A 72,089-nucleotide genomic window follows, 5' to 3' on the forward strand; every position below is an offset into this window, starting at 1 on the left:
TCCCAGAAATAACCACTGACCCACGAGAAGCTACTGGCAAGTTTTATCACATACCCAATTGGCTGAACCTGAGACTCAAACCTGAAATCATGTCAGTAAAATCTGTCGTGAAACAGTGTTAATGACATTCTTACTTAGGATAATTATAAATATTTGACAATGGATATAGCCCTAGGATTATGTAACTATTCAACTACTGTGAATTTAATATTTTGCATGCTCAATTAATTTTTGTGGTTTTCTAATTTCTACAATCCATAAATTTAAAAACCCAATGTACCAATTATTCTTATGTAGAAACTATAAGGTCCCTCCTGCAATCTATAAAGTACAGAAATAATGTGTCAAAATGAAACCATAAAAATTGATTCTCATGAAAAGTAAATAAAATTAAAAAACTTAGAATTGTTTGTCTTTTCTGCATTGGTAAATAATAGAATATGTTTATCACTTCTTGGGCAACCTTGAAATTTTTAAGATTCAGTGTTGAAGTTTAAGGGATTTTTTTAATGTCAGATACAGGAAAGTAAATGACAGAATAAAACAAAACCAAACCCTGATTTGATTTTATAAAGAAGAAGCCATACAAATGTAGTAAACCAACCAGGAAGTACATCTGGATACCTCTGACATTAGGGCTTTGCATTACATGACATGAGGAGTACATCTGGATACCTCTGACATTAGGGCTTTGCATTACATGACATGAGGAGTATATATGGATACCTCTGACATTAGGGCTTTGCATTACATGACATGAGGAGTACATCTGGATACCTCTGACATTAGGGCTTTGCATTACATGACATGACGAGTACATCTGGATACCTCTGACATTAGGGCTTTGCATTACATGACATGAGGATACTACTTGTTGTCATCAAGTAGAAATTGATCTTGACATAAAAAGATGATTTGCTTTTCAAACATTTTGGGGATGGGATTAACAAAAAAACAAAACTATCTTATATAAAGTTTTGCCACACATTCGGCTACATGGGGTGAGTGGACTTATCATTAAGAATTATAAGAATGACCTCTAGTTAAATAGGTATTGCAGTCATGTGATGAGTGGACTTATCATTAAGAATGGGCTGACCTCTAGTTAAATAGGTATTACAGTCATGTGATGAGTGGACTTATCATTAAGAATGGGCTTACCTATAGTTAAATAGGTATTGCAGTCATGTGATGAGTGGACTTATCATTAGGTATGGTCTTACTTCTAGTTAAATAGGTATTGCGTCATGTGATGAGTCGACTTTATATCATTAGGAATGGGCTTACTTCTAGTTAAATAGGTATTGCAGTCATGTGATGAGTTGACTTTATATCATTAGGAATGGGCTTACTTCTAATTAAATAGGTATTGCAGTCATGTGATGAGTGGACTTTATATCATTAGGAATGCCTTACTTCTAATTAAATAGTTATTGCAGTCATGTGATGAGTTGACTTTATATCATTAGGAATGGGCTTACTTCTAGTTAAATAGGTATTGCAGTCATGTGATGAGTTGACTTTATATCATTAGGAATGGGCTTACTTCTAGTTAAATAGGTATTGCAGTCATGTGATGAGTGGACTTATCATTAAGAATGGGCTTATCTCTAGTTAAATAGGTATTGCAGTCATGTGATGAGGAGCACATTGTAGTGTTTCCATCCTCTGCAACCTCTTTAATCTGATTTATATTCGAAATGCAATGTTAGGATTAATTCAATTTGACCTACTTAATATATTATGCAAACAGACTTGACCCTGCTGGGCTAATCAAACATTTTTTCACTCACTTATCCAGGACAAATGGTTTCAGAAAATTCACTTGTTCAGTTCACATTTTTACTTGTTCCAAAACTTTACTCTCTTGCTTTGCTTTGATGAGATGTATGTTATTTTAACTCGTATAAAACACCAAAAAAATAAAGTTCAATAGAGTTATTTCTTCAAAGGGGTTAACATTTTATTGTCAGGAAATTTTATATACATCATTTCTTGTTCTGATATGGTAGCAATCAGACTTCCATCAGCAAGAACATATAAATTTAATGGAATTCAGTTATAAATACGACCAAGTTTAACACCATTCTTCTCCTGGAGCAGACACAGCATTTCCATATTAGAATATTGTTTTCTATATTGAGCTAGGGTATAGGTTATGCTAACTAAAGCTCTCATTTATTATTATTTCATTCTCATTTAGTTTTAAAATGGCCTTTCTTTGTGCACATGCTGACTAGTGTACATACTGTTCTGCATATGCTGACTAGTGTCATGTACATACTGTACTGCACATGCTGACTAGTGTCATGTACATGCTGACTAGTGTCATGTACATACTGTGCTGCACATGCTGACTAGTGTCATGTACATACAGTGCTGTACATGCTGACTAGTGTCATGTACATGCTGAATAGTGTCATGTACATACTGTGCTGTGCATGCCGACTAGTGTCATGTACATACTGTGCTGCACATGCTGACTAGTGTCATGTTCATACAGTACTGTACATGCTGACTAGTGTCATGTACATGCTGACTAGTGTCATGTACATACTGTGCTGTACTGGCTTTATGAGGTCCAGAACTGTCAGGAGATATGACTGACTAGTGTCATGTTCATACAGTACTGTACATGCTGACTAGTGTCATGTACATGCTGACTAGTGTCATGTACATACTGTGCTGTACATGCCGACTAGTGTCATGTACATACTGTGCTGTACATGCTGACTAGTGTCATGTACATACTGTGCTGCACATGCTGACTAGTGTCATGTACATACTGTGCTGCACTGGCTTTATAAGGTCCAGAACTATCAGGAGATATGACTGACTAGTGTCACGTACACACTGGGCTGTACTGGCTTTATGAGGTCCAGAACTATCAGGTGACATGACTGACTAAATCCTGAATTCGTCAGTTCCATTGACAAATACACTGGTTGAATATCCAATCCATGCCAGTTTGGGATATTGGTTTCAATAGCTGTAAAACATCTTTCCTACCGAGTTAGTGAATTCAAGCCATGGATATTTAACAATCAAAATGGCTTCATTTTCGTTGTCTCTTAGTTTTATATTTTTTTCTACCATAGAATCTTTTTGAAGAAATAGATACCTCAAGCCTAGTGGCAGCCTTTCATTTTATCCGTCTACTTTTGCATGAAATTTTCCATCTCGGAATCTTTTTCGTGACCATGCCTGCAAAATAATTTGGTAAACACATTTCACTGAAAACACTGATCACCTCATCTCACAATTACTTCAACTAAAGTAATCATAAGAAAGATTTTGTTGTTTAAACCACTCCTTAATTAAAACAATAGCTTCAAAGATTCATTTTTCTTGTTTAAACAGTTCATAAAGGAAATGGTCACCTATGCTGTAAAGTACCTTGCAATAGTCTCATTGTGCGTTAACTTGGTGAATTTAAATCAACGGGTCATCTGCTCATGAGTATCTGGGTTGAGTAAACTCAAAGTCAATTAAAATACTGCTAATTAATCATACCAGCTTTATTCTGCTTGAATTCTTTTGGATTGGCTGATAATTTGGTTGCTTAGCACAATATGCAGTCATACAATAATGGGAGTAATACACATGAGACATTTATCAATGACCACGTCGTGTACTATAACATGATGTGAATGAATAAATGGAGAGGTTAGATTTAAGGATTCAGAATGGCCTGATAAAAGTAGATAAAGTGATTAAATTCTAAACATTATTGCTTGCCCAACTTGTTTGAAGATAGGAAATAAGCTCTTGTCCTTGACTAGTACTTTGTTAAATTTTACTTGTCCAACTTCAAAAATGAATAGCCTGATATGTCAAACTATGGGATTTGATAATCCCTGCCTTGTCTGTTGGCACATTATGAAATTCCAAAGACCTACTTATTATATCATACAAACAGAAATGACCCTGGTCTGTTGGCACGTTGTGCGATTCCGAATCAAGGCCTGCAAATCATGTGAGCTTTTGTTTGAGACTCAGTTTCCAGTATCAGTCGATAAGAAATCTGATTTTGATGACAAAATGATTCACTAATACCTACTCAATGCTTTATGATTTTTTGGCCCTGTGTTCTCAAAACATTTGGAGTGTGAAACTCAAGCTTCAAGTCTGAAAATTTTAACAGACTGTTAAATTTATTTAGACAGAACGTTTAATTCTTGAACTCTCAGGAATTTCTTAACTTGAACCCTGCACCCAGGCCACCAAAATTCATTAATGCAGGTGAACACAAACCATTGTATTTGATTTTGGGGATATTAAATGTGCTTTGGCTTTGCACTCAAAAAGTTTTGACAACACTGGGACAGGACTTCTGAATATAAGGCCAGACCCTATTCAATGCTGGTCACAACACTAGGACAGTACTTGTGAATATAAGGCCCGGCCATATTCAATGCTGGCCACAACACTAGGACAGTACTTGTGAATATAAGGCCCAGCCCGATTCAATGCTGGCCACAACACTGGGACAGTACTTGCGAATATAAGGCCAGGCCCGATTCTTTGCTGGTCACAACTTGGTGTATTATTATAAGATTATATTGTACTGTTGGATACTGAAGGTGAGACCAAAGTACAAATGTGTAGCTTGCTCATTGAATAATTCCATTCACTTGAAATGGAAATGTATACAATAGTGCTTGCAAGGAGATGCAGAAAGTTGGCTAAAATTTCACAATATTTAATGAAGTTATTTTTATGCAAATTTTACCCACATTGTGCTTTTATTTAGTCAACGTAGATAGGCACAAGTCATAGTGGGTCTGAGAGGATAAATACTCACTGCAATCTCCAATCCACCTGTGAGTCACATTCTGGGTTCTTTCACTCGAGGTGATGTAAGTTAAACACTTTGTAAATAGTGGCTGCACTGACAGTTAATGTAATGATGCAGAAATTAGTCTCACTTGTGAAATACAGTACATGACTGATCTTTATCTGTTCATTCGGGTCTAAACATTTACCTGTATACATAATTAAAGTTACACTTTAATAGCCACTTGCTGAATAGGTTACGTTAATGCTGAATAGACTAAGTGCTGAATAGGTTATGTTAATGCTGAATAGACTGTCAGTGCTGAATAGACTATGTCAATACTGAATTAGTTATGTCAATGCTGAAAAGACAGTCAGTGCTGAATAGACTATGTCAATACTGAATTGGTTATGTCAATGCTGAATAGACTGTCAGTGCTGAATTGACTATGTCAATACTGAATTGGTTATGTCAATGCTGAAAAGACAGTCAGTGCTGATCAGACTATGTCAATGCTGAATAGGTCATTCAATTACAGTGATCCCTCCTTAATTAATGTAATCACATCAAACATATTACTGCATATTTAAGCTGATCCTCTATGTAATCAATTAAAAATCCATTACAGATTCATTATGGTCATTTATTCAGTTCATTGATGAAATAAATGGACACTTATGATGGTAAAGTGCCTTCAATAATTTCATGGTATTGATTCATTGTATTGAAATCGAAGTGTGATATGCTCACTTATTTGGGTTGAGTAAACACAAGGTCCATTAATTATATTAGATTTGTTTTGCTTCATGTAGTTTGATGGCAGATAATTTGGTCCCAATATACAGTGAAGCTGTAACAGAACTTGGGCAAGGGGACAGTTATCAATGATCACTTAATGTAGTATAAACAAAGGTCAGTGAATAAATGATGACGGGTTAGATTCAAGCATTCTGACTGCCCCAAGGACAGAAAAAGGTTGATAAAGTAATTTAAGTATGACAATTAGGGCTTTCCTGATTTGCTTTGAAAGAGGAATGAACATTCGTCCCAGACTAGTGTTTTGGAAAATGTTACTTGTCTGACTTTGAAAATGAATAGTCTGGAATGTCGGTCTATGTGATTTGATCAGCCCTGGTATATATATATATATATATATATATATATATATATACATATATGGATTATCTTGCTTTTGCACATCAAATTACTGATTACAATATGCTGTTCAACTGGGTTTTTCACACATTAAGTTACAACTTAGCCTTATGTCATCATCTGGATTTTTGCACAATGTAAAACATGACCGACTGCCGATTTGCTGATTATTTACATTTTCCACAATATATTACACTCTATAGGACAGGAGTAATGTATAAACCTGATGTGGTCTCCTGCGTGTCAGGACAGGGTAATGTATAAGCCTGATGTGGTCTCCAGCATGTCAGGACTGGGTAATGTATAAGCCTGATGTGGTTTCCTGCATGTCAGGACAGGGTAATGTATAAGCCTGATGTGGTCTCCAGCATGTCAGGACAGGGCAATGTATAAGCCTGATGTGGTCTCCAGCATGTCAGGATAGGGGACTAATGGTGGCAGGATCAAATCTTATCAACTGAAAAGCCTAGGTTAGCTACTGCAGCATGTCCTTGAGGAAGTCTGGTTACTCCAAATTCCTTGACACTAATAACCTACTTTCATGACCATGCAGTAAATCACCAAACCAAGTCATGCTGTAAATTACTAATTATCCACTTTCTTTTTATCTGGACTTTCCACACATACATTGGTTTTTCAATTCCTTTATTAAATATTACAACATTTAAATTAATGATTAATTATCTAGACAAAATCTATAACTCTTGATGTTGGACCTTAAATCATTCATTTTGTAAGCAGCCAGCCAAACACCATTTCTTGTACAAAATGTTACATTGTAACCATCTAATTTTATAGCAGTGTAACATTGTTTCTTTATACTATTACTTGCATCCAACCTTGGACTTCTGAATTTGAGAGGTTACAACTACAACTTGTATCCAACCTTGGACTTCTGAATTTGAGAGGTTACAACTACAACTTGTATCCAACCTTGGACTTCTGAATTTGAGAGGTTACAACTACTACATGCATCCAACCTTGGACTTCTGAATTTGAGAAGTTAAATCTACTACTTGCATCCAACCTTGGACTTCTGAATTTGAGAGGTTACAACTACTTCTTGCATCCAACCTCAGACTTCTGAATTTGAGAGGTTACAACTACTACTTGCATCCAACCTTGGACTTCTGAATTTGAGAGGTTACAACTACAACTTGTATCCAACCTTGGACTTCTGAATTTGAGAGGTTACAACTACTACATGCATCCAACCTTGGACTTCTGAATTTGAGAAGTTAAATCTACTACTTGCATCCAACCTTGGACTTCTGAATTTGAGAGGTTACAACTACTACTTGCATCCAACCTCAGACTTCTGAATTTGAGAGGTTACAACTACTACTTGCATCCAACCTTGGACTTCTGAATTTGAGAGGTTACAACTACAACTTGTATCCAACCTTGGACTTCTGAATTTGAGAGGTTACAACTACTACTTGCATCCAACCTTGGACTTCTGAATTTGAGAGGTTACAACTACTACTTGTATCCAACCTTGGACTTCTGAATTTGAGAGGTTACAACTACTACTTGCATCCAACCTTGGACTTCTGAATTTGAGAGGTTACAACTACTACTTGCATCCAACCTTGGACTTCTGAATTTGAGAGGTTACAACTACTACTTGCATCCAACCTTGGACTTCTGAATTTGAGACGTTACATCTATGACTTGCATCCAACCTTGGACTTCTGAATTTGAGAGGTTACAACTACTACTTGCATCCAACCTTGGACTTCTGAATTTGAGAGGTTACAAATACTACTTGCATCCAACCATGGACTTCTGAATTTGAGAGGTTACAGCTACTACTTGCATCCAACCTTGGACTTCTGAATTTGAGAGGTTACAACTACTACTTGTATCCAACCATGGACTTCTGAATTTGAGAGGTTACAACTACTACTTGCATCCAACCTTGGACTTCTGAATTTGAGAGGTTACATCTACTACTTGCATCCAACCTTGGACTTCTGAATTTGAGAGGTTACTTCAAAAGATAATGAAAATGTTGATATGATGATATCAGGACTTTAATTTAATCGCCTTTAAAATGGGAATTTTTTAATTCCAAAATTAAACCTTAAATTCAGCTTATCCTGTAATGTGCAGGAAAAATAAGGCAAATATTCTTAACTTTAAGAATAGTTTAATTTTTACATCAAATTTTAGAGTTCAATGAAGTAAAAAAATGATGAAAAATAGATACAACTGACTGCAGCTAAGACACAGAAACATGTACTTAACAAAGTTTGGTAAACATTTTTTAAACTGACCATATTTTGTACTTTAAACATAATGACAGAACATACACAGCAATAAGAAATATTTTCTAATCCTGCATAGGAAGTAAAAAGAGACAGGAAATGACACTTACTATGGCACTTTTTATGTTTGACCTAACATATATAGCAGTAAGAAATATTTTCTAATTCTGTATGCGAAGTACAAAGAGACAGTTATTACACTTAAGATGGCACTTTTTATCACACTTTATGCATTTGCATAGATGTTTTACTTTCAACAGATAACAGAATTTTACATTTAACTCCTGTTGGTAATAAGTTAGACTTGCAGAAGTTTGTCATGTTTTGTCGTACTTTCCAAAGAAATGTTGTTTTGTTTCCTCTTTTAACCATTTTGTCTTTGGTTCATCATTTACTTCACAGTTTCAATGGTATTTTCATAAGATATGAGGATAGATGCATGAAGATGGTGGACTGATTGAAATGAAAAGTACAAAAATCATTTAATTTTCTCTGCTGACACTGTTTCCTGTCTATGATAGCTTGGGCAAGCCTGCAACAACCTGTGATTCAATCCCACATTCATCCTTGCCTCTCAGAATATTGAAGTAACCTGCAATGAAAGAAAAATGTAACTAAAAAGGAATCTAAGCTACCGCTGTTGGACACAGGTGTCATTTTAAAACCATGTCTTTTCTAAATAGTATGGGATGACAATTCCTATATTTGCTTGTGGGTACTGTTTTTAGAAGTGTCAGTAAAAGTAACTAAAATGAGACTGCTGACAGAGTCATACAAAAGATCAGATCTGAAGAAAAGTGTTACAAAGTTAAAAAACTGTCTCCTAATCTCCATCTAACTGCCTGCCTGTCAACATTGCTCCTTAAGAGTCTGTATACAAAGTCTGGTGCTGATTCCATCATCTTTATTAAAATCATGCTTACAGAAATGAAAGGGGGAATGACTGAAAGGACAGACTGATAGAATTACAAGAAGCCTTAGCAACTGGATTGTTGGTGTTCCTTGTTGTTGTTTTCGGATTTAACACCATTTTTCAGCACAAGATGGGGGCAACGAGTGCTCGAGTGGTCTGAAGCTCTCTTTGTTACGGATCACTGCCATCTCACCTCTGTCTGCGGCAGTTCGAGTCTTGGATTCAGCCAATGCGGGTATGTGAGAAAGCTTGCCAGTAGCTTCTCGTGGGTCGGTGGTTCTTTCCGGGGTTTTCCCGGGTTCTTCCTCCACCATTAATACTGGCCGCCATACATAGCCTATCATGTGCTGAAAAATGGCGTTAAATCCCACAACAACAACAACAACAACTCCTGCTGTTGCTACTGCTACTTCATGTACTACTACTGTTTTCTGTCTCACTACTGCTGGTAAATCTTCTGCTATTACTGCTAAATCTTCTGGTATTACTATCACAACTAATGCGTTGTTACTACTCCCACTTTTAAAATCTTCATTGATCCCTAATTATTATTCTATGTAAGAGTCATAAAAGTGTAATGTTATATGTCAGGTCACCTTGTACTGGGGTACATAGTATTACAAAGACAAAGTAATCAGGTCCATGACCATAATAACCGGTTATATTACTGTTCAAGAGAGCTATACAAATTAGTGTGGTGTTATAAGCGAGGTCCCACGCAGACAGAGGTGAGATGGCAGTGATCTGTAACGGAGAGCGCTTTAGACCACTCGGCCACTCAGGGCTCCAACAGCAGGAGTAGTGAGACAGAAAACTATAGTAGTACATGAAGTAGCAGTAGCAACAGCAGGAGAAGTGGGACAGAAAACTATAGTAGTACATGAAGTAGCAGTAGCAACAGCAGGAGAAGTGGGGCAGAAAACTATAGTAGTACATGAAGTAGCAGTAGCAACAGCAGGAGAAGTGGGACAGAAAACTATAGTAGTACATGAAGTAGCAGTAGCAACAGCAGGAGAAGTGGGACAGAAAACTAGTAGTACATGAAGTAGCAGTAGCAACAGCAGGAGAAGTGGGACAGGAAACAGTAGTAGTACATGAAGCAGCAGTAGCAACAGCAAAGTGGGACAGGAAACAGTAGTAGTACATGAAGTAGCAGTAGCAACAGCAGGAGGAATGGGACAGAAAACAGCAGTAGTACATGAAGTAGCAGTAGCAACAGCAGCAGTAGTAATAGTAGCAGAGAAGATCTGTATAAGTATTAACAGCAGTAATTACAAATGTAGTTATTTTATGGCCCATTTACAAGTCTTTTAGCTGTTGCCTTTTATAAACTAGGTTTACCTTGATTTCCCCAGTCAGGGTTCCAGGAGTTGGCAACAATCCAGAATGGTGTCCCACTGTCCACACCCCAGCCAAGGATTTTGATGGCATGTCCACCAAGCTCCTGACCTGTCCTGTGCTGGTATACACCTACAGATAAACATTCAACCATTAGAACACTTTGTATATAACATACAACCAAAAGCAAGAACTATATATTTAGAGCTTACATCACATTTCACATTTAGGTCAACACTGTTCATCCCTGATATGATTTCAAGTGAACAGCAGTGGCCTTGATAATCTGACAAGTATCACATGGCAGATCTCTTTACAAATATATGCATGTTAAAGATTGATGATTCTAACAAGTCTATGCAAATTAAAGGGTTGTGCCAAATGACAAGTGCTGTGCTACATGACAAGCAGTGAAAATATATGAAAAGGGGTTTATTTATAGTCCCATCAGTATTCTATATGACAAGGGGATGGGTATAGACCCAGCAGTATTCAATATGACATGGGGTTTGGTATAGGCCCAGCATTGTGCTATATGACATGGGGTTTGGTATAGGCCCAGCAGTTCCAAATGTGACATGGGGTTTGTTTTAGGCCCAGCAGTGTTCTATATGACATGGGGTTTGCTATGGGCCCAACCATGTGCTATATGACAAGGGGACTACTATAGGCCCAGAAAAGTGCTATATGACAATGGGTTTGCTATAGGAAAAGCAAGTGTGCAATATAACATGGAGTTTGCTGTAAGCCCAGAAGTGTTCAATATGACATTGGGTTTGGTACAGGCCCAGCAGTGTGCTATATATGGCATGGAGTTCACAATAGAACCAGCAGTGTTCAATATGACATGGGGTTCAGTATAGGCTTAGCAGTGTTCTATATGACATATGGTTTAGTATAGGCCCAGCAATGTTCTATATGATATGGGGTTTGGTATAGGCCCAGCGGTGTTCTATATGATAATGGGATTGCTATAGGCCCAGCAGTGTGCTGTCTGACACAAAGTTCACTATAGGACCAGCAGTGTTCTATAAGATAATGGGATTACTATAGGCCCAGCAGTGTGCTATATGACATGGAGTTCACTACTGGATCAGCAGTTTTCAATATGACATGGAGTTTGGTATAGTTCCAGCAGTGAGATATGGGGTTTGCTACGGGTCCAGCAGTTTGCAATATGATACAGGGTTTGCTATAGGTCCAACAGTTTGCTATGATAATGGGTTTGCCATAAGACAATGGGTTTGCTATAGGCAAAGAATGTTCTATATGATAAGGGGTTTGCTATAGGTCCAGCAGTGTTCTATAAGATAAGGGGTTTGCTATAGGTCCAGCAGTGTTTTATATGATAATGGGATTGCTATAGGTCCAGCAGTGTTCTATATGACATGGGGTTTTCTATAGGCCCAGCAGTGTTCTATGTGACAATGGAATTGCTATAGGCCCAGCAGTGTTCTATATGATAATGGGAGTGCTATAGGCCCAGCAGTGTTCTATATGATAACGGGATTGCTATAGGTCCAGCTGTGTTCTGTATGATAAAAGGATTGCTATAGGTCAAGCAGTGTTCTATATGATAATGGGATTGCTATAGGTCAAGCAGTGTTCTATATGATAATGGGATTGCTATACGTCCAGCAGTGTTCCATATGACATGGGGTTTGGTATAGGCCCAGCAGTGTTGTATATGACAATGGGTGTGCTATATGACAATGAGTGTACTATATGACAATGGGTGTACTATATGACAATGGGTGTACTATATGACATACATACAGACCTTTCACTCATCATAGTTTACATAGCAACTAAAATAAGGCATGGTGGATCAAGGATCATCTTTACTGTTATAGACAAGTAACAATTACAAGATTTTCAAGATGGCTGCAATGGTGGCAAGACTGGATAACAAACTGTCAAGCTTCCATTTAGAACCAACCAGACATTCTAAGAATTATTTTTCTGCAAGCACAATATAAATGTGTCAAGCCAACTAGATATTATAAGAATTCCTTCTATGCATTGTGGCAGTCATATTGGAAGTCTGATTGGCAATGTTTTTACTTACAACTAACTGGACATTGTACAAAGTCTTTTGGTAAAAACATTCATGTTGATTGAACCATCCATTCAGGAATAGTAGTAAAAAGATGCACAAAATGGCTGCTTTGGTGGCCATTTGCAATGTCTGAGTGGCACCATTTTCATTCAGGACCAACTAGACCATGGGATGAATGTGTAAAGATTCATGGCAACTGTCAAAAGTAGTATTTTAAGAGTAGTGATAACAAACATGTAGTAACATACAGATGATGTATAACAAAGACCTTCTGGTCTGTGATCAGCAGAGTAAAAATAGACACTCAAGCATGAAAACTGAGTCACAGTGTCCTAGTTTTAGCATGGCTGAGTTACCTTTACTGAGATGCATTTAACATTCCAATTTTTATCTGTATAAGTGAAACAGGATAAAAAATACTGAGGGTCAACTAGACACAATGATAAACATATCGAGTTTTTTAAAACAATATTTCAAGAACTTATAATCGTTTTCAAACACAATTTTTTCTTATGGAAACTGAACTTTTTCATGTAACTTTATCAATAAATATGATAGTTTGTTTGTTAACCACAGTATGTATGATGGTTGCTTTGTTTAGAACCATTTATGTGGGTTTCTTTCATTTAGTATATGGAGGTTGCCAGTGATGAAAATGGAGGATTGTTAATGTGTCATATAATGATGAGATGGTATATGGTAGTGCTGACACATAATGATGAGACAACATTCAAGATAGTACTGTCACAAAAAGATAACATGCAAGATTGCACTGTCATATAATGATAGCATTCTAGATAGTGCTGTCACAAAATGATATAACAAGAGAGGTAGTGCTGTCACATGAGACAACATGCAGGGTAGTGCTGTCACATAATGATGAGACAACGTTCAAGATAGTACTATCACAAAAAGATGAGATAACATGCAAGACTGCACTGTCATATAATGATAACATTCTAGACAGTGATGTCACAAAATGATATAATAAGAGAGGTAGTGCTGTCACATGAGACAACATGCGAGGTAGTGCTGTCACATAATGATGACATTACATGCAAGGCAGTGGTGTCACATAATGATGACATAACATGCGAGGTAGTGCTGTCACATAATGATGACAACATGCGAGGTAGTGCTGTCACATAATGATGACATAACATGCGAGGCAGTGCTGTCACATAATGATGACATAACATGCAAGGTAGTGCTGCCACATAATGATGACATAACATGCGATGTAGTGCTGTCACATGAGACAACAAGCAAGGCAGTGGTGTCACATAATGATGACATTACATGCAAGGCAGTGCTGTCACATAATGATATAACATGCAAGGCAGTGCTGTCACATAATGATGACATTACATGCAAGGCAGTGCTGTCACATAATGATGACATTACATGCAAGGCAGTGCTGTCACATAATGATGACATAACATACGAGGTAGTGCTGTCACATAATGATATAACATGCAAAGCAGTGCTATCACATAATGATGACGCAATATGCAGGGTAGTGCTGTCACCTAAAGATGAGACAACATTTGAGGTAGTGCTGTCACATAAAGATAACATACAAAGATAGTGCTGTCAATGATAAACGAAAACAGTAAAAACTGATAGCAGTGAGATCTCAGTATGAAGTAACAGCAAAACAATTTAGTGATGTGCTTCATTTGAGCTTTTGATGCTTCACTATCATTTTGAATTATAAATACAGCCCATTCCTGGCTGGGTCATATTTCTCATAGAATAAGTCATCTAACTGCAAAATTTGATTTACGTCACAACTGCAAATGGGATATTACTCCACCTAGTAACTTGTATCAGTAAATTAGCCTACTTTTACTCCATTTTATGTTATTAAACACCATCTGTAGAAAATTATATATATATATATATATATATATATATATATATATATATATATATATAATATTCTGAATTATAAAGTTAAATTCAGGGAGTTTGGGAAAACATTTATGGAGTTTTCAAGTATGAAAACAATATTTGTTTAAATTCATAGTTTCATAGTTTTCAAGGAAACACCTCAACTAAAAAGATTTCTGAAGGTTGTATGAGCCATGCAGAAAATACAAAAGTCCCTCAAGTGTGTAAACTTTGTCACAGAGATCAAAACTTCATGGACTTCTCAAGCATAGAGCCAATTTTTGTTTCATTCAAAGAGTTCTCAAGGAAAACCACAAAATTCAGTGATTTTTCAAGGTTGTATTAACCATATTGATAAAACAAAGAACTAGTTTTAGGAATGATTGGTTCACTCACCATGAGATGGATCAACATACCAATTTTGATAAACACAGGTGAAATGGGATCCATGGTAATGAAAAAATAGCTAAAAATACAAGCATGACACATATACCTTGTACCAGTATAGTTATGTTACTCCATTTGATATATTATCTAAACATTAATTTTCATCAGCATGTGTAACAGGGTGCAAGATATTACAGGTGTAACAAACAAGTGAAAAATGCTACATCTCCTCAAAACTTCCATTCGTCAGGAGATATTAACAGAAAACAGTTGCTGATAAACCTTTGCAAAATATCTGTGCTACCTGCATGAATACTCAACTCAAAGCTGAGTCCTACTTACCTGATTTGTAGCTTAGAAAATCTTCATATACAGTGAAAGCAGCTTCCACAGGTCCATTGGTCATGATCTCAGTCATGATTTTCTCCACTGAATCCACGGAGTAAGAATTTTTTCCTAAAATAACAAAATCATTCAAATAAGACTCATTTTAGAATTGAATCAAAAGAATTTTCTGATTGGTTAAATAACAAAATATAACATTAGAAAGTCTGAAACCACTCATATCATGACTCTCCGAGTGGTGTTGTGCAACAGAAAACTAATGGGCTATGTTTTGGAAAAAAAGTTTAGCAAAATTGTTTGAATATGGAGGAAATGTTGTGCTTGAAGATCTGGACACATTATTGGTTTTACAGGTCACTGTTTTATCATCTTGTCACATGAGTCAAGATTATCCTCACCAATAACTGTTGATCCTCACCAATACCTGCTGGTCTTCAAATATTTACCAGCTTCTCTCAAGTGTCATGGCCAATCGTAAAAGAACCATTAACACCTCAAACCCTTACAAATTAGATAGCTATCTCCTAATTTAAAGTAGGGCCACAGATAAGAAATAACAAAACAGGCCAAAAAATTAAAACTTGCAAACAACTCTGAATTTATTTAATGGGGTGGATCGGTAACAATTTACTGTGACTTCCCAAAATATGATACAGTCAAGTCTCCTTACAAGGACTTTCATTATGACAGTCTTCAGGTACCAACAGAAAACTGATATGGAAGAATAGATTCAACAGTAAAATTTGCCTCTTATAATAGACTTAATGGCTTCTGACTGACAGTAATATCTGACTACAAAATGTGCAAGTTTTGTAAATATTGTTCTTCCAATAGCATTACCAGAAATGTCAGACAACAGTATGTACAAGTTTCATTTCCAGAAAAAAATGTTATTGTAGGAAAACTATGTGCAAGATACAAAATAAAAATTATGTTAACATTTGTCATCAAGTACTGATTTATATTTCTAAGTCATTTTTCTCACTGGTACCATATATACTTGCTTGTAAGTCAAGTCCAACGGCAAACTGAACAGAGCCAGATCTACCATTGCATTTGCTGGTAGAGTTAGGTCTATGCAGTTCATTATAGGTAATCATTAGAACAAACAATGCAGACCCTGATATGTTGGTGCATCTTGTGATGGCAGATCAGGGTGTATGTTTACAGCTTTGACTCGACTTATAAGGGACTATAACAGATGGAACATATTGGGTTGACAAAGAAAAGGATGAAAACAAAATGAAACTAAAGGCATGGCCTTTACAATGACAGTTTCATTACTATTAAAAAATGGCTGGAAATTAGTATGTTCTCGGATGCTGTTGTGCTCAGACGTTAAAAATTATAAAAATATTTTAATATCTTTTTAATTTTCAGTTGATGCTGTATAATACATTTTCCCATGATACCACCAGACTAATGCTTTTAAGACTAATACCCCAAACTAAAATGCCTCCAGACTACTTCCCCAGAATAATGCTTTCAGACTAATGCATTCAGACCAATTCCCCCAGACTAAAGCTATGAGACAAATGCCCCAGCCTAATTCTTTCAGACTAATTCCCCAGTCTAATGTTTCCAGACTAATATCCCCAGACTAATGCTTTCCAACTAATACTTTCAGACTAATGCTATGAGACAAATGCCCCAGACTAATGCCTTCATACTAATGCTTTCAGACTAATGCTCTGAGACAAATGCCCCAGACTAATGCTTTCATACTAATACTTTCAGACTAATGCTATGAGACAAATGCCCCAGACTAATGCCTACATACTAATGCTCTGAGACAAATGCCCCAGACTAATGCCTTCATACTAATGCTTTTAGACTAATGCCTTCAAGTGAAAGTCCCTGTGTGGTAATAAAATAAGTCTGTTTCAACTGGTTGTTAATATATACCTAATTATATATAAAACAAATAATTGCTACTACTTAAAAAAATAGATTTTGAATGTGATCACAAACTTATCAATCATAAAAGAACCTCTCCGTTGATAACTTGTGTACAACAGGGTCCAAAAACTTTGACCATATTATAAGTGAGGGTGCTAGTTATGGAGGGTCCACTGATAAATTAAGTGATGGAAATCAGTGAGAAGGTGAGTGGGGTGTGTGTGTGGTTAAGTAGTTGAATAACTGAAGTAAATAATTGTCAATAAACAACTTATTCTAATGAGATTCTTAATTTTTTCCCCATAAACTATGTTTATTTTCAATATATCCAATCTCCGACAGACCATTTCAAACATGACTCCAAGTGGTTTCAACATACATCACATGTTTATCAACAAGAATTCTGTGCATTATCGCTGTATTTTGCATGTAAATTTGGGTACATTCAAGTGTTACTTTAGATTCAGAAATAAAACAGAATTCCTTCTTTCATAAAAAGACTGACATATACCTGACAAGAAACAACAATGTTTAAATTCTATTTTTAAAAACTGCAATATTAGTATAATATTGATGTAATTTCATGTCAAGCTATAGCAAAATTTCTGCTCATCCTCCCACAAACCTCAGAGTGTTCACTAGCTGTTATTTACAAGGTACTGAAAATTGTTTGCTTTGAAAAGAAAATGTAACAAAATATACAAACTATTTAGTACAGGCCTATCTATTATACTGACTATTTAGCACAAGCCTATCTATTAAACAAGCTATTTAGTACTGACCAATCTTTTATAATCACTATTTAGTACAGGCCTATATGTTATACAGGATATAGAGATGGGCCTATATGTTATACAGGCTATTTAGTACAGGCCTATATTTTATACAGACCATTTAGTACAGGCCTATTGATTATACTGACTATATAGTACAGGCATATATGTTATACAGGCTATAAAGATAGGCCTATATGTTATACAGGCTATTTAGTACAGGCCTATATTTTATACAGACCATTTAGTACAGGCCTATCTATTATACTGAATATTTAGTATAGGCCTATATGTTATACAGGCTATTTAGTACAGGCCTATATGTTATACAGACCATTTAGTACAGGCCTATTGATTATACTGACTATATAGTACAGGCATATATGTTATACAGGCTATTTAGTACAGGCCTATCTATTATACCGACTATTTAGTACAGGACTATATGTTATACAGGCTATTTAGTACAGGCCTACATGTTACACAGGCTATTTAGTATAGGCCTATATGTTATACAGACTATTTAGTACGGGCCTATCTATTATACTATTTAGTACAGGCCTATATGTTATACAGGCTATTTAGTACAGGCCTATATGTTATACAGACTATTTAGTACGGGCACATCTATTATACTATTTAGTACAGGCCTATATGTTATACAGACTATTTAATAGACTATTTAGTACAGGCCTGTATGTTATACAGACTATTTAGTACAGGCATATATGCTATATAGACTATTTAGTACAGGCCTGTATGTTATACAGACTATTTAGTACAGGCATATCTATTATACAGACTGTCATGTATAGGCCAGAATGGGGACTGAATATGTATGTGTACAATACTGAATGCACAACAATGTAGGAGAAATTTCAGACACGGTTTTCTCGTTCTGAATAATCTATGGTTTGAGTCAGTTAAGAAAAATATGACTGGATGTTTGTGCAGACATCAGCAGACAGCAACCCATGCACAATCTGCCATTTATCATGTGTAATGGTCAAGGTTTTGATTAAAAACAACAGTAATATCTGTATTGTAATCGGCAGCCACAATCCCCCATTTTATCTTGCTAAACAATATGTCAAATATCAGCATTTATTAGTAAATTCAACAGAATATTGAGAAGAAAAAGAACAAGAATAAAAAGTAATATTGTGGACAGTACTGTGTACATTGGATTAGGGATAGTTACTGTTTCTGCCTAATTCTCCCGTTATTTATTTGACAAAACATTTAAAAAAAATGAAAAGAAATAATGACAACTGCAGGGGATTACTAGTAAGTATATTGCATCCAATTTCATGTACATTATGTGTTTGACTCTTCTGTAACCAAATCTATTTTATAGTGAACATTTCCTTGAGTGACCTGCCAGTGATTTTATAGCTGACATTGCCTGAGTGATTTGCCAGTGGATTTTGGATCTTAAGTGTGTGCTTGTTAAAGAGCAACTGCTTTGTTTTCACATTTGACAACTCCTGCTGCAAGATCTAACACAAGTTTGGTGAACATCATCAAATAAAGCGCATGCTCATTCCCATCAGTGTCCAATCAATTACACTGTCACTTGGATAACACACTTTTGTGAGTTGATAAACTTCGATAGTTTCACAAGTGCTATGGCATGTTCTTGCCATGATGCGAGAAAACACCTGGCAACTGGAAGTACTTTTCAAAATTGGCAACCGTTTTGTGTTAGAACCATGGAAAATCTGCATATATCCCAATCATTTCCTAAATCTGAATTACAGTCAAATCTGTCAATAATGGCCACCCATGGGAAAACAAACAAACTATACACAGGTAACCTCTGTACACAGTCCACATTTAAAACTTGGTTTCTGAACAAAAAAAATGCTGTGAATGCCAGTATGATTGTTAGCATTAATAGATTTATCTTAGTGCACTGTACAAAAAAAATCATATAAACATGTACATGTTGTTCCCTCCCAAAATTATGTTCCATGCAACTGTATCACGTATCCGCACTTCAATCCATCCTAAAATTTAAATCAGAGCTGACACTTTAAAAGAAAGCAAAGAGCACGGATCTCTGTATTGTACAACATGACCAAACACTAATTTCACCACTGACAGCTTACATATGACTGTAAAACAGAGGAATGACTATCATAATTTACTTTAAAACTGAAGTCAATCTATTAATCAATCATATATCTTCATTGACCTGTTTTTCAAGATCCTACAAAGGTTCCATTAGCTGTATAAAGCAGCTACCTGTTTTAAGGGCCATTTTTATTACATCCCTGAGTTTACTGCTTATAACAGACACGTTTAAAATCAAACAATGAAATCAAACAAATACAGATCGAACCATACCATAGTGCTTGTCATCTTTGTATGTCACATTGTAATTGGCTTCACACTTTTTGGAGCATTTAGGAGTCTTGGCTTCTTCTTTGGGACAGGGCTGGAGATGGCCAACAACATGGTGGTCACAAGCTGGAATCAAGTATGGCTGGCACCCCTGCACATAAACGGGACCAATTAGAACCAACAGACACACTGACAGATACATCAGAAATACAGAGTTAAACAGACATTAACTGTTTCACTATTTTAGAAGAAAATTATGAGACAGTGTGAATGATGTCATTCAGCCGCAGTGGCATTGGTATTTATGGTTTCAGACACTGCATACGTTAAGGCATTGATATTTATGAAAAATTTACAAATAATGGAGAGGCCATAACTGCCATTAAGCAAATGCCTTTTAATTAATTTGGAAATATGCATAGATTAAATATAGGTGGAATCCATCTTGACTGATAAAAATAATTAAAATCACGCTCACTACATAATGTTTTTAATTTTTCATGGACTGAATAAATCTATTTTTACAAAAGTAACAAAAGTTCTAAGCAGGCATTCTGATGTAAACGGATATATAATGATGCCATCCATATAATTTTCTATGTGGAAAATAATGGACATCCATAAAGTCTATCCTCTAAGCAGATAGCTTACAAGAATCAACTGTAGCCAAAACCTGCTTCCTACTCCTAAAATTTCTACTTTGAGTTTTGAGTAAGTACCACTTATATGAACTATAATACCTAATCAGTGGTCAAGATATAAACTAATGTACCTCTGAGAAAAATATGAAGATGCATGTAAAATATTAATTAACTAATTTGAAATATTAGCCAGAAAAATTCCATTCAAGCAGTGTTCTAACAGCAAGACATATGTGACATTATGACAAGTATTTTGAAACATAAAACACAAAACTATGATGTTGCTGTGAAGTTTAAAAATCATGTCAGACACTGATCTGCAGTTGCACAATGCACCACGAGATCAATATATATGCTGTTTGTAGAATTGATTTCTCCTGTGTGTAAATGTATGATTTGGTTTTTAAAATAGCTTTAACAATTTTCCAGTTGCGGGTTTGAACCCTGGCCTAGTCATACCAAAGACTTTTAAACAGATGCTTTATTAGGCGCTCAGCATTAAGAGGTTAGTGGTTGGCCTGGTATCAGGATAAGATGACTGCATGGGACATGATTCTACATATTTGTTGCATGATGCCCCAGTACTAGACATCACTGTAAACTGACACACTGGACAGCATAGCAATATGACTAAAAATGTTAAAACCACATTAAAAATCCAAATCAAACACACAAATACACCAACACAAACTGATAAGAAACAATCCACTTCTGAAGTGGAGTTGAGTGGAACTTATACCTGGGAAGAGATGTACAGCTAATTTATCAGAACAAACTACCATTTCTTGATGGGTCCAGGTAATTTACAAGTGATTGGCGTCTGCCTATTTCAAATTTTGTCTTAACTGGGCAGTTAAGTTAATGTAATGTTTTATTTTGTCCGATGGGTCACTAAGGTGATGCAATTTCTGATTCTGTCTGACAAGATGCTAAGGTGATGCAAGTTTTGTCCAACAAGGAGCTAATATGCAATGTCTAGTCCATTTTCAGTGAGAGGCATTGTCAAAAAAACATTACAATTGAAGTAACAACCATTTCACTAATCTAGGTTTTCCGCAGTTAACAATGCTGTTCACCAACATAAAATATTTCTGACTGTAAAATCAGAATCTGACAGAAGTGATCACAATGATGTAAATGGAGGTTACAACGTATTCCCAAAAAATGGAATGGTTGAAATCTGTGCCACACTATAAGTGAAGGTGATGCTGACCTGACTGCTGTTGTACAGTCCTCCAGTGACAAGACCTTCCCTCTCGTAGTACCTCCAAGCCTCTGATGGGAACCCTCCTTCACATCTGCCAATGGAAAAAAACATCTCAAATAAAGCCACTCACTAAGTCAGGTGTACCTAGTCTTTTCTATTATCATCTATGTAAATCAGATGCTTATCTAGCTATTATACACAAAAAAAGTTTTTCTTCATGTGCGAAATGAATTAAGTTTCAAAGCAAGTTATTTGTCTTGTTCCCAGATATAGTCTATAGGGATGCTGATGTCCTTTGGAAGTAAAAATAGGAGTACCAGTCATGGCCCATTTATCTGGATGGACATCATGACTCCCACCTTATTGTACATTTCATTTGCATAAAGTTTCAAGTTTATATGTAATTAAAATCCATAAATAACAACAAAAAGAAACTTAAGCAGATAATAGTTGCTAGGTTTCATTAACATGAAGTAAAAATCATGTTTTCTTATAAAGACATGATTCAGTATATGATTATTGCAGATGATTATTGCAGTAAGACATGTCAGGACTCTTCTATGTCATGAAGGACTATGCAAAATTACATTTTTTGTTAGGACTCTTCCTTATAGTGTTAATTCTACACAGAATTACATTTTCTGTCAGGACTCTTCCTTTTTATGTAGAACTATACATAATCACATTTTCTGTCACAACTCTGCCATATCATATAGGACCATATGGAACTACATTTTTTTGCTATTTTTAAAACAACTGTGTTAGAATCAGGATAGGAGTCTAATGCTTTTGGATTTTGAGATTATCACCAGTGTGTACTTTCATAAATATCTGTTTTACATGAACATTATTCCAATGTTGTTGCATTCCCCCATTTTACCTGCTTAGCATTCTGTGAAATATCCCCACTATAACTGTTTAACTGGATTAGCACACTGTGAAATATCCCCATTATATATGTTTAACTTGATTAGCATTCTGTGAAATATCTCCACTGTATCTGTTTTACCTGACTCTGCATTCTGTGAAATATTCCCATTATATGTTATACTTGATTAGCATTCTGTGAAATATCCTAACAGTATCTGTTTTACCTGATTTTGCATTCTGTAAAATATCACCATTATATGTTTTACTTGATTAGCATTCTGTGAAACATCCCCACTGCATGTTTTACCTACATCTGCATTCTGTGAAATATCACTATTATATGTTTCACTTGATTAGCATTCTGTGAAATATCCCCACTGTATCTGTTTTACCTGCTTCTGCATTCTGTGAAATATCACCATTATTTGTTTCACTTGATTAGCATTCTGCGAAATATCCCCATTATATATGTTTTACTTGATTAGCATTCTGTGAAACATCCTCACTGTCTTTTATGTGCACAACATCCTGTGAAGTAACCACAGTACCTCTGATTTACCTGTACAATATTTTATCAAATATTCACACTAAATGTTTTACCGCCACAACATGCTGTGAAGTACCTCTACAATATACTTTACCTGCAGAACATGCTGATTTTATCTCCACAACATGATGTCAGAATCCACTTTCTTTGTTTCACCTCCACAACATATAATGTATACCATGTTTTTACTAGCACACTATGCTGTGAAGTATAGACACTCTTTATTTCACCTCCACATAATGCTGTGAGTCTCCCAACTGTTTTATCTCCACAACAAGCTGTGAAGTATACCACACTGTTTTAGCAACACAACATGCTGTGAAGTATACCACACTGTTTTAGCAACACAACATGCTGTGAAGTATACCACACTGTTTTAGCAACACAACATGTTGTGAAGTATACCACACTGTTTTAGCAACACAACATGCTGTGAAGTATACCACACTGTTTTAGCAACACAACATGCTGTGAAGTATCCACACTGTTTTAGCAACACAACATGCTGTGAAGTATACCACACTGTTTTAGCAACACAACATGCTGTGAAGTATACCACACTGTTTTAGCAACACAACATGCTGTGAAGTATCCACACTGTTTTAGCAACACAACATGCTGTGAAGTATACCACACTGTTTTAGCAACACAACATGCTGTGAAGTATACCACACTGTTTTAGCAACACAACATGCTGTGAAGTATCCACACTGTTTTAGCAACACAACATGCTGTGAAGTATACCACACTGTTTTAGCAACACAACATGCTGTGAAGTATACCACACTGTTTTAGCAACACAACATGCTGTGAAGTATACCACACTGTTTTAGCAACACAACATGCTGTGAAGTATACCACACTGTTTTAGCAACACAACATGCTGTGAAGTATCCATACTGTTTTAGCAACACAACATGCTGTGAAGTATACCACACTGTTTTTGCAACACAACATGCTGTGAAGTATCCACACTGTTTTAGCAACACAACATGCTGTGAAGTATCCACACTGTTTTAGCAACACAACATGCTGTGAAGTATACCACACTGTTTTAGCAACACAACATGCTGTGAAGTATCCACACTGTTTTAGCAACACAACATGCTGTGAAGTATACCACACTGTTTTAGCAACACAACATGCTGTGAAGTATCCACACTGTTTTAGCAACACAACATACACTGTTTTAGCAACACAACATGCTGTGAAGTATCCACACTGTTTTAGCAACACAACATGCTGTGAAGTATACCACACTGTTTTAGCAACACAACATGCTGTGAAGTATACCACACTGTTTTAGCAACACAACATCCTGTGAAGTATCCACACTGTTTTAGCAACACAACATGCTGTGAAGTATCCACACTGTTTTAGCAACACAACATGCTGTGAAGTATCCACAGTTTTAGCAACACAACATGCTGTGAAGTATCCACACTGTTTTAGCAACACAACATGCTGTGAAGTATCCACACTGTTTTAGCAACACAACATGCTGTGAAGTATACCACACTGTTTTAGCAACACAACATGCTGTGAAGTATACCACACTGTTTTAGCAACACAACATGCTGTGAAGTATCCACACTGTTTTAGCAACACAACATGCTGTGAAGTATCCACACTGTTTTAGCAACACAACATGCTGTGAAGTATCCACACTGTTTTAGCAACACAACATGCTGTGAAGTATCCACACTCTTTAAGAGTTGAGCATGCACAATATGCTGTGAAGTATATATTATATCTGACTTTAACAAAAAAACTTCAACAGCGAATTTCAATCTTGACTATGATCTCCCTGGCAACTGCTCCACAAAATGTCTACCCATGCCTCACCATTCTTCTGACAGGACAATAACAAACAAGAGATTCCTGAAGGGAATGATGTGCTACTGTCTGAAACTAAATTGTATGAATTCAGGAGAAGTCTGTTACTTCCCTCTTCATCTTCTGTTTTTTAACAAAAGATTGCCAACCATCTCATTTATTCTTAAGAAACTCAAACATAATGAATTTGGTAACAGGATTGTTTTCATATCTGTTTGAGGTAAAAGTAGGTAAACAAACAAAAACTTACAATGAAACAACATTGCAAGTGGTTACCAAAGTGGGGGAAAAAGGGGAGATCAGCCTGAGCTGGACTAGCAGAAACCTGTTTATACTTGCCTTGTGCTTCAATGAAAAGAGAACAAGTCTTGGCTTTAGAGATTTTGAATTGCTATGGAAGCCAAAAAAAATATAACTTTTCTGAAATTATGAAAATTAAAATGGGAAAAAAGACAGAATCAACTCTGTAAATGTGAAACTGACAACTGCAACAATGTTTGATAATGCATACAGCTGACTTATTTAACAACTGCCCTGTAACCATAAAAAGTGACATATTCTCCAACCTTTGACATGAGGTAACTGATAAATCTGCAGTGACCAATAAAAATGTCCACAGTACTAATCTCTGACCACGTAAAGGAGTTTTCTACAACTAACTTGCGACAATAAAAAGGTGACCTCTTCATTGATTTGTGGCCTTGCAAAGTAGAAGAAGTGATTCCTGTACATCTATTATTTTGCAATGGAAATTAACACCATCAAGTTCTTACCAATGTATATTTTACCAGAGATAAATTTTATGATGAATTTCCCATGACACCTCATCTATTCTAGTACAGTGACCCATACTGACCCTCCTCCACATGAACTGCAGCATGCTAACAGATCCTCTGCAGAAATCTCAGCATTCACCTTTCCATTAGATGCGATACAAATCCTGTCAGACATGGCTTCCACTGCACCAAAAGCCTGTAAAAAAAAATGCAGTTTTAAATGTCTAGCTGCCATGGAGTGACGAGCCTATAAACACTTAGCACTGCCACTTATCCAGCAGGACAGAAAACCATAATATGAATTCATATCCTTCCTGTCTACTCCGAGAAAAAAGAAACACGCTTTATCCACTTGTCACTTGTTGGGATTAGTGGACAAGTGGATTTATTGAGACCTAAATGGAAGCTGTGCACCAATCTGCACATACCTGGTTCTGAATTTGGCCACGAATCTACTTAAGTAAAGTTGTACACAGGAATCTATTTTAATATACATTCCTAAATATCTACAACATTTTTACCATCAATGCTATTAATATCATGAGAACAGAAAAATACAATCTTCTGTAATGAGAAACTTTAATGGATGTAATTTTCCTGTCATTATGCCTCATACACAGATGACTTATTTTACATTTGTATGATTTGAAATCAAATTTAATTAGCATGCATTCCTATATATCTCATGATCCAGAAATTTTAAAACACATTAAACTTGACAAAAATATAATAATAATTTACAAACAAACATAAAAGCTTAACAAGAGATCTTGCACTAATTGAGTCTCATATATGTCCCTTTAAAGGTCATCTCGACTGATTACCTCCCCTTAGTGACAACCATTTGTGCAAAGTTATGAACTTTGTGCTAAAATACCATCAAAGAAAAAGTTTTATCATTCATAACTTCATTAGATAATATTTTTCATTATCCTTCCTGCAGTTTTTGATCATATATCAATGTTATGACTACAGAAAATGCATCATGAAAGTCTCAAGTAATTCTTTGTGTGCATATATGGAATATAATGACATTCTAAGATAACATACGATCAAACATAATGTAACAATGTGAACCACTTCATTTATTATGGTTTGCATTCAATGTATTTTACTCACCCAGCATGAACCACAGTCACCCTGATCCCTTATTTCATTAACTGTGGGACAGTTTGGCCACTTGGTCCTGGCATCAAAGCTGGTGGGCAGATCCCTAAGGGGTTCAATATTCTTCACTGGGAGGGGATTGGGGTCATTCAATTTGGTCCCACACAGTCTCTTGGCATACATTAGCTTGTCATCCAAATTCCTTATGCCAGGAAAATTGTTCCCAGCCTGAAAGACAAAGAACAGATTTGTATAATAACATGAGATACAGGTTCAACTCATGGCTGAGAATTATTGCGCACAAAATCTTGAACTCAAAGAAAGCAAAATAGATTAAAACTAACAGCAATAGCACTCATTATTACTGTCATTCCAGTTTAAAATGAGAGTGACCAAAGCACATACATGTATCCTGAATCTTGAGTTATTACCTTCATGAACCAAACATAATTTGTAACCAGGAAAGGGACACATACCTACACAAAACAGGATTTATAACTACATCAGACTTGTGTTGAAAGAAACAAAATCAGAAGATTGAGGATATTTAATTGTTCCAAGCTATTTCTAGAAAAAGCTGGAATGTGTTTTTGTCAGTCTGTCATTCTGCAGTGGCAATGCTTAACTTCTCTCCCACCATCAAATTATTTTAATCCCACTACCCCACCATCAAATTATTAATTTAAACATTAACACCATTCCAGGTGGATTGGTTCTACATAGGAATTTTAAATACTGATACATCTTCAAGTTTTTGGATGAGTCAAAATTGTTATAAAGTTATGGATACAGGTAAGATATGTAACATTATAAGCTGCATGGTTCATGCCTCCAATAATGAAATTTATGTAATCTTTTCATTACATTCTAAAGAAGCAAGCTCAAATAGAAAACTAGAAAATGATTTAACTGACATAATGGTCAATACAGGCTGTGACAATGTAACACCAACTGTCAAAATACCGCAATGAACATCTCAAAAACGAAATCTCCACTGAAAATATTGATGTCCCAAGAACACTATACATCACCGGCATAAGCATGTGAACATATCCATTCATCAAGCACATGTTTACTAAAATGAAACCATGTTGACATAATTGAAAAATCAGCATTTAGTTCATTCAGAAAGATGCAATATATAGAAAATTAACTTTTCATCATTGTTGTATTTTAAATTAAATGACTAATATGTGGTAATACACTGCAAATAACTTCTTTTATTATCCAAATAATACATCTACTCTCTTAAAAAGCACACATGCTTTACAAGTTGACTTGCACCTCATTACTTCTGCAAACTACATCACTTGGCCTATTTTTGTCTGTATGGACTATAACTTCTCCCATTTTTCTGACCCAAGTTTGAGACTCCCTCCTGTCTGATGGTTAACTCAGTGTTTCCCTTTTACGCATGTTTGTGCATCAGGGATGCATGCTGGAGAAAACTGATGCATACATTTTGTTGCTGTGCATTTATTTTCACAAAGGATTCGCATAATGTGATGATGATTTATTTAGTATCCAATGCATTGGATGAGCATAGCTGCCAACCCTCAAGGCTCGCAATTAGTGAAAATAAGGAAAAAAATTAATGAATTTTGACATGAATTCGTGAAGCGACTTTCGAATCCAGGAATATTTGTCTGAAAAAATGTTTAGCATGGTCACCAACTGATAAATGTCTGAGATTGTGTTCAACAAGAAGACTCACAAACAATGCTTCAGCATTGGTAGCTTGCAGGTCTTCTGTTGAGAGCTGAAATCTGCTGCACATTCTTAATTTTCCCAACCTCTATGTGCTTTTTACTACCAATGTGCTTCGTCACATCATATCTGTCACCATGTCCAATGCTAAAATTTGTGCCACACTGTGTGCAAAAAGCATGATGTATATCGGTGTTTGATGGCAGAATGCACGGCCAATTTTTGGTACATTCCAAACTAAACTTCACTTTTTGTGCAATACATTTATTTTTCCTTGTTGGTGAAGACATTTTCAAGATGCAGTGCCAAATGGTAATTCAAATCAGTGTTTGTGGTGCATGCACAGAACAAAATTCTGGTTAGGCCCCGGTTTCTCTCAAAAGCATTTGTAAAACTACTCTTATACGTACAGATTAAAATACACTAAAATGCCTGCCGCCACCTGTACCAATCAGCTATAGTTCCACTAATATCGTTACTAGCAGTACCAGACCATTTCGGCAACTGCCGATATCACAACTAGTGCTTAACTGGAAATCAGTTATTTTATTAAAGATTTAAAATAATTGAGAATTGGGGAATTCTTGACTTTTTTTTACGGTCGGTGTGAATCCATTACCACCTGAAAAAGTCATGAAATTCAAGCCAAAATCACGCGGGTTGGCAGCTATGGATGAGGGATGGCATCGTGTATACTTCGAGCATAGGCATAGACTGGCTCCCTGATTTGCATGCTACCTGCATTGCACTCTGCTATTCATGTAGCATACGAAACAGGGAACCAGACTAGCATAGGCAATGTTATGACAGAGTATTCATGTAGCATACGAAACAGGGAACCAGACTAGCATAGGCAATGTTATGACAGAGTAACTTCCCCTAATCTCACTAGCTCTCATGCAATTTCCATTGAGCTCAGCAAGATCTCATCTAGATATTTAACCTCAATATTTGTTGCACTAGAAAGTGATCTCCAGATTAAAACGGCATGCACTAAGAATCATCAGTGAAGAAAATGTAAGCAGCAGAACCCAAAAGATTACAGTGGATCTAGCTTTAATGAAATGTGGAGAAAATAATTCCCTTGACTGGAATATGGTACATCCATTAGGATTACCGGTGTGACTTCTGACTGCATGATTGCAAAGACTACAAAAGTGAATAATCCTTTCATGACCGGGTTTAAGAAATTTAAAAAATCTGCCATTGTTCGCCACAATATATCTGGAGAACAACATTATCAACCAAGATATTGTTTCACAACAAACAAATCACTAAAATTGCATAGACAAATGCGTTATTTGGATTACAAAGTCAGGGGGTCATTGCAGATTCTGTTGGCTTTTAACTGTGCTGGAATAAAAGAAAGATCTTAAAGTTTAAGTGTAACTTATTAGAAAGAAGATGAATCATTAGCTTCTTTGATATTTGGATAAATGTGTTCTAGGACGAAGTACAATGAAACCGATGATAGGTCACATTTTATGACGCAGTAAATTAACTGCCCTTTGGTTCAAAAGATTTATTTGGCTTTTTGTATTGGCTTATATGTAACGTGTTGGTCTATAATATTGCTACAAAAAGATGTACGACTTTAAACTAAAAGAAAAATGAACTAATAAAATTATTCTTTGAATGGACAATGCATTTGTTTGTTAATTGTGCATGTTGGTTTATTTGTATGTTTATAGAGAAAGATAGTATGTTGTGCAAGTTGCAATATCCTATTTCAAGCTGAAAAAGCATAGGTCAGATGAAAATTTGTCAGTACATTTTTGACCCCCCACATTTTTTTTTACCTCCAGTTCTGACATTAAGGGGTATTTTTTCACCCTCAATTTTACTCCCCTGGGGGATAAACTAGAACTTAACAATGACAAATCTCTGCTATGCATGATTACCTTCCAAGTGGCACCTGGTCCAGGCATGTTGAGGAAACTGATCATTTCCTCGGACATTGGCTTGAAAACTCTGATATACTTGAATAGTTCATCCTTGGCTGGAATGGCTGACACAGCCCATACCCCGAGCAACAGCAGTGAGCACAACTTCAACATCTTTGTCCTGGAGAATAAAAATCATAAGTTTTTTATATCACCTGTGGATGGTGTCTAGATCTGTACTTTAACTTGAAGAGTACAGAAGGGTTTTCATCTATACTTGTGGAATACAGAAGGATTTTCATCTGTACTTTGACTTGTGCAATACAGAAGAGTTTTCATCTGTACCTGTGGAGCACAGAAGGGTTTTTTTTAGTACCTGTGGAGTACTTAAGGGATTTCATCATTACTTTAACCTGAGGAGTACAGAAGGCTTTCCTATTGTTTCCACAGAAGGATCATTGCTAACTGAATCTCGAAATTTGTGTGTAATTTCTGTAGCAATCATAAAATCCATTAAAGCTGGACAATATGAAAAATTTTGAATCCACTAATATAGCAAATTTATGAACAACAGTATACAACAAAAAGATATCTGGTTGCCCATTTGGATGGCCGAAACAAATATAGTCTAGTGAAAATAAAGATAACCTGGTAATAAAACTTTTTTTCAAAACTAAGTAGGAAAATTCTCAGATGAATATACTGTAAATAAATTTTGAATGAAGATATTAAATATGCAACACTTTATCCACTTTTCAAAATATTTTTTTATTTATTCACCTCTGTCATTTCAGCTTCCATATCACTGCCCACAGTATATAATCCTGACCAACAGTGAACAGGTGAAAGGTTTAACTCAAATTAATTCAAATCCCACCTTGGGCAAAGCACACCTGCCATGTCACAACACAACAGGTAAAACAAGATTTTAAACTCCCAAGCTCAACTTTCCCCACTCATCCAAACAAGGTTGCTGGTTTGAACCCTGTTTGAGTCATACCAAGGACTTATAAAAAATGGTACTAGCAGCTGCCTCACTTGGTGCTCAGCATTAAGAGGTTAGTGCTAGGACTGGTCGGCCTGGTGTCAAGATAATGTGACTGGGTTGGACACGATGCCTCAGTGCTTGACATGAATATAAACTGCCACACTGCAGACATTAGCAATAAGACAAATTGTTAAGCTGTTAAAAGTCCAAATCACACACACTACTTCTGGACTCTTCACTCAAGGAACTTAGAAGTCCCCAACCTATTTCTGAGAGTCCCAGGCAAGAACTCACTAGTCCCTCACTTTTGAAAGGATAGAAAGGAAAATTAAAAAAATACACTGCTCATTATTTTAATACATGTCAAGATTATCAAACTACAAACAAAATAATGTTTCAGTAAATAGACTATTAAGCTTAAACATCATACAGTCACTTTCCAAATTTCTTTTACCCCTACACCAACACCCCAAAATCACAGGAGAAAAAAAATCCTCAACAATAAATTTCAATCCAAAGAATAATCACTTAGAAACCTGTGTAGTTTTCTCTGTAACTAAAATATCATCTTCATTCCCACCAAAGAAACTTGCACAAATAAGCCCCAGGCATTTCAGTGTAATGTATGTAAGAATGTTATTTACCATCACTGAATAAAGCAAAGAATAAAACAAAATATGCCAAGCAGTATATGTGCAAAAAAATAATAAAATAATAATTCAAAATAAATGTTAACTAAGAAACATTGTAAAATGGCGCAAAGGAATAAAGGTAGGCTTTACAGAAAAGATGACTTGACATGTATGGTATCTAAATACATGTAGCTTGAGGGGCCCCGAGTGGCCGAGTGGTCTAAAGCGCTCTCCATTACGGATCACTGCCATCTCACCTCTGTCTGCGGCGGTTCGAGTCTAGGATTCAGCCAATGTGGGTATGTGAGAAAGCTTGCCAGTAGCTTCTCGTGGGTCGGTGGTTCTTTACGGGGTTTTCCCGGGTTCTTCTTCCACCATTAATACTGGCCGCCATGTATAGCCTATCGTGTGCTGAAAAATGGCGTTAAGCCCCAAAACAACAACAACAACAACATGTAGCTTGAGACTGCAAGATTAATTTACACAAGCTTTAGGTACTGATACTCAAATATTACCAATAAAAATAAAAACAACTCTCTCCTATTTTATTTTTTGTTGGTATTTGTTTCAATTTCATCACAAGTCCACTTCCCAAAAATAAAAACAGATTTTCAGACATTTATTTTGGTTAGACTTACTGTTTTTGCAATCTTTAAAAATGTTTCTACTGATACTGTAGTATCACATATAGTTAAATAACAGTTACAATTATGATGGCATATGAATGATTTGACAATATTGTCTAAATCAGAATATGGGAAAGCTTTGATCATTTTCATGATTTATATTAATCTGCGTTGTCACCAATTTAATTTAAATACTGTTACAACAAAATAAGGCATCATTTATTTGCCAGTCAGTTGCAAGTTCTTACAAATATGGTTTCTTTAAGTACTCCATGGTAATCTTCAGAGGGGCAGTGATTTCACAAGATAATTTCTATGATAAGGATTAACTGTTAATTAGTCAAACTAGCTTCATGCCTGTTTTCATCAATCTAACCTTTAGCTATTCAGCATGTTGTTCATGGCTGACCAAAAATATGAAAATGGGGAGCATTCTGGGTAAAATGAGGCACATTACACGGATTTGTTACATGGAGAAATAGTGTATCCTGTGTGAATTTCATACATATTTGACCCTGAAGAGCGGATCCCTGAGAGCCCTGAAAAGCAAGTGTTTTTATTTCACATCAAATACCAATGTAAAAATAAAATTTCTTATATCCACCAAATAGTTTAGGAGTTAAAATAACAAACTGGTGCTAAGGGACAGACAGACAACGGACCATCCATATATTCTTTTGGTCTATTACCAGCAGAACTAAACAGTCGGATCTGCAAGGCTATGTAGAAACACCAAAAATCCAGAACACATTAAAAACACTGAAATGCACTTCAGTTATATTGTATATACCACAGTTTAACATTGGTTCTGCATAATTTAATATTAATTATATAACAGAGTAACATGTACTTTCATCACTGACAAAATTGTATGGAACAGTAAATTGAACCGGCAAACTAATAAGCAGCTGTAAACATGAAATAAAAATTGCTTATTTAATATTACTTTAAAGTTCTTTGCCTTTTATCTTTGTACAGAAAGCATCAATTAAGAATAGATTAATTAAACATATACCTATTTACTTAAAAGTATTGTACTATAACTTTTTTAAAACTTTTATTAAATTATGCTATCATTGTTATTAATAATAAAATTACGAAATGAAACTTTCCAATCAGGAATGGATTAATTAAATGTAGTCATTAAACCTAATATACCTAAAAGTATTGTAATATAATGTATGCATATCTATACCAATATTTTCTCTTCATTTTATTCATTCATTCCATCTACTCTGCTTTTAGTCCTACAACATAAGACACATTACCCTATATTTTTGTTCTGGGGGGGTGATGGGTCTTACTGCCTAACTAATGGTGCTGTGTAGCATGTTTTGATGTCGACTAACAGTAACGAAAGTCAAATTTCCAGGAATATCACACATAACTGGCAACCAGTAATGACGCTTTCTGCAAAGTAATGTTATAACGTTTTTGCCAGACTTTACTGACCCTGATGTCTTTTCTCTAATAAATTCAAATTCTCACAAAAGTAATGTTTTCAAGATTCGTTGGCCTACATTTCAGTTGGATGAAAAGTGATGAAAGCCGTGAATGCCGAAATCGGGTAATGTAGAAATATTATTCTTTTATGAAACGAATAAAAATATAAAATCTGCCTATTGGAACTGTAAGCAATGTTTTGTTTCATTCAAACAACAATTCCCCAACATGAACATACTTAAACATACTTCGGCATACCTCAACTACAGTCGCATTGCAACAAATTCAAATGTATGTCAACAGAACATGAAAATGCATCCATTTGCTAGTGTTATATTTTCATTCCGCCAGGATAAAGAAAGCACAATAAGTATATTAATTACACATATATTAGTGAAAGATTGTCGATATAGGCGGCCAAGTGTATGAGATATTCCTGAAACTTTGAATACTCATTTCGATGTCAACCAAAATCAGAACAGGCTATACAAGACCCTTATTTGGATATTAAAACACAGCACTAAAAAAAAAACAACATGTGTTATGTCTTACATTATAGGACTACTCTGCTATATAAAACAATATTAAATTGTTCATACACAACCAATGATACGTTCTTGCCCGGATTTTCCGGGTTCTTCCTCAACCAGATATACTGGCAGCCATGTACAGCCAGCCTATCATGTGCTGAAAAATGGCGTTAAGCCCAAAATGACAACATAACAACTAATGATACCATTTGGTATATACGATATAACTGAAGTGAGTTTCGGAGTTTTCGGTATGCCCCGGTGTTGCAAAGCATCAGATCTGCTACTGTTCTTACATAGCTAGGCCTAGACATTGTAATTTCATATTAAAATCGACTTACACTGCCAAGATTTTTCTTATCTACTAAATATCACGCGAGCCTAACTTTAGCAAACCGTTTTTATACAAGGATTATGCGTTTTAGAAATGGGCGAAAAATCACTAAAGCAAAACTTTCGGCTGTGACCATCCCATGATTCAATGAGTCTAATTCAAGGTTCTGTTACAAAAACTGAAAGAATACCTATTTAAATGTAAAAGAAATGGTTCACAAATTACTACCTGTATCCTGAATAAAGTGTGTATCGCCCTCTGAAAGAAGATGATGACGAGCACCTACGGCCGAAATCAAAGGTTTATATATCGAAGTCACGAGACAAACGGAGGGCATATGATTGTCATGTGACCCATTCTGGATAATGACTAATGCTACAAATCGAACATACGAAGTTTCTCTCAGTAATGGAAGATTTATCATCATACTCGTTCTCGAGCTCGCAATTCCCCAAATCATTTTTTTTGTAATTTTAAAAAATTACTTTCTCTTGTAGAACTGACTTGTAATAATATCCTTTTAGGGGAAAGTCACATACACGACATACATACATACGAAGAGTTAAACCATTCTAACATAACTGAATGCCATTATCTGTTGGATTCCTATATAGATCTAGTTTTCTCCTCTTTCGCTAAAATATGAGTATGAAATAAATAATTAAAACAAGTACGCTTATAAATGTACAGATGCATCATATATTTCAAGCTTTAGCACTTTGATTATAAAAAAACACCCAGGCATTTAAATCATCAATCAATATCAATGTATAATTTATTTTCCTTGAGAAAAGTCTACATGAGAATCATTGCAAAACGATAAATAAAGAGTCATCAAATAAGTCACATGTTGCATATGCTATACCATATGACTCGGTAAGGAGGATCTACCAGATAACACTTATCTGACCTTTGTATACAGTATAGGACACTATGTGACGCTGTACAAAATATAGGACATTAGATTAGCATATGATCAGGCACTTATACGTGCCGATAAATAATTGATACAATCGATGAAAATTAAGTGATTCACCCCACCCCATCCCCGATTACCTATTATGGTGGTTTTAGCGATTTATAAATTCAATACAGTTATCAAATTAACCATGTTCATTTTACTGGAAGCATGACAAAGTAATTACAGCGTTTGTAAAGCTACACACAGATTGAACACATACTTTCTATATCATAGGCTAGAAAACTAATATATTACATCACACAGGTAAAATGAAATCATGTTTCACCTTACTGGCGAAAAAGGAGTCGTATCAAAGCATTAAAATCATAATTAATTGAAAAAGGGTGCTGCACAACCTTCTGATGCCGCATGTCTTCACAAATAAAGAGAAAAAAACATAAATTCTAGCTGGAGATGGTGGCATGCCACATCTTTTATTATTATTATTATTATTATTATTATTGATATATTATACAATAATAAGAAATAACTAAGAAATATTATTAATTACACCGAGTGATGGAAATAACTAGAAAATGTAGCTTACTTTCCACATTGCAAACATATATTATCTTCAGGCGAATGCTTTAGCTTTTGTTCGAGTAATCTCTGTCAAGATTTAAACAGGCGGGACAGGTTTCTTTCAGATACGACTTGTCTGTAAAAAATGAAACAAATGACAGAAGTGAAAAAAGAAGTCAAATGAAAAGAACTGATGATCTCTGCAGAAACCTCCCTACCTACTCCTATTGCTCGTCCTACACGTAGACAACCGCGATTCAAATTACCACACAAACCTAAGGGCATGAAGCATTACTCGACTTGCTGAACACACTTTTGCCAGGCATTTACTAAAACCTTACCTACGTGTATCGTGCAGCCAAAACCAAACTCAAAAGTCTGACTCTTCAGGATGTACAACAGTGATAACAGATAAAATCGAAGTACACACTACACAAATACATACGACTTAAATTTGCAAGAAGTAAAAAACAAAAGAAAACAAAACAACAATAAAAAGACTCACTGATCAATGGCAAGCAGATTTGGCAGATATGCCTCGCATGACTTCTTACAACTGATGTTACAAAAATTTGTTTTGTGTCATGATGTTTTCAGAATCTATTTGATTGGTTAACCCATATTGCGTATTAGCTTTAAATGTCGCCTTGAAACCAGCGGTTGACACCATTTACGATGTCAGACTTACGAAGGTACTAAATTTCTCAGCAAACCGTTTCAAAAGAAATTGGAAAAACGACATTGTTGTTTTTTCCACAACTTAAAACCACGAAACCAAATCCAGTGTCCTTCAACAATTTTAAGTAACCTTGAAAGAACATATGTGGAAATAGTGTACACATCAACTGCTCTTTAAGATATCGACGTGTCGCAACGTCTGGTAAAAGGAAAGGGAACAATCAATCATACCATCGCAATATCGGATGTGCTCTAGAAAAAGTGACATATTAGATCAAAGTACCAGTGTTGGATAGATTGTTTGGAACATTTACGACATCCACAATGGTTTCACACTGTAAAAACAAAGCGCACTATTGACGAAGATATTTAACCCAACTGGACGACGGAATGTTTTCGTGTGACAGGGAAGGCAGAAACAACGAGCATGACATTAAATATTGTAACTTCTTCTCGTTCTCGCTTCAGGACACCCCACACAAAACACAAAAAACCTAAACAACAACAAAAAAAACACCCACCCACCCACCCCCCAAAAAACAAAAAACAAAAAAACAACAAAGGAAAGCAAAACAAAACACAAAAAACCTAAACAACAACAACAACCCCCCAAAAAACCCCAAAAAAACAAAAAAACAACAAACAAAGGAAAAGCAAAACAAAACAAACAAACAAACAAAACCAGTAAGTGTTGTGTGGATGACATGTTCCTAAAAGCCCAAATCGTAATTTTGTGTCAGATCTTCGTTGTATTGTATTTTACTGAAGCAGCTATTGGAAACTCGAATTTGCTAAACGAGGAAAAGACAACTGTGAACTATTTTACTCAGCTATAAACAACACGTGTAGTTTCACAGCAAAATTATCCCAAGCTACACAATTAGTCCACGAAGGTCATCGGGACGTGAATTTGGTGGCGGTGGCCATAATTTGTTCGACTCAAGCTTTAAATATCAGAGGAAAAATAAAGTCAATATCTGGTGAAATACTCAGCAAACAATTACATGCACTATTGGACAAAATGGTCCTACTTAGAAGAAAGAAACGCAAACGCCTGCCAATCCCCAAGTAAATATCTATGACACGATATTATTTTAGTAGCAACCTCTAGTTGATACGATTTTAACTCTTTTCATTTAGCAGTTTGGCAAATCATTTTCATAACGTTAGATGTTTACTGATTGACTACCACGCACCTTCTCTTCGTCCTGAAACGAGCTTACCGAGAGAATCTCCTGACTTAACAAAAATGACACTTGTAAGCACACCTCGATGCATCGATGTGTGGAAACCTGACACAGTGGGTGCAACCAACGACGCAGCATAGAATGAGAATACAGAATTTAAGACAAAAGAGATCAAACAAGTGCGAATTTTGGTCATCATGTGTCGCTTACACTGGAATCTGTGATTACAAGACAAGTATTTATTGAATGGCGTGGATGCAAATTTGAGACTGCATCTAGTTGAAGTTGTACCTTGTTCCTTTGGATGAATGAAAATAACAAAACGAATATTAAAGAAGCCGGACTACGCGCGACGTGTGGAAACGATATCCGTCAGGCTCTAGCTAGAACAGATCAAATATCCAGTACGAAGAATGGAAACCAAAATCGTTATATTTCCTCATTGTGCTCAGAATGCAATCTAATGTTAATTCTTTGGAACAAGGTAAAATTCCCCTTGTGCCCGTAGACCCACATTTCAAAATTGCGGCCGTATTGTTAATTTCCCTTGTTTCCAGTTTTGGCGCACTCTGTACTATTGGTCATCCATTTTATGCATGGCACTATGAAAACTGAACAACAAGCAGTACTGCTTATATTGAGGTCTCTTCCTGTTCAGAGTATACACAAGATATGTGGTTTGCACAGAGCAAGGAAGTAGTTGAAAAAAGAAAAAGACATTTAAAAATGTAATAATTTTTATAATGAAATTTGAACTTTTTTTTGAACTACGATATAAAAAAGGAAATTCATACTATGTTATTATATACTGTATGTGATGCTAGGGGGTGGGGATGAAGACTAAATTTAGAATCTTTATTTAGATAAGATTTGAAAGAATATACTGAAGGTTTGTTTTCCATAGCAGAATAGGAGGAGATTCAATTTGGTAACATATTTCAGTAGAAAAGTGTTTTGGTTTAAGCTAGCCCTGGCAAACGGTGTTTCAAAATTTGATTTATCGCAAAGTTGTCTATGACTTACCGGCTGTGAACTTGGTGACATCAAGGCCCTTTGTTAACTGTGGAAAGCACCATAATAAGACAAAATCTTTATATGTTTTCACCGTATAACTGACAGTTCCTCCCATTTAGTTTATTCATGTGTATATAAGATGTAGACTTTGTCACGTGTCACTCAACATTACCTGCACCGATTTGAACTTGTTCGATTTCAGTTCCATTCTTACTGCGTTCAATTATCCCAAATTATGTCCGGGTATACCAAAGTGGTCCTTTGAGGGATGATTTAGAATAACCGATTATTTCCTATCAAATTTCAATTTCAATCTTTGTAGTATATCGTTCCAACTCCATGCTTTTCCGATTCTCTGTGTGTTCGACTGTGCATTTGTGCGTGTGTTTTAGACATGTCTGCTTGTGTTTTGGATATGGTTGTACCAAGGAAACGTTAAATCAATAGTCAAACCTAAATGTTTATATGAATTTGCATGGTTAATAATGGCAGTATTTGTTACAACAAGAGCGTGGTATACATACGAAGATTTGCTTGATATGTTCATTAACTTGGTTTAGTTGTGATTTAAATTGATAAACCATATATCTGTCCATGCTTGAATTTATGAAGGTCTTCAGTCGGGTCGTCAAGGTCCTCCTGCACCATAAAATTAATAAAGAAGTATCATGAGCAAAAAATCTTATATTGAGTTGGATACTACTAACAATGTCATGGATATAAATTAAGAACAAAAATGTTCCAAATATAGACCGTTGTAGTTGTTGTTGTTGTTGTAGGGTTTAACGCCATTTTTCAGCACAAGATAGGCTATACATGGCGGCCAGTATAATTGGTGGAGGAAGAACCCTGGAAAACCCCGGGAAGAACCACCGACCCACGATAAGCTACTGGCAGGCTTTTAGACCGTTGTAGAACACAAGCCATGCCATGTTGTCGTTCTGAGCTAATAGCTTCTATAACAGCTCTTTTGTTTACCTATTAGTAAGACAGTTTGGTAAAATATCCAATAACCCACCACCGACTATAACGTTAACGGACTTTTCTACTATTCCAGACTTGGATGGAAACTTTACTAGAATCATAAAGTACAAATGTTTGTCGCTACCTTAATCAATGGTTTTGCAAATGAAATGTATGGAAAAGTATGAACGAGTTTTCTGAATAATACTGCACGACTTAGGAAGTGCAGTATTACTCAGGAAAAATGAGTCCATATTATTCCACCAAATGCAGTAACCGTTTTATTATAGACTCATTTCGTTTTCCTACCTAAGGTGTAATAATGAAATAATACACTAAAAGAAGCAAAGTAATTGAATTAATGCTGTCTTCCAAAATAAAAACACAACCGTAGATCCATCAACACGCAGTAACAATATTAATGCGCACATAGCACTCCCAGCGACCTTTGAACTTCGATGCGCGCTCTACGTAAGTTTAACAAATATCGTTTTGGTCTACTTAAAATTGAAATTTAGAGTCATATTGTGAATGAATGCGCACTGAAACAACTTTTCCAGTTGGTCTGGAATGAATGGATTTTGTATTGCTGTCCGTCCAACTCAATTCTGCTTTTGCGCTTGTGATGGACTATATTTATTGGGTCTATTCCATACGATGTACATGTGATTTGAGCAGTTTAATCAATTGAATCTGTGTTTCTATTCTGTCATTGTAATAATGTGGGAAAAGATGAATTAGTTTAATTGAAATTATCACCAAAAAAAAAACAAAAAAAAAAAAAAAACGCTATGGAACATCATGTTCATTTCGTTTTGAATGAAGTGATTTCACTTTGAAATGCAATCAAAATTACAGTAAAATTTCGGCATGTATCAAGTTTTCCTTGACATGGGTCATGCCATGCGGATTTCCATAGCTAACTAAGAAAGTACATTGCATCGTGAAATAAAAGCATTTGAAACATCAAAACTGGCTCTTCTTTAGAAGTATGAACAATCATAAATATGGGGTACCATTAACTTTCAACACCCTTTTAACCTTTCACAGCCAATCCTAAAGATGGGGTACGATTAACTTTCAACACCCTTCTAACATTTCACAGCCAATCGTCATTGTATGTATATCTGGGAATTAAGTGTGTAGTTTACAAAAACTTCATTGACGTGACCCACTTTCTGCTGTTTATTAAACACGTAAAGCTATTGATCTGCACCACGGAATGGGTATATGTATCGATGCATGTGTGTACGTACAACGCTCCTAAGAAACGTAATAGTCGTGGTTACTGGATAGTGTTAGTTATAGGTAGTAGCATTGCTCGATGCGACGGATTTATGCTACTATGTAAGCAGTTTTTATTGGTATACTTATTAGTCCAATAATTATATTCTTTGCCTAACGGTAAATCTCTCTCTCTCTCTCTCTCTCTCTCTCTCTCTCTCTCTCCTTGTCGTTACATCTTATTGGTATAAGTATTAGTCCAATAATTATATTCTTTGCCTAACGGTAAATCTCTCTCTCTCTCTCTCTCTCTCTCTCTCTCTCTCCTTGTCGTTACATCTACGCAAAATAATGGTACATATTTATTTGTTCCTATTTTCAGAACAATGCCTGATGTTGTACATGCATGTAATTGATACTCTTATCTAGAAATCCGTCCTGAAATTTGGTTAACAATCCAGAACACTGACCCTGGTCTGATACAGGGATCGCCAATAATCCCTATGGAAATCAAGAAGATATGTTCCTAAAATTAATATATATTATAATGTCTATTATTTCTAGCATTATGAAGTTTCTTTCTTTTATTCTTTCTTCAGGTCAGATAATTCACTGTGTTTTCTAAACAATTTTTGGAGCTAAATATCCTGTGTAACGAGCAAATTGCATAGGAATGTACATTACCCAAGTCATATAGATGTCAACAAATATGTATATCGTTTGTGTGTAGATCTTTTTTTTCCACATACCTGTGTAATAACTACAACCTAATCTTAAGTGTGGAAGGATCTACCTAACTACCTAAATGTACTTACCTTACTGCCAGACTGATCAACCTAACATTCAAGTAATCTGCCTTTCTACTCGTCGGTCTGGTTCTACTTAAGCAATTACTTACAGTCTTACATTTCTAGATATAGCGCAATTTATCGTATTTTAGCTGTATTATATGCATAGAGTGTCCCATCTCTCACAGAAAGACGCATTCTTGTCTATTTTCTTTAAAGTCATCTCTGTGAAGAAAGTGTCAAACTTGTTTAGACCACTAACTTTGCAAATGACCAGCCTTCTGAAAATCACTTAAGTTATTATTTATCATTTGTATGGTTTTTACTTTCAGCGTTGGGACAATGTTGTCAGTGAATCCAACGCAATTGCCCAGTATCTACAGGTATGTAATCCATGCTTCAGAACCTGCAGAGGTCTCTTGAAGCGTAAGAAATAATTTCATTTATTGTTCATTTAATAGATGTTAAGCATCTGCATGAAATTATACTTAGAGAAATGTGTTGGTATTTGAAACAACAATCTTCGGAAGCATTAGGAACATGAGTAGTATATAGGGGCACCCTACGGACAATGGGAATTAGCATTAAAAACACCCCTGGGTCACTCTACGGACAATGGAAATTTAACATGGCGAAAAATCGTGGGTCACTCTACGGACAAGGGGAATTTAACATGGGAATAAATCGTGGGTCACTCTACGGACAAGGGGAATTTAACATGGGATTTTTTTAAAAATTTAAAAAAATTTTTTTTTAAAAAAGGGGTAGGCAATGGAAAGGCTATCTCTTTTCGAGAAATATGGCTGGCCCTGAAAAGGGCCTTTGGTTTATGTTAATATGCCCTTAACATAAAGGGCATTTGCGACATCTTCTTTTCCTCAAACTTCGTCTTACAGCAGGGCCATACATCAGAGTCCTCTTGAGGCAACCTTGTCTCTCTATATAGACTCTTCTTATCCACAGGCTGCTGTTGGTCCTGTGGACAACGGTCCACTTGGATCGGACATACATGAGCATGTCCGTCCTGAACATCATTGTTGACACAAGGGTTGAAGATTCAACGTCGGTCCACATGTTGAGGCTCCGAGAATAGGTGAATCAATGCAGTGAACTGCGCTTATTTATAGGGACAGAAAGGATTGAAACGGATTGAGTTCATTCACCAATCCGAACACGCGTTACAGAATTCAGTCAGCCCGCATCCAATCCGAAAAGAGCAGTCTGTGACGTCACGTAGTCAATATAGATTCGCTAGCGCTTGTGTGCAGTCAATCTATGCGATAGTGATTCAACATGACGGAAACTCAGAAAACGATCCAGTGGGGTGCACCAGCAGGGGAGACCGCCCAAGGGAACCCTGACTTACTTTCAGAAGAGGTGAATTGGGATTTCGTGGATTTTCTCTCATCGCAAGAATTTGTTCCGGAACCTTCGTTACCTTCTTCATTACCGCAAGTGGAGAATTTTAGACAGAGACAGAAAGAAGAATTGGAGAAATTTATACAACGACAAAAGGAAGCGGAACAGGCTTTTCTCCTACAGCAACAGCAACAAGAAGAAGAGGTAAGAAAAAAACAACAGCAAGAATAAGTAGCAGCAAAGAAACAAGAGGGTGAAAATCAAACGGTCACGGTACTGTTGGACATTTTAGCGGAGTTAAGAAGTCTGAAACAAATGTATCAGACTTCTTTATCACGACCGAAGAGAATACGACCTTCCCGAGCCAAACATGTCAACCCTGTGACTAAGCCTACCGTACCACCCTTAGTGATTTCAACCCAATCATCATCAACATTACGCAGTCCAGAAGTAGGCCTTGGCCGTGGCAAAGGCTTAAGGCAGTTAAAATTGATTGCTTAAACTCACCCCTACACCATGAAGAAAAAGGCCCTTTTCAGGGCCACCCACATTTCTCGAAAAGAAATACAATTTCAATTTGCCAATAACTCAAAAAAAACTCACCCATTTTACCCTTATAGTACGTGTCTGTGTATGAGTTCGTGAGTGTAGCTTCTTATTTTAAAATCAAAACTCAAAGACTCTTACCTTATATCATTCATTTATTCTTTTCTCCATTTTTTACAATCCAATTCACAATTCACAACACAACACTTTAATAAAAAGTTCATTGATTTCTTCTTTTCTCCTTGTTTAGTCTCTCTTTTTTTTGAATTTCTTCACCGTCACACTCTTTTCCTCTTCTTCTTTCTCCTCGCTTTCTTCCCTTCTTCTTTTCTTCTCGTGTTTCTTTGCCTCATTTAAATAGAATTGTCTTTTTTCTTCCTCTTCTTCCTCTGAAGAATCCCTCTCTTCTTCTGAAGAATTCCTCTTTTCTTCTGACTCCTCTTGTTTCTTTTTTGGGCAATCTGGAGACCAATGTCCTTTTTCTTTACAATAATAACAGGTATCTTGACTTTTGTCTTTTTTATCCCCTGTTTTTTTTCTTTTTTGACGGTCTGGACACTCTGAAGACCAATGCCCTTTCTTCTGACAGATATAGCAAGTATCTTGACTTTTATCTCTAAAGGAAGGAGAGTAGTCCGTAGGCTGGTCTGAAGAGAATTTTCTAATGACTCCTCGCAAAGCTCTGACGAAACGTTCCATCTGGTTAGTCTCTTCCATCGTTGTGCTCGGCTTGAGAGTGAAATGAATAGTGAAAGGACAAGACACACACCCTTTTATATACGCTGGTCTGCCATGACTATAAAGTAGTTTATGGTGTTTGAACTTGAGTCATTTGACTTTTTGCTTTCAAGATGAAACGATCCCATTCATTCGAGAAGAAAGAAGAAGAAAGTAAGAGGCAGAAACGTGATCTATCGCCTCGTACCAGGGCTGAAATCTTGGCACAAATTCATGCCAGTGATTTTGAAGAGGACATGAGTGAACCAGAATCCAAACCCTCTAAACCAAGTTCACCACCCTTTGTCAACCCTGAAAAGTACTATTCCATTCGAGAGACGGAAAAGCGCTCCTCTAGAAAATTTAGAACCACGGCTTACAAATACACGGTGAAGTTTAAAGATTTCAAGGCTGAAGTGCCGTTAGAGAAAGCAGAAGTGTTCATCACTGAGGTGTGGGATTCTTTGCTCACTGCACTCAAGCGACAATGTCAACCCAAAGAAGACGATCGCTTGAGACTTTCCATACAACACGACGGTTTGAAATCCCCTGTTTGGATCGAGTTTAGCACCCCTGCAGAATTGACTGCTTCCAAAGTCATGGACAAGATTCAACACGTACAACAATCTAATGATCAGTTTGACATCACCGATGGTAAAGCCACACTGGACATGACCCACGTCTCTCCTCCTCAAGGGACAGGACGCAAAAAGATGTTATTGGTGGACGACCTTCGCAACACCAAAACGAGTCTCGTCCGAATTAACAACCCTCATGACCAGATGTGTTTAGCCCGTGCCATCGTGGTGGGACGAACCTATGCCAACAAGAACGACACGGTAGAATGGAAAAGAACCTGGGACACTATTCAACGTTCCGACCGAGCCAAACAACGAAACGAAGCAGAACTCCTGTTACAACAAGCTGGCCTGTCCAAAGACACACCCTGTGGCATTCCCGAGATGCAAAAATTGCAAGATGTCCTAGCTCCACGCTACACCTTGAAAGTGCACCCTCAAGAAGTGCGCGGACCTCTGTTGTTTCGAGGCCAAGATTTTAAGGATGGAAAATACATTCACCTTTATCATCACGATGAACATTTCGATACCATTACCAGTATCACTGGATTCCTGAGATATGTTTATTATTGTGAGAAATGTGACCATGGTTATAATAATCGAGAGCAACACAAGCATTGTGGATCGAAATGCTCAGGATGTTTGGCCTCTTCACCCTGTCTGAGCGAAGAACCAGTGCCTTGTTCCACTTGTCTGCGCACGTTTGTCAGCCCTACCTGTTACCAACAACATTTGAAGACGCAAGGTTCACAGAAGAAATGTGCTTGTCAACTCCTGAGATTGTGCCCTACGTGTGAACAAGTCATATGTACCAATGCTGCCAAGGCACACGTATGTCGAGGAAAGAAAAAATGTCACATTTGTCACCACATCGTGGACTTGGAACACCAATGCTACGTGCAAAAATACCAACCCCCACCAGAGAAAGAGGACGGTCACAAGAAGAAAGGCAATTTCATCTTTTTCGATTTCGAATGCATGCAAGAAACCGGCATTCACATTCCTAATTTCTGCGTGGCTCATGGAGCGTGCGAGAAGTGCATTCAAGAACCTATCTTCAGTTATTGCCCTCACTGCAGCAAAATTCCTGGAGGGCGTGAAAAAATCTTTCGGGGACCGAACACGTTAGCCGATTTTGCCCAATGGGTCTTAGACCCCGTCGACAAGACGTGGAGCCAAGAGGACATCGAACGTTACGGAGATTGTCATCGTCATGCCACGGTGATGGCTCACAATTTCTCCGGATACGATGGACAGTTTCTTCTCAGATAATATACGGAACAAGGCACCGAACGTCCTAAAGTGACTTTGAACGGAGCCAAAATCATTTTTATGCAAGTGGGACAAGTACAGTTTAAAGATTCGATGAGTTACTTGGCCATGCCTTTGAGTCGAATGCCTAAAACGTTTGGAATGACAGAAATGGCTAAAGGGTACTTTCCACACTTTTTCAATACGGAAGCCAATCAACACGTCGTTCTACCCCATTTACCTGAGGCTCACTATTACGACCCCGACAACATGCGTACCGAACAACGAGAAGCTTTCTACGCTTGGTACCAGGCTCGCGCCTCGGACCCCTTCGACTTTCAGGAAGAAATGCTAAAGTATTGTCGTTCCGACGAGGACATTTTACGGCGTTGCTGTGGAAAATTTCGAAAACTGTTCATGGAACACGGAGGGGTCGATCCTTTGAAAGAAGCTTGCACCATTGCCAAAGCGTGTTCCTTAGTGTATCGACAACGATTCATGCCTGAAAACACCGTGGCTGTCATCAGCCCTCAAACGACCCACTATGTCAAGCGTCAATACTCGGTCAAAGCCCTACGTTGGTTACATTACTTGTGCGACAAGGAAGACAAGTGGATTCAGCATGCCCGCAACGGAGGGGGTGAAAAGACCATCGGAACGTATTCGGTCGATGGTTGGGACTTAGAAAACCCCAAGATCGTGTACGAGTTTAACGGTTGCTTATTTCACGGATGTCCCGTCTGTTACCCTGACCGTGACACTAAAAATCAGTTTTTGCAACGAACCATGGAAGACTTGTACCAGGACACTTGTCAGCGGCGCCTAAAGTTAGAACAGCAAGGATACCAAGTGGTGGAAATGTGGGAACACGAGTACGATCACCGTATGAAAACCGATCCCGAGTTTAAACGCCTCGTGGAAAGTTACCAGTTCATGGACCCGCTGAACCCGAGGGATAGTTTGTACGGAGGAAGGACCAATGCCACCTGTTTGCTGTACCAAGCCGACGAAGAGAAAGGAGAAGAAATCAAATACTTGGACGTGTGTTCGCTGTATCCCTACGTGTGCAAATATTGTCGCTTTCCTGTAGGGCACCCGCAATTGTTAACGGAACACATCGACCTGAAAAACATTCGACAATACGAAGGCTTGATCAAGTGCAAAGTTTTGCCTCCCACGAACCTCTACCATCCCGTCTTACCTCACCATTGTCAAGGCAAACTGATGTTTCCCTTGTGCCGTACTTGTGCCGAAACGTGCAACCAAGACCAGCCTTGTCATCACAGCCAGGAAGAACGGGCCTTGACGGGAACCTGGGTCAGCGTAGAATTGTTCAAAGCTCTGGACATGGGATACGAACTGTTAGAAGTATACGAGATTTGCCACTTTCCCAAGACACAACAGTACCGCAAGGGTGATCTCAGTCAGAAAGGCATTTTCGCAGACTACGTGGATGCCTTTTTGAAACTGAAGCAAGAAGCCAGCGGCTATCCTTCCTGGTGTCACACTCCCGAAGACCAAATACAATTCAAAGAGAAATACTACGAACAAGAAGGCATCACTTTAGACCACATCGAGAAAAACGAAGGCAGGCGATCGTTTGCCAAAGTGATGTTAAATTGCTTGTGGGGTAAAATGGCACAACGACCGTGTTTACCCAAGACGGAATATTTGACAGAACCTTCCCGCTACTTCCAGATGATTCACGACAAAACCAAATACATGAAACACGTGGACGTCGTTCGAGAGAATTTGATCTTGGTCAATTACGAAGAAGATCTGGACTTTGTACAAGACGACCCTTTTGGAAATGTCATCATTGCGGCTTACGTGACAGCCCATGCTCGCTTAAAATTGTACGAAGCTTTAGAACTGTTAGAAGAACGCGTCCTGTACTTTGACACGGACAGTTGCATTTACATCCATCACCCGATTCAACATCACCCTAACATCGAAGGAGACCGTTTAGGAGCCTGGACAGACGAGCATCCCGACGACAAGATTCTAAGTTTCGTCAGTGGCGGTCCCAAAAATTACGGCTACGAATACCGGGACAAACAAGGAGAAGTGCACACGACGTGCAAAGTGAAAGGACTGACTCTGAATTATCGTACCAGTCGAGTGGTCAACTTTGGGGTATTGAAAGAAGCCTTGCAATCGGGAGAGGATGGAAACTTTAAAGTGACCACTTACCAACCGAACAAGATTGTACGTTTACCCACTCACCACATCGTCAGTCGACCCTTGGAAAAAGTTTATCAAATCGTGTACCAGAAGCGAGTTCGACTTCCCAATCATTTCACCTTACCGTATGGACACGTTGGTATAAAACATTGGTTGTAAGAGGATAGCCACTCACCAGAAAGATGACTTCGTCACAGCAAGAATCGAGTGAGAAACCCGATGAGAACTCCAAGTTCAAACCCTACCATTTTTCAGTCTTCTTACCTGACTATTGTGATTGTGCCCGTCGATTGGACACGTTTCAGAAATGGCCTACGGATAGGGAAGGATTACCTTCTTCGCATGTTTTAGCTAGAACAGGATTTGTCTACATGGGACCTGAGTCAGGATTGGGATACGAGGTACAGTGTTTCGCTTGCGGACTGAAGTTACGAATGGATCTATGTATCTATAAAGATTCAGCTATTCTGGAACATACTCGATGGTCTCCGCACTGCCCTTACCTTTCTATGGCCTTTCCACCCATCACACTACGGTACAATGTTGACGGTACCTTAGAGACGGTACCTTCCGAAACAAGACATAAAAAACGTAGAAAAGGAAAGATGTACAAGCTGGAAACTGCATTGCGAATAGTATAAAAAGGGGCTATGGTCAAGATCGATAGTTCATTGTGACTACCAAGACCGAGCGAACAAGATGAATACTTTGAAAGAGACATCGTTCCAGTTTGGGGATTGTAAAAAAGTTGTATCTTCCTCTAGTGTGACTAATATTGGATGGATAAGACCCATGCATTGCGACGGAAAATGTCCGGAAGGAAACTGCGATTGTCCATGTGGTTACCATTGTAATTGCGTAACGGAGTTTGCAGACGAGTGCGATTGTGAGCCTTGCGATGGGACCGATGCTGTACGTTGTGACCTGAGCGATGCCGTAAAGCATCATGGGAACTTTGTTCTCACTGCCCCTGTCATGGAAAGTGATGCTGTGCGTGTCAAACCTGAGGGATGCGAAAGCGATGCCGCTCGTCCTCTTAGACTTTTACCGGGTTTAAAGGGGAATGTTCACCTTCACGTCTACCCCCCTACGGATGTCATCCAGCCCTGAGCAAACTCCTGTTCCTGTCACCCAACCCTCATCGAAACTAACCTGTGAAAAACGAATATTCGTTCCCTGTGCGTTTGTCGGAATACTGCGACTTTGAAAATCGTCTTCAATCGTTCAAAGGAAAATGGCCAAAGTATCTGGGAGGACCGACCCCCGAAGAATTAGCCAGAGCCGGATTTTTCTACTTGGGCGAAGGAGATAAAGTCAAGTGCTTCAGTTGCGGTGTGTCACTTCACCACTGGGAACCGCAAGATTCGGCCTACGTAGAACATGCTCGATGGTCACCGAATTGTCATTACTTACCCTTAGTGGGACCGAGACATTGAAGTAACTTCTTACCATAATAATCTGTTCATGGATACTTTACAAGAGAACATTCGTGCTTTGCCTGTGGAGTTGAGAGAACGTATTTATCGAGAACTGGTCAAAATACAAGTGAAACGTAAAGAACAATTGCATCCGTTACGTCACCGGTGTTTGAACCACTGGTACCTGAAGGCTATACAAGGATTGATTCAATTGAAAGTGTTCCATCGGACAGACATTGATCAACGATCCTCTAGTTTTAAAAAGGATTGGTTTGGTATGGACGATTGTAGTTACATCATTGTAAACGTACTGCATCGAATTCCAGAGGAAGAGTTAACGAATTACCAACATCTTGAACACAATGTCAACTTAGTGAAAGAGGAAACTTCTGAACGAATTGTAATGTGTAGATTAGTGACTCAACGATTTAAATTCGACACTGAAGTGAAACCATGTTTGTGCAAAGAGTACATTTCTTGTGTCAGACCAAAGAGGATTTAGTATGACCTATTCATGGATACTTTGCTAGAGAACATTCGTGCTTTGCCTGTGGAGCTGAGAGAACGCATTTACCGAGAGCTGGTGAAAATACAAGTCAAACGTAAAGAACAATTGCATCCGTTACGTCACCAGATCTTTAACCACTGGTACCTGAATGGTATAAGAGAACTGATTCGTCAGAAATTGTTTCAATGGTCAGACCTTGTTCAACACTTTGAGTTAGTGAATGATCGAAATGTTCATTATTTTGGTTACTTCGAGATTCACCTACAGCAATACATTGAGGAAGACAAGTTAAAGGATTATCAACATATTTTACGTGGAATCTACTTAGAGGAAGAGGAAACTTCTAAACGAACTCTGAAGTTTCGGTTACAGTATGCAAGATTTAGATTCCCTACTGGAGAACGAAGATCTCTGGCTAGAAAGTACGTGTATTGTTTCCGAAACAAAGAGACTATAAAAACAGGCTGCCATGCCACGACTTATGTCACATGTCATCCAACAGATTCCGTGGAAGGAACTCAATGACCATATTCAAACCGTGGATCATTACCATCGATTATTACAAGAACTATATCCATTCAATTTGGGACGACAAGTGGTGTGTGTCTTAGTGACTTGTTTTCTGGGATTTCGTTTACCAGCCGATTCCTTGTGGACTCTTTACAATCAGTACTTACCACCTCCATGGCCTTAAATGATCACGAAAAACTCCTTTTGCTCAAAGCCTTGCGTTTTCATCTGGATACTTCTCGACCTCAACAGGAAAAAAAGATTCGTCAACTTTTAGCTACCCAAGACGTGTATGACGATGTGTGTGTAGCTTGTGACTTACACCCCCATTGGACAGATGTTCGTGATTGGAAAAAAAGGGGTTTTGAGGCTTGGGCCCAAGAAGTGGCCCAGTATGCACGAGAGTTGTTCAAGGAAAAAAGTTACTTTTCATCCCGTGTTAGTGACGGTGCCAGAAGAACCCGTCACCGAGAACAACCACTCGCTTCAGGAGAGGACTGTCATGGACATTCCTGAAAGGTCATTCCGGGAGGACACTTGTGTGACAATACCTCATGTAGAGACTGTAAGAACATTACACACTGTCCCTAGGACATCTTCGTTACCCAAAACATGTTGTACAGACACTTGTTTATATTCCACTTTGATTGTTTTGATGTGTTTTTTATTCCTGTACATCACTATTTGGGTTGTATGTATTTTTGTCTTTCGTGTTCATATTTGAAACATTCAATAAACGTGTTCTGAAAAAAGTATATAAACTCTTGTCTTGTTTGTTTTTCGTGTCACAAGTGACATTTCTCACACCATGGCTACCTCTGCTGTCTCTGCTCCCTCTTCCTCTACTGTCAAAGTCATCGACGAACACTTAGATCGTGCCAGTTGGGAGGCTTTGTATCTTCGCCATCCCTTTAACATGCTCATTGCTGGACCTAGCGGTTCAGGCAAAACCGAATTCGTCAAACGTTTGATCGAACATAAACATCATTTGATCGATCGACCCCCTCAACGGATCGTGTGGTGTTACAAAGAGTGGCAATCGGCGTACAGCCTCTTGCGAGAAAGTCAAGGCGATTCCATCGTGTTTGTGGAAGGTATTCCTAAAGAAGACGATGGCATCGTCTCTGACTCCCGTCTAACCCATTTGGTCATTTTCGACGACATGTTAGGAGAAGACGAAGAAGAAATTAAATTGTGGTTTACGCGCAAAGGGCATCACCGTAATGCCAGTGTCGTTTACATCACCCAAAATTTGTTTCAACAAAGTAAAGCCCTTCGTACCATCAGTCTCAATGCGCATTACGTGGTCTTGTTTAAAAGCCCTCGAGATAAATCGCAAGTGCAAGTCTTAGCCAAACAGTTAGGAACGCCTTGGCTGACTCAGGCGTACGACGATGCCACTCAAACGCCACACGCCTATTTGCTCATCGATTTGAAACCTACGACCCCCGAGGATTTGCGATTTCGTACCCACTTGTTTCACCACTGGTGCCAAGACGGAGGGCCTGTCCTGTACACGTCTCCGTCCTCGACTTCATTTCACTCCCCATGAAAAAATCTATAAAAACCTCAGACCCTTTTTCGTCTGTCTCACACAGTGCGAACATGACGTCCCTTCAGTCGCATCTTCCCGTCAAATTGATTCGTGCCTTGTATGGCATCAGTCGAGAAAAAGATCCACAAACACGAGCCCGTGTCTTAGAAGCTAGTCTCAAAGAAGTCTTACGATGGTTCACGGTGACGGCACGTCAATTACTCCAAGGAATCATTCAGATTCCTCATCAAACCCAACGCTTTTTCGATCGAAACAAAGTCGCTTTGGTCCAACTGGCCGATCCCCGCATCGACACTCAAACCAAAAAACAAATCATTTTGAAACCTGGAGGGAGCGGTACTCTAGGAGGGGTCATCATTCGCTCACTCTTAAGATGGGATCCTAATGCCCCCAAAGTTATCCCCAAGACAAAAGTCCAACGAAGCCCCAAGAAGAAAAAGAAAAAGACCAGGTCCCCAAGAAGAATAACTTCTCCAGTGGCGGGACCCTCCTCTTACCAGACACCACCACCATCACCCCGGAAAAAGAAAAGAAGCCCCCAGAAAAAGAAACAGAGAAAAAGTCCCCAGAAAAAGAAAAGTCCACAGAAGAAGAAGAAAACTAGTCGCAAGAGAGGCACTTCGGCCAGGACGCAACCTTACACTCGCAAGCCACGACCTGCCACAGCGTCTCCGGCAGCCTCACGTTTGTCCACTTCTCCGTTGATGTCACCAGGAACTGAAGAGTACTTGGAGACGTTGATTACACCAAGAACTTCTCCGTTGATGACCCCCAAAAGAACTTCCCCAGTGGCAGGACCTTCCAATTTAGCGGCAGTGGCTGCTGCTCACAAAGTACCTTCTCCCAAAATCAAAGTTCAAGAAAGATCGGGCATGTTACAAAGTTTACTGGATTTGTCCAAGCAAGAACTGGCTCGATTTAGTCCGTTACGTACCCCTGCACGACGTGTCATGCCTGTCCTCAAACTGATAAAACGTAAAGACAATCAGTGGCGACGCGTTCCAGTATAAAAAAGGCCTGTGACCGAGTAGGGTATCAGTGTTTTTAGGTGCTCCTAAAGACTCAAAGATGTCACCCTCCAGAAAACCCCAAGGAAAGAAAAGGAAAGGACTACCACCACGTTTAGCCAAACATGGGGACCTGTTATCTGTCCTGTCCAAAGCTTCTCCACCCCTACGAAAAAAACTCATTCAAACGGCCTCCAAAGAGGTCATCGATACCGTGTGCGAATGTTGTTTGAACGTTTTGAAAGGCACGATCCCTTTGTCCAAATGCCAGAAACAATGCTTAGGCAAACATCGTCACGTTCTTCGGAAAATGGTTCAAAAGAAAGTTCCCATTCGTCAGAAAAAGAAGATGTTGGTCCAACGTGGAGGTATTTTACCTCTCTTGTTAGGCCCCATACTGAAAGGAGTCTTGGGAACCATGTTGGGAGGACTGGTGGGAGCAAGATAAAAAGGCCTTCGGAAGTCCCAAGATCTCAGAATTCACCCCTGACAACCCCATGGAAGGACGAAAACTAGCTTTAGTGCCTTACAAACGATGGATGGAATACCATCGGTGGCAAGAACAACGCACCCCGCATTTACCTCCCAATCCCAATTTGAGCGAGATGTCCCAGTTACAACACGAATTGCCATCCTTGATGGATCGCCAAGATTTGTCCGAAACAGAAAAATCGCAAAAGTACGGTCAACTCTTGCAACGACTGCAACTCTTTCACCAGAAAGCTTTAGACGAAACAGCTCTACCCACTTTGAAAGATTTTAAGACCTTGATGAAAAGTCCAGCACCATCACCAGTACCAGTACCAGTACCAGTACCCGTGACCAAGACAGAAAAAGGAAAAGAAGAAGAAGAAGAAGGGTTTCAAACTCCACCAGAAAAAGTACGCAAGTTAACAACACCACCTACCTCCAGAATTGGATGGATTAAAAAGATGATGGCCACCCCTTCTTCCTCACAAGAGAAAAAGAAAGTGAAGACAGAAGTGAAGACAGAAGTGAAACAAGAACCGATATCCCCTGCTCAGACATCCTCCTCCTCCTCTTCGACACCTATTGCTGGCCGCACACGCAAAGCCTTGCAATCCAAGAAAATACCCCAAGAGAAAAAGAGTAGCCTCTTCCAAGAGTGGGTGCCTTATTAACACACAAACACAAAAAAAAAAAAAAAAAATGGAAAAAGTCTTAGCCAGCATTTACTACGATCCCTCGCATCCTGCAGGTTACGCAGGAGTTCAAAAATTGTATCGTGCTGCCAAAACGCGACTGAAAAGTCTCCGTTTACCTCAAGTGCAACGATGGTTACAAGAACAAGCTACCTACACTTTACACAAACCCATTCGACGCAAGTTTGCCAGAAGTCGCACCCGAGTGGAAGGCATCGATCATCAATGGCAAGCCGATTTAGCCGATGTCTCTCATTTGGCCAGCTACAATCGTGGTTACAAATATTTGTTTTGTGTCATCGACGTCTTTTCCAAATTTGCTTGGGTCGTGCCCTTGACTTCCAAATCGAGCAGCGAGTTAGTGCGAGCCCTGCAACGGGTGTTAAAACAAAGCGGTCGTCGCCCTCTTCGATGGCAAACGGACAAAGGCACCGAATTTCTGAACCAAGCTTTCCAAAAAGAATTAAAGAAACGTGACATTCATTTTTTTACCACCGAGAATCCCGAAACCAAAGCCAGCATCGTGGAACGTTTTCAACGCACTTTGAAAGAACGCATGTGGAAATATTTTACGCATCACCACACTCTGAAGTACATCGACATCTTACCGCACCTGGTGCAAGCGTACAACCAATCTTACCATCGAAGCATCGGACGTGCCCCGCAAGACGTGACTCCCGACAACGAAGTGCTGGTGTTTGAGCGTCTGTTCGGTACGTCCCCGACGAGGGCTGTCCCCAAGAAAAGTGGAGAGTTGACCGTAGGAGATTGGGTGCGCATTGGCAAAACCAAACGCACTTTCGACAAAGGTTACTTACCTAACTGGACGACCGAACTGTTTCGCGTCACTGGACGAGTACATGGCCGTCATCCTGCCGTCTATAAATTGGAAGACATGAACGGAGAAGTACTCAAAGGAACGTTTTATTTGCCCGAGTTACAACGTGTCACCAAAAAAGAAGACGACGTGTACGACATCGAAAGCATTCTCGAACGCAGAACCCGTAAAGTGGGCAAACGACGTGTCAAAGAAGTCAAAGTACGTTGGAAAGGATATCCACCCAGTTTCGATTCTTGGATCGACGCTTCGCAAGTCATCGACTATAAAAAGAAGAAGTGACCATCATGCCCTTTCACACAGCAGCAGACGCAGCTACGTCGACCAGTCCTTCTTCCCCTAGTTCTTCTGTGCAAGATTTACAAAAACAACCCTTGTGGGTGTGGTGTGGAGAACGTGTGCCTAAAACGCAAATCGTCTTTTTCTGCCAAATCTTCGTGGTGTATTGTGTCATCGGGGCAGCCATCGCCAATTTGAGTTTGCAACAAGGAGACAAACAATTGTGGACCATTTTATTGAGCAGTTGCATCGGTTACCTGCTTCCCAACCCCTCCCTGAAATTCTCCTCGAACGGGAACGTTGTGTCCAGTGCCAGTGCCAGTCACCACTCCAACATCCACAACCAAAACCCCATTTTGGGCGGAGACACGCCTCTGACATCCACTAACCCCTCGGACAGCCACAGAACTCTGGAATTATGAGTCACCAAAACCAATTTTACTTAACCTTACCCAGTGACAGTTCCATGGAGGTGTTTCCCAACAACACGTTGTGCTGTTACACGGCCAAATTACCTCAGGCCATCCCCTTAGATCACGAAGCCCATTGGGAAGTGGCTTTGGTAGAAATGATTCACCCGACCCAAGTCCTGAATGTCATTGACGATCAAAGTAAATTTACGGTGGAAGTTTATGACGAACCATTACAAAAGTGGATGAATGACAATAACAAATATCCCCATAAAACAAAAAACAAAGTCAATCCAAATTGGATGGACTATGAGTTGTTCATTCCCTCAGGCTATTATTTTAGTGGTCAACATTTGGTCAGCGCCATAGTCTCCAAGTTTAATGGCGTGTTCGGGGAAGCTTTTAAGACTTTCAAGTCCAAAGCTGTCACCCTGGAATACCACAAAACAGCTCGTCGCTTCCTGATGAAATTTCCTGATGAAAAAATCTTGGGTTTCTATTTCTGTGATGAATTGTTTGACATGTTGGGTGGTGACGTAAAGATGAGGAAGAAAATAGAACAAACACTAAAACAAAAAACCGTCATTTACGACAACGATACTTTTGTCAAGTATTTTCGTACCCCGGTAGAACTGAACCAAGGACTGAATTTGATCTTTGTGTATTCCGATGTGGTGGAATACAACGTGGTGGGACACACCTCCGTGCCGTTACTGCGTGTCATTCCTTTCAAAGTGGACTCTGCCACAATCGCTGACGAGGAAGGTGGAAACACTTACCACGTCCACCGCGAATTTGTCCATCCTCACTATTTGCCCGTCAGCAAGTCGTATTTGGACACGGTCAACATTACTATAAAAGGAGATGTGGGACAAGATATTCCATTCACCAAAGGAAAAGTCACGGTGAAACTCCATTTTCGAAAACGGTTCTCTCACGACTCGTAAGTAAGTAAGTCATGTATCCAGTGTACCGAGGGGTTGCTCGACAGCGAGGACACGGTTTAGGAGACATGTTAAAATCGGCCTTTCGTTCGGTGGCTCCAGTCTTGAAACCGATGGTGACACGAGGATTGCACGCCTTGAAAGATGCGGCACTGACACAAGGCAAAGAATTTCTCCAAAATGTCATCATCGACAAACAAAACCCTAAAGAAGCCTTCATGAGGGCAGGCAAAAATGTCTTGCTGCAAACGGGCAAAGACATTTTAGGCCGACGAGACACACCTATAAATGCCCTGCACGCTACCGAGTCAAGCATTCAGCAAGGACAAGGCAGAAAGAGACGACGAAGAAGAAAACACCCTTTCACCAGACTTCAAGCGAGAAAGGCCAAGAAAAGAAGAACCGTTCGAGACTTAGACGTTTTCGATTATTGAGACACAGCAACAACAAAAAAATGATGCACCGAGAGTCTTGCGCCTGTTCCAAGACGGAACTGGATCTGTTTGCCATGCCCCCCACCATGATGACGATGCAAGAATCCCAATGGGTGGAATTTCATCCCGTCTCCTCATTGACAGCCTCAGCTCCCATCGAGTTTGAAATCAAAGGACAGCCCGAAGATTACATCGATCTGAATAGCAGTTACTTGTACTTGAAAGTCCAAGTTCTAGATAAGGATAATGGTGGAGTAGATGACGCTGAGATTATAGCTCCCGTCAACAATTTCATGCATTCCTTGTTCAGCTCAGTGGACTTGTACTTGAATAACAAACTAGTCAGCAGCAGCATGGATACTTACCCTTACCGTGCCTACCTGGAAAATCTCTTGACGTACGGACCAGATGCCAAGACAACTCATCTCAATGCCTGTGTGCTGTGGGTAGATGACGAAGCGGGCAAGTTTAAGATAGCTGACGCAAATGAAAATGGCGGCTTTGACGCAAGACGAGACAGAATCGCAGGCAAAAAGAGTTTAGAACTGATGGATCGTTTGCATTTGGACATGTGGTTGCAAGAGAAATATTTGCTGAACGGGGTCAATGTGCGCCTGAGACTGAATCGCAGCAGTGCCGCTTTCCATTTGTTGGCTGATGAAACTGCTACTAAGGGTGGCAATCCTAAAAGCCAAATCGAAGAGGCCAAACTCTACGTACGACGCGTAGAAGTGTTACCTAAAGTGGGAAACGACATCAGTCAGACGTTGAGCAGAACGACTGCCAAGTATCCCATACGACGTGTGGAAGTGAAAACGTTCACCATTTCTGCTGGACTGCAATCCATAACCGAAGATCATCTGTTCCAAGGACAGTTACCCAAACGTTTGATCCTTGGTATGGTCTCGAATGCAGCCTTCAACGGAGCCTTCGCTGAAAATCCTTTCAACTTTCAACACTTCAACGTGAAGAAAATCGAAGTCAGTCGCGATGGCAAGACCTTGTGTACCCGACCTTTCGAACCTGACTTTACCAACAACAATTATTTGAGGTCGTACTTGTCCCTGTACGAAGCCACCGGCCAGTTAGGAACCAACACCAGTCACGGCATTGATTACGACGAATATGCAGGAGGCTATACTTTGTGGGCGTTTGATTTCACTCCAGACCAAGGCAGCGACGAGGGACATTTCCACCCTATAAAATCAGGCCAGATTCGTGTGGAACTTCAGTTTGCAAATCCTCTGCCAGCAACAGTGAACGTCATCCTGTATGCAGAATTCGATAATACGATAGAAATCAACAGTTTGAGAGAAGTCATTCTAGATTATTAGAAAGCCATGGAAGACTGTTATCCCTCTTTACCTAGTGGAGAAACATTGGAGATGAAATGTGAGGAGACCGTGGAAAAAGAAGAATCTCAAGACAAAGACGAAGAAGATATCATAATGAAGTCGAGATGGCCAGAACAAGAAGCCCATTTAGTCTGCTGTTTTGCCAAACACTTGGTCGACAAAATGACGGAATTGATCAAGAAAAATTGTTATGGATGTCAAAACGATCATCCCAGTCAAATTCAACACGATAAATGCCTAATGTTGAGTCAAGAAGAAAAATTGGACGAGTATCTGGACGAAGCTTGGAGTCTCATCTCGAACAAAGACGTGTTGCACCAGTGGTATAAAGACTTGCGTGAACATTCTTGTCCACCATTAACCACTCAAGAGATCCATCGTATCGAAGCTCTCCTGAATCAGAGTGAGGAAACAGAACGAATAACCGTTTATTCGTCAGACATTTTCAAGCAAAAAGTCAGGATCGAATTGACGACTTATTATTACCTGTGAAGAAGAAAAACAAACACAAAACAATGGATACCTGGGAACTTTATTACCTTTTGAACCACAGTTCGTATACGTCTTCTTGGAATCCCGTCGTCTGTGCTAAAGATGAACTCCCTCATCGCAAACCTAAAGACCATCAAGCTTACGTGATCAACACGGACGACAGTCATCTCCCAGGAACCCACTGGGTAGCCGTCTACTTTCCTCAAGAAGGATGTGTGGAATATTTCGATTCGTACGGATTGCCCCCTTTGGAAGACGATATCATCGACTTTATGAGAAGAAATGCTCAAACCACCCGATTCAATAATGTGAAATTACAAGGCACAGATTCCTTGGTGTGTGGACAGTACTGTGTGTATTTTCTGCATCATCGCAGCCTGGGCTATTCCTTAGAACATTTAGTGACTCATTTCGATCCTCGTTCTTCTGCTAGAAACGATGTGAAAGTAGATCGATGGTTCTGTGACCAGTATGCTTATCTTTTGTCTCAAGCTAGGAAACGTAGTGTCCATCAATGGCCTAATGATTTCCAACAGTGGAAATCACAATTTCATTCACAACGTTGTCAGCCCTGTTTAAAGTAGATTGTCCATTGAGAAAAAAATGTTTGTGATTTGAAAAAAATTGTTTGATGTTAAAGTGTTGGATTATTGTTAAAAATGTTGTTGTTTAGTGTTAAGTGATTTTTGAATAAAAAATGTTGTGTTTAGAAAAAATGCCTTTGTCTTTTGTTTAGCTATAAGAATGTTGGATTGATGCTCTTTCATTTCTTACTATCCCTCTCATGAACGTTGCGGCTCGAAAACCGTGTGGGGGATGTTTTCCTTCACGTCCGCGCTTTAACTTTAAGAACCGGGTTGTTCCCAGTCTAGCCATCCATTGTCGACTCATCCTCCTAAGAAGATGTGCTCCAAACTAGCTAAGCTCAACGAAGCCTACGTGAATCTGCATAGGGTCAGACACAGTCTGATACCGAAACCAGAAGAAATAGAGAATGTGAGAATGTTAAAAATCACTGAAGACCTGATAGAAGAGCTCTTCAGAGAAGAAATGAACAGGGAGAAAGAAGAATGGACAGAGAAGTACAGACTTCAGAGACAGCAGCAACAGCAGCAACAACAGCAGCAGCAGCAGCAACCTGAAGCTGACAGAGGCTTTGTCGATTGCCGTATCGACACCAAAGAATTCTTCTTCTCTTTCCGAAGAAGCAGACCTATCGCCAGAAAGTCTATCCTCAGAGGACATCGCATTCTTAGAAACTAAAAAAAGAATGCCATAGCAAAACAAAAAAACAGCCCTTTTCAGGGCTACCCAATACTCTAGAAAAGAAATAACGATTGATTTGCCAATGTGTGTAGGTAGAGTAGTGTGAACATAAACACTAACTCTTTTTAAAAAATGAGAGGGTATGTGTTTGTGTGATTGTGTTTGTAAGTGGTTAAGTAAGTTGGTATGGATAGTAGATTAAAATGATGTTTGTTTTTTGGTGTTTGAGGTGTATATTTGGGGTTAGATTGGATTGCCTTGCGTATGTGGATAGTCTATTGAAGTGATGGGTAACATAAAAAAGTGAGTGAGTGTTTCTTTTAGGTCCGCGCGTTGATTTTGGTCATGATCTAGGTAAGATCAATTTTATGTTATTAGGGGATGTTTTCCATCACGTCCGCGCTTTTAGTATAAATTAAAAGTCACTCGTCAGTCCAGCTACCCTTGTTGATTGATCAACACTAGAAAAAATGAGCAGCAGACTGACTAAATTAATGGAACTTCAGATGCATCTGGAGTATGCCAGATGCCTCCTGAATGAGCTGGCTGCAGAGGCCCTTGTGGAAGAAGCCAGGATAGAGCAAGAGGAAGAAGAGGAAGAAAAAAAGAGAGGGATAAGGTCTCACGTGTTCATGATACAGAAATGTGAGGTGAAGCCCTGGGTGATGGAACCTCCACAGTTACAACCACAACAAGAACAAGTACAGGACCCACAAGAGGTAAGGAGACCAATTGTTCATCCTCGAATGAGGAATAGAAGACAAAGAAGACAAAGGGAACAAGAAATGTTCACTATTCCGCAAACGGAGGAGTGGGATAGTGAAGCCACTCAACCCTCGTCAGCTCTTCCAACAACTTCAGTCAACTGGACCAATGATTGGAGTAGGCGTTGTGTCTGTGGTGCCAGACCCGGAAGGTGCCACCATTAGCCAGGTGCCTCTGAAGTTCCAAAAACAGTCCTTTTCAGGGCTACCCAATACTCAAGAAAAGAAATAACGATCCATTTGCCAATATGTGTAGGTAGAGTAGTGTGAAAATAAACACTAACTCTTTATTCATAGTGTAAGTGTATGTGTTTGTGTGTTTGTGTTTGTAAGGCTTGTGTAAGTTTGTGTGAATAGTAGATTATGGGTTTTTTTATTGTTTCTTAGCGTATGTGAAGAGTATAGTTTGGGTTTTATTGTATGAAATGAGAAAAGTGGGGGGATGTTTTCCTTCACGTCCGCGCGTTGTTGGGTCATGATCAAGGTAAGATCAATTTTATGTTTTAGGGGGATGTTTTCCTTCACGTACGCGCTTTAAGTATAAGAACCCACAGTATTCGTCGTTCAAACCATTCTACAGAGAAGATGGCTTCGAACCACGTGGATAAATTTCAATCATTGCAAGACGTCCTTGACAATTTGGGCATGATAGAACAAATGCTAGTACGATTAGTTGAAGACCACTATTCTTATAGTCCGCATAGAGTAAAAATGGAGATTAACAACTTACGAAAAGCAAAGGACATGATAAGTGGTGTGATGAAGGAAATAAAGGAGGAGAAGGAGGATGAAGAGGAAAAGATAAGAATAAGAACATGGAACGAAAAAATTGAAAAAGAAGAGGAAAATGAGAAGAGGAAGAAAGAAGAAGAGGAGGAAGAGAAAAAAGAAGAGAAGGAGAAAAAAAAGAAGAGAAAGAGTGTTGGAGATAAAATAAGAAGTTGGTGGAGGAAAGGAAGAAATTAGAAGCAGAAGAAAACCCAAAGGCCCTTTTCAGGGCCAGCCATATTTCTCGAAAAGAGATAGCCTTTCCATTGCCTACCCCTTTTTTAAAAAAATTTTTTTTAAAATTTTTAAAAAAATCCCATGTTAAATTCCCCTTGTCCGTAGAGTGACCCACGATTTATTCCCATGTTAAATTCCCCTTGTCCGTAGAGTGACCCACGATTTTTCGCCATGTTAAATTTCCATTGTCCGTAGAGTGACCCAGGGGTGTTTTTAATGCTAATTCCCATTGTCCGTAGGGTGCCCCTATATACTACTAACATGTACTTAGCTTACAGCTAACGAATGGATTAGGAACACGTAATTCGCTTACAGCTAACGATTGTATTAGGAACACGTATTTAGGTTACAGCTTACGAATGGATTATTAGGAACACTGCTAATATATACATTAGTACAAAATTGCATCAACAATCTTCTGAAAGTAATTGTCACGGAACAAACTTATCTGCTGGTCGAAAGGGGGAAAAATGAAAAATATTTTGGATTAATGACTAATACCTGAAATTGTTTTTGAAATTCAACCGAGGGTGTAAACTTGCTCGTTTTCTTATGCTTTTTTAATTTAATTTAATTATTTATTTTTAATTTTATGAAACATTGCTTTTATATTTTTGCTACACATTGCGCAAGATCATTGAGATATGTATGTATGTATGTATGTATGTATGTATGCATGCATATATGTATTCATCCATACATTCATCCATCTACATACCAGATATCATTATTACCCTATAATATCATTCTTACATTTCCCATGTTCATTGAATATAATGTATAACGTTTGTCATTGGATGTATTAATAACACAGTTAGGAAATTAAAAAATAAATGAGTTTAAAACAAGAAGCTGGTAACCGCCTGCATATAGAGTCAACCCCAGAGCTTTTGATAAATTGGGTGTTATACACGTTTATATGTGTCCCATGCCAAGTAAGGTCACTCAGTAATTAACTCTGTGACAATGACTGCATTAAAACCCTAAGCACTGAAATTGATCTAGGGTTTGCAAGAGTGTGCGGACGGACGGACGAATGATGTAGGAAGGACAAAAATATGGTTGCTATGTCAAGCATCCTCCAAAACGCGTGGTTGACAAAAACATTTATGATTACTATCATCTAGTCATACACAAATGTCTTGCATAAAGCTTTTGTTCTTGTCACATTTCACTGATTGATTAACTGATTTGATAAAAATAAAGATCTATGGATCATAGTTATAAGCGAAAATAAATATTGTGCGTATATGTGTTCTCACCGATATTTGGTCCGATTCAAAGTAAGTGCAGTGTAAATGTTGCGTAGAAAATGAACGCATGTGCAGTAATCCAATAAACAAAGTTTTCCAGTTTTAAGCTGCCGTGTTTGCTTCTTTCCTTTTCTTGTTTTTATTGATTTGTTAATATTTCCAGAAATATCGTATACATGTTTTGAGCTATGATAATTTATAAGAAGTGTTAAGTGGTAACTTGATCAAGGTAATCCGCTATTGTGAATTATCTCTCTTTCCTATGATTCCTATCAAAACTAGCATTATATTTTAACACTCTTGAATTTACTATAGTTTGTAAGTAAGTACGGAAATCAACTTTGAATGTAAATATTTTAATCTGTTCTGTAAAGCCCTTACACTTTAATAACGTATGGCATGCCTTCAGTTAAGCAATTCCATGATCCCCTTACCACACCATATTCAACGTCCCGAAACTATTATTCTGCAGAATAGCGAGAGTTATCATGGAAATATCTTATTTTATAAATCATTTGTTTACCTACCTTGTGTGCTAAATCAGTTTCCAAATCTAAGTCGTTACTTGCGATATACAAAGACAACGGGACAAATTTCACACACGGTAATCCCAAGAGAGGGCGGTAGTACAGAAAATGGAGATATTACAGAAGCCTTACAATAAGAATTTATAACAGCAAAATTGTTTGATTATTGTGTCGTTTTTGTTGCTATACGTTTGTTAAATCTTTCTTGAAGTAAATCATCGGTGAAACTTTCCAAATAAATAAGTTATTATTAAGTTATATATAAAGATCAGTATCTGACAGAAATTAGAACAAAAACAACAACACAACCCCCTCCCCCCAAAAAAACCCACGTTTGTGCAAAAGTTTTAGAGCGGAAGTACCAAATATTCTCCTTGCTACAGTAACGTGCTGAACATCGCTTAACCTCAATCATATTATAAACTTCTGCTTAGATATATTACGGTGTAGAATACAATACTGATGTGCAGGATATCCGGGTTCAAGCCGTCTTGTTTATATTTTATATTGCGACAATTCGTTGTACATGTAAGGTGGTATTAGTCACAAACATGTAAGTGTCATAGAGTATAGTTTTGTCTAACTAAATATGTTAAGAGACATGAGGCTGCTAATATCTAGGAAAGTCTATTTGGTTTATTCCTGATGGGGAGGATCGGGTTCGAGTCCCTTTCCAGTCGATCACATAGTCCCTCAGTGATATGTTTTTGGTTGAAAAGGTAACCTAGAGATCCCACATCAAAGACCAGTTTATATACATCTGTCATATTCATTATCATTATTATTTTTATTATTATTTTATTACAGTCCAGTAACATGCATGAAGATATACTAATAGTTGTTGGTGTTGTGACCTTGACGCCGTTTTTCATTACATGATAGGATATACATGGCGCACATAATAACTGTTGGAGGATGGAGGAAAAACACGGGAAAACCCGGTAAAGCTACTAGCAAGCACCGCTCCGGTGGACTAGTGGTTAGAGCGTCCGTCTCGGATGCGTTAAGTCTTGGGCCGAGTCATTTCAAAGACTTTTTTAAAAAAATGGTACTAACAGCTGCCTCGCTTGGCGTTCAGCATTAAGAGGTTAGTGTTAGTACTGGTCGGCCTGGTGTCAGGATAATGTGACTGGGTATGACATCATGCTACATGTCTGCGGCATTATGCCCCAGTGCTAGAACTCACTATAAACTGTCACACTGCAGACATCGTAGAGATATTACTGATTTTTTTTAAAGCTACGTTAAAAATCTGGATCACACACACACATACACACACTACTAGCAAGCATTCTCACATAACCACAAAGGCCGAGCCTGAGACTCGAATTCACGCGTACGTAGGTGAGCTGGCAGCGATCCCTAAGGGCGAGCGCTGACGCCACATGGGTCCCCAATAATAATAATAATAATAATAAAGTGATTCTAAGTTCCCATACGTTTTGACTGAGTATTCTTCATCAGTGGTTCATCGGTGGAGTCCACTGATGAGGGTGACTTCGTCGAAATTCAGAAAGATTAGTATTTAAACTATGTATGTATGTATGTATGTATGTATGTGCGTGCGCGTACATGCGTGCGTACGTACGTATTAATGTATGTATGTATGTGTGTGTATTTGTGTTAGTGTATGTATGTATGTATGTATTGTAATAACCTGCATTTAGGGAGTGAGGTATGCACGCGTGTATACGGTAAACACTATTCATACAAGCCGTCCAATTCGGTCTAGATTTAAAAAAAAAAAAGATAAATCAGTGCATTAGCAATGAATTGCTCAAATGAGTTGACATTACTTTTTTCTAGGATCCTTTGTTTGTTTACTTAGCTGGTATAGTCTACATGTTTTTGTGATAGCGAAAATAGGGAGTATCATGCCGGCGGCTGGCATACTTGATAATTCGATTAATGACTATTTCTAGTTAACCGTTTAAGACTGTACAGTACTTACTCAATGTGTTTATAGTCCCTGATGTTTTATTTGTATACCTCATCGCATCGCATTTAATTTTGGTTTTCCTCTTCTTTATTTATTTGGTACATATACATGTTGACTACCCTGTCATGCGGTCTAACTCGGTAATATTGTACGAGTGCATAACACGGTTTCCGAACCGAGCCACAGACTAACACGGTATGTGCCGCGAAATACAAAACTGATTTTTTTTTCTCTTTCTTTTTTTCTTAGGGCAATTCATTCGCAATGTAGTAATGTGTAAAATATCCAACTGGTAATTTCTATAAATAATCATTGTGAAAATTAACTAAATACACACATGCAATACTAGCGCATGCTGGTTTGAATATTCCAACAAGAATTGTGGATTTTGTGGGTATTGTGGGTATTGTGGGTTTTGTCAGGAGTATATAAGGCTTTGTGGGCTGCTTGAGAGGGTTCAGTCAGCTAGCAGCCATCAAACTAGTTACATCACAGTTATTGTGAGTTTTATTTTTTTTAAATTTTTTTATTGTTTTGCTTAGGTTATTATAGAATTATGTAACTTTAGGCAATATTTTGGACAGTAAATATTTTTATAAAGTTTATTTAAGTACAAATCAATTTTTATTTAAGTTATTTTTTTATTATTTTCAATTACTTTCTCTCTTCCAAATTATACACATTCTAGTAATTTCTAATTTATTTTTATAAGCAAACTAGATATTGTTTTATCATTTGTTATTTAAAATTCAATTATATGGTCAAGTGGGTGTTGTCCTCACAGACCAATACTTTTATTCATTTATTTATTTATTTTCTTTATTTAATTAGTTTTATGAAGCTAAAGACATACAAAAAGAGTTTCTCTACATTACAAATATATAATTCCGTTTTCTTAAATTATAGGTCCAACAAAGTTCTTTGGGAAATAAAATGTCTAAGTCATTGTGAGTGTTTTCCTCACCGACTTGACATTCTAAATTCAATTCAGCAATACTTGATTATGCTAGCAATCTAAATAATGTAAGTTATGTTTCTATTTTATAATTTATTAGTTGTCTAAGTCATTGTGAGTGTTTTCCTCACCGACTTGACAACCAATTTACTTCCATTTATACCAATTCACTTCAAATAAGTATTACGCTATAGTTGAGGTGTAAAGTCAAGCAAGTGTTTTCCTTGCAGATTTTTACATTTCACAATTACAATCAAGTTATAGTTTCTCTTCTGTAGTAAACTTTATTGCAACTAAATCCACATATGGCAACTCTAATATAATTTTCACCCATCAGAAGAAATAATACAATGGACTAATAGTATAGTGCTAATGTGTACCTTGACCTTGCACGAAATTATCATATACCATACTGTACCTCCAAACAATGATAGCATTTTGGCTTAGTGCAAAAACAACAAGACTGTCATGGTTATGAACTGACTTTATTCGCTGTTTCTTAATGAATGAATCATCTTGTGTTATGGTTGAAAAGAAATCAAGAGTTAGAGTTTACCCCATCCTCCGCCTCCTTAGTCAGCTGATAAGAAGCATACTCATCCCTGGTGCGATACTCCAAGATAGTATTAACAGGACCTTGCTTGGCCGTTACAGTATGTATGTATGTATGTATGCATGTATGTATGTATGTATGTTATTTTCTCTATCCCTAGCTAGTTGACAACCTACACGTAGCCAGTTATGCTATTTCAGAGTAAAGGCTTTGTAGTCATTAACGGTGCTCCTGTTGTCGCTCTATTTCTAATTCTGAACACGAAAGTATTTACTGGGATGTAAGTAATTCGAAGTTACATATTGATGATATTTTATGATGCCATGGTTTAGTTTCGTACTTGAGTTCAAGTCAGAACCGGAGGAATGCGTATGGTTTCTAATTAAATCTGAAGGCGTTGATTGGTTGTATACTTCCATGTGAAATATTTGTGATCGGGACTAATGTTTGTGCAAAGTCACATGCGCAATGTGGCTCAAATCGACTGATCAAGGGATAGAGAAGGAAAATAGTTCCCTGCATTTGAGTTATTAATTTTATTTTATGGTATTTAAGTACTGAAGTTACTCTGTGAAATCCTAACAAGGAGAAACCATACAGTTGTGAGGTTGCAATGCAGTTGTGAAGTTGTAATGCAGATATGGTTGGGAAATCTGATGGTCATTGATTGATTTAAGGAAAATTATCTATAGTCTTGTCGTGCTATTATAACTTCCAGTTGACAAAGATTGTTGTCGAGAAGTACGTGGAAATATGGGGAAAACAAGTGACTTCTAGCAGAATTCACCCGAGTGTTGGATTCGCTCGGTATATAGAAAACTTTGCATATAACTATATTAGAACAGGCAAACTTTATTGTCCAGTCTTAAACTAAATTAGAATGCGGTGAAGTAGATATATTAAATTACCGAGTATGGTTGTAAACGGAAAGGAAACGTGAGATAACACATGGTTTGAAATTCCAACTAGACTAAATTTAGAATTATATTGGCATAATTTAAAATTTTTGCAACCCGCATACATGTCCTTAAGACACTGAGTTTTCTTCTACTTATTAATTTTCCTCATGGGCTTAAAACGCTATTTCTGCACTTTTAAAAGTAGGTTACAATCTGTAAATATAGCCATTAGCTGCAAAATCTTAATTTCCATTAATCCACGTTAGAAGGTGACACTTAAACTAATAATTGAATCTGTTGTCCAGATAATGTTTGAATATAAACTTCATAAAGCACTGTATGAATTGATTCACTTGGACAAACACTTAGAGCAGATATCGCATTTTCAGTTTCTGTCCATTCCTCTTTTGTGCAGTCCGCGTGTGTGGAGAGCAAGATAAACTGTTGTTTTTTGTGACAGCATAATTGGAGTCAGATTAGTATGCACTAGTACTGTCAAGATGCTGGTTTAATTGTTTTATCGTTAGAGCTCTATATGCCGGCACTGACGTTCTTTGTGTTTCTTCCCCTTTTTTATATTTTATAGAGGAACCTCGGGTTCCCGAATGGTCTAAAGCGCTCGCTTTACCAATCACTGCTGTCTTACCGCTTGGGTTCGAGCATCGGGCTTGGTCAATGTGGGTATGCGACACAGCTTGCCAATAGGGTCTATCTTGCGCTGAGAAATGGCGCTAAATCCCAAAACAATAACAACAACAACAACGTATTTTATAACATTTGTGATACAAATGAGACTAGGTGGTTAGTGTCCAATAAATTAATAATAAATTGAATCTAATCCAATATTCAACGTTGCGACTGAAATTTCCCTTTGTTGAGAGAAAAAATATACCCCCACACCATTTGTAATTATTTGTATAAAACCGTACTATTTTTCCATGTTTCTCTGACTATTATACAATTTTCTGGGAAACTGATATCTATTTCACTAGAGCAGAACTTTTATTTCTAAATGACTAACTCTGATTACAACGCAGTCTTTGGTTTTCAACGTTGTATGAATTTCAGGTCGGGCCCAGTTTCACCATGTCTTAAAATATTACTTATAGACGAAAGACATCTGAATGATCAAAGTAAGGTCACACTTAAATTTTGTCCGATCAGATTGCCGAATCATAAAATTAAATTTAAGTACACTCTAAAGCTATATTGATGAATTCCAGGTTAGGTCGCCTTTATCCGCACTTGCCTTTAAGTAGAGGCAACACGCCGTGTTCATCGGAGATGTTTACGGCCTGAATTAGGTGAAATAAATCAAAGTTCATCATAATTCATATCAGCTCATATCTGAGAAAAGGCTTAGCGGCCTGCAGGTAAATCGGAAAGATACAGAAGAATCCAAAACGCATGAAATTGTTAGCTGTTTACATAGACATAGTGAATTCATTACTAAGGGTGATAACTCGTAGAAATGTATCAACTACAGTCGATAGACAGACTGAATCTGATCCTAAGAGTGATAGCTCGTAGAAATGTATCAACTACAGTCTAGATAGACAGACTGAATCTAGTCCTAAGGGCGATAACTCGTAGAAATGAATAAACTACAGTCTAGATAGACAGATTGAATCTAGTCCTAAAGGTGATAACTCGTAGAAATGTATCAACTACAGTCTAGATATACATAGTGAATTCATTACTAAGGGTGATAACTCGTAGAAATGTATCAACTACAGTCTAGATAGACAGACTGAATCTAGTCCTAAGGGTGATAACTCGTAGAAATGAATAAACTACTGACTCAATTAAATGTGAGTTGTAAGAAATTGTTGACGGATAGACGATTGAATAAACATATTTTTTTTATCTTGGCTGTCCACGTCCTGACTCAAGGATCAACGGTTTCTAAATATCTAAAGATCCCTGGGCAATTGGAATGGGTTTTTTTTCCATTGCGGACGTCGATATATTATGGATGTTTTGAAGCCTTTAATTGTGATTTTTTTTATAACGGAACAGTAGATTAAAAAAGTGTTTTAGGAATCTCTAATTGTAGTAGGAGCCGCTAATTCTCGTAGGAATCGTTAATTGTAGTCCATTTTGAATATATAGGGAAAGTGTTAATCACCGCCGGGTACTTGCTGCTGTCTATAAGATATATATATCCTTAAACGGTAAGCCTAGATCGAGGCTTTCCCATGTCTGCCAACACGCAATAGAACTTAGATTGATAATGGTTTTATTTTAGCTCCTTAGGTGGTTACCGATTACATTTTACTAATGGTATTGAGACTACTTTGTCGTGCTGCGAGAAGCTCTGACTTGATACTTATTCACAAGTGCATTCGTACTGAAATTATTTAACTACTCGACCTGAGACACCGGTTGCTATTGATATTGCTCTGACAACTCATACTGGAGTAATTATGGTAGATGGCTACAGTGGTCGCGGTGGCGAGTCCATCAATAACATCAACAACCATACATACATGTTTGTATTTCGTTTTTAAAAGTTTTATTGGGCTATGTTATCTCGCAGTAATTATGAGGGTTTATCATAATTCTTGTATTAATAATGCAGTCACAAAGTATAATTGCTCGACAGGCTGGCCTTGATCAGGCATAACACGCATATGTTCTTCTAACTGGTTATTTATTACTGGTACAATTGCCATACTACTGTATAGAATCTATGCCCGAGGAGGATTTAAGTCTCCCCCATTACGTGGTTTTGGGCCCTACACTGTGTTTTTGTAGAAAC

General features: G+C 38.0%; 1 protein-coding gene across 1 annotated transcript; it reads right to left on the bottom strand.

The window, feature by feature from the left end:
* Nucleotides 1–8,064: 8,064 nt before the first annotated feature.
* Nucleotides 8,065–35,646, bottom strand: LOC149783353 (cathepsin B-like). The gene is made up of 9 exons (XM_089931557.1): nucleotides 35,511–35,646; nucleotides 30,748–30,910; nucleotides 27,152–27,367; nucleotides 26,113–26,228; nucleotides 22,010–22,094; nucleotides 20,159–20,306; nucleotides 15,135–15,248; nucleotides 10,457–10,585; nucleotides 8,065–8,794 (listed from the first exon to the last, which is right to left on the bottom strand). The coding sequence occupies exons 2-9, from the start codon at nucleotides 30,901–30,903 to the stop codon at nucleotides 8,715–8,717; spliced, it is 1,044 nt and encodes a 347-aa protein (XP_089787683.1). The 5' UTR covers nucleotides 30,904–30,910; nucleotides 35,511–35,646; the 3' UTR covers nucleotides 8,065–8,714.
* Between the last annotated feature and the right edge of the window lie 36,443 nt (nucleotides 35,647–72,089).

This window comes from Sinohyriopsis cumingii, chromosome 14 (genome assembly GCF_028554795.1).
Source record: "Sinohyriopsis cumingii isolate HCF-2022 chromosome 14, ASM2855479v2, whole genome shotgun sequence".
Taxonomy (NCBI): Eukaryota; Metazoa; Mollusca; class Bivalvia; order Unionida; family Unionidae; genus Sinohyriopsis; species Sinohyriopsis cumingii.

Bases quoted from the DNA above. Each gene is read 5' to 3' on its own strand.
- LOC149783353 (XM_089931557.1), bottom strand. From the start codon at position 30,903: ATGTTGAAGTTGTGCTCACTGCTGTTGCTCGGGGTATGGGCTGTGTCA. The intron at 27,368-30,747 runs GTAATCATGCAT...TTTGTCTTTCAG, and splicing joins GACCAGGTGCCACTTGGAAG to GCTGGGAACAATTTTCCTGG. The intron at 8,795-10,456 runs GTAAACCTAGTT...CTTTCATTGCAG, and splicing joins CCCTGACTGGGGAAATCAAG to GTTACTTCAATATTCTGAGA.